Raw genomic sequence first — 72,089 nt, 5'->3', positions numbered from 1 at the left:
GAAACCCTTGCTCGAATCTGCACATAACTCCGTCGACAAGCACTTTAAAATTTCAAATGACTTGCTGTATAAAAGAAACTATTCAGCCGATGGCCTCCCGTTGCTTCTAGTGGTACCGGAAAGCCTGCGCCAGGTCGGCCTTCGTTCTGTGCACGATGATATAACATCCGGTCATCTCGGTTTCACACGTACGCTACATCGACTACGTGAGAGGTTCTACTGGCCGAAAATGTGAACAACCACAAAACAGTATGTCGCCAGCTGCACTATATGTCAGCGCCACAAGCCATCCACCACTGCCCCAGCAGGTTATTTGCAGCCCATCCCTCCACCAACATCCCCTTTTGAAAAAGTCGGCATCGACTTGCCCGGACCCCTTCCTAAGACCCCATCGGGCCACCGATATGTTATAGTGTGTGTGGATTATTTAACGCGTTATACGGAAACGGACGCACTGACATCGGCCACAGCAGCCGCTGTTTCTTCTTTTCTGTTACAACGGGTCATACTGCGTCACGGTGCTCCACGGGTTGTCATCAGTGACCGTGGACGACAATTTATCGCCGATGTGGTTGAAGAAATTTTGCGTCTCTGTGGCTCCTCTTATCGCTACTCCACCCCTTACCATCCGCAAACTAACGGCCTCATTGACAGAGCAAATCGAACTCTCACGAATATGCTATTGATGTACTATGATGCTGACCACAGGAACTGGGACGCCGTCTTAGCGTTTGTTACTTACGCGTATAACACCGCCAAGCATGAAGTTACTGGACATTCGCCCTTCTTTCTGCTTTACGCACGAAATCCACAGAGTTTTCTGGACACTCTATTACCTTTTTTGCACAAGGAAGATCTGTCCATCGCTCAGACGTTGTGTCGCGCTGAAGAAGCACGTCAACTAGCGCGCCTTCGAACATTGTCTTCGCAAGAACACAGCAAGAGTCGCTACGATGCCAAGCATATTCCCGTAGAGTTTTCTCCTGGTGAAGACTGCTGCGAAGTGCGCCTCCGACGACGTTACGAAGGGCGCCACGAATCCCACCGCTGCAACCACTGTTTCGAAAGACGGCGACGCCAACACGGTCCCGAAGGCACCACTGCTTCGATCTCCGCCGACACGGTCACCAACCATTTGGTAGCGTAGGTTTCTCAGCTCGCGACTGCTTCTGCGCAGAGCTGATAGACGCGCGGACGAGACTACGGTGAGTTAAACAAGGTTTATGTACAGCATATATACAGAGGCGTTACAAATTCGGCACTGGGGCCGACAGCTTAGAGACCCGAAGAGCCGAGCTCTCCTCTCTAACATATAGGTCTACTGCTCGCGACGCGCCGCGGGGCTTCTTTTATATGCACCGGGTGGATTCTTTGAGAAACCAAATGTCCAACCAGAAGAGCCGCTGGTCGTGAGGTCAGAATCCTCCAATAGGGTTGCCGCTGGGCCGCGTCATTCTCATCGAATCTGGAGCCGCTGCGCTGCATGTGGCTGCACCCAAGGACGAGTGACGTCGCAATGCATTGCGTCAGACTCGCCAGACAGGAAGGCGCCGGCTCTCTGGCTGAGGTGACTCACTGTGCGTGCGCGGCAGAGAGGCACTGTCGCGTGATGACGCCGTTGAGTTGTTCATCGCGTCAGGCGGGCTCGCGGGCTGGCCTTGAGACAGATTGCCTTTTTCAGAGGCATGGACGTTCGCTGTGGACTTGCAGGCATAACACTACGTGTGGCTGTGGACTCCTGTTCGTAAAAAAAGGACTGTACTGGAAGTTTCTAGCAAACTATGCCGGCCCATTAGTGATAGTCACTCGTCTCAGTGACGTGAATTACGTTGTCGTTCGAGTCACAGCCAATAACTGGCGTTCGCGCACTACGCAAATTGTTCACGTAGCCCGCCTCAAACAGTACCATCGTAGGCCTATTTAACTCGCTCGGGGAGCTTCGTCTGCCGCCGGGGGAAATGAAACGAAGGTGCGCGAGCCTACGGGGCGCGGAAGACGAAGAAGAGTAGTGGATTGGTGCTTGGACTGTGTGGTTGGGTGAAGCATTCTAGGCCTGTCTCAGAAGTACGCTGCTCTTTCACAACGCCATTTCACCTCATAATTAAATAAACACAGTCACTCGTAACAATATGAACAAGAGGCACTCCAACTTGTATCTCCGCCCATCAACTGTTCGTTTCCCAAGCCCTCGTCCCTGATCGCCATCGCCTATGCGTCGGCGACCACCTCCTAAGGAGGGAAACTAATCAGTGCAGCTCCGGAGACAAGAACTGCAACTTCTGCGCAATTCTCAAGGCCTCTTTTTTGGCTGCTAAATGTTATTGATGTCGATGTTGAGGGAGTTGCCACACTAGCGCTAATTGATATCGGGGCCGCCGTTTTTGTGATGCAAGCAAAATTTTGTCGGAGGCTCAACAAAATGATCACATCTCTCCGTGCCATGATGCTGTCAACAGCTAGCGCGCAACGCATTCAACCCTTGGCTATGTGTACGGCGTGCGTCGTCATCGAAGACATTTTGTATGTACATCGTTCGATTTTTTCTTCTACGATGTTGCTCTCATTACCTCACCTTGGGTGGAAATTTCCTATCACGCCATCGATTGTTCACGTGCGGAAGTGTTCCTGGTGCCAACATGTGAGTTTACATCACTCGACCATTCTCATCAGCTCTGCAAAGTCATCACTGGTGACGACATCACCTTGCCTCCGAAAGCTTCACTCCCTATTGAGTCTTTCATGTGGGGCGCAGCTTGACGCCATGGTGTTGTTCACGCCATCTACAGTTTTTACTGAACGCAAGGGCATCGTTCTTCTATTTGCCGTTCTCACAAATGCGTCTGGTTCAACCATAGTGCTGGTTCCTAACTATTACAACTACCTCATTGGCCTACTTCGTGGTGAATTCCGATGGAGGCGGAAATGTTGTAGGCCCGTGTACTCAGATTTGGGTGCACGTTAAAGAACCACAGGTGGTCAAAATTTCCGGAGCCCTCCACTACGGCGTCTCTCATAATCATATGGTGGTTTTGGGACGTTAAACCCCGCAAATCAATCAATCAATTACTCCGTGGTGAAAGTTTAGAATATGTAGAGCCCGTCGACCGTACGTCGATAATATTATTCTTTAAAGGAAGTGCTTGTTCTCTCTTCTTTTCTGTTTATTCGTGCGCTTGAACTGACAGTTATACCATGAATATTAATCTTTTAGATGACACCCGATGTCACAATGCCACTATCACGCATGCGTCTGAGCCACGTTCGTCAGTCTTCGACAATGCCATTGACGCAGACCTTCCCACCTCGCATCGCCGCCCATTTCTTGCTCCCCTTAACAAGTTTCGCTCTTCTTTTTAATTTCAACAACCTTCGTTAGGCCGCACCACGACTATCAGTTATACTATTGACACCGGCTCACAGCCCCGCAGTGGTGGTCTAGTGGCTAAGGTACTTGGCTGCTGACCCGCATGTCGTGGCTTTGAATCCCGGCTGCGGCGGCTGCATTCCCGATGGAGGCAGAAATGTTGTAGGCCCGTGTGCTCAGATTTGGGTGCACGTCAAAGAACCCCAGGTGGTCGAAATTTCCGGAGCCCTCCACTACGGTGTCTTTCATAATCACATGGTGGTTTTGGGACATTAAACCCCACATATCAAACACCGGCTCACACTCGCCTCTGCGACAGCGTCCTTACCGCGTTTCCGCCGAAGAGAGCCGCGATGGTGCTCTTGACTGTTTGCTAGGCGCCGAGTACTTTACATCCTTAAATCTGCGTTCTGAATATTGGCAGGTGTCAATGGGGGTGATCACCTTGTGAGTGCAAAGTCGTGCAATTTGGGCTCTGCTACGCGATTGCAACGTTTCAGCGAATGATCGCTATCATGTTGTGCGCCCAGAAGTGGCAGACTCGCGCGTGTTACCTGGACGACACCGCAGTCTTTTCAGCTGATTTCCTGACACATCTTGGTCGTGTCCACAAGAATCTGACTTGTCTAACTTCTGCAGGCCTACAACTTAACACCAAGAAGTGCAACTTCGCAGCACGCAAACTAACCTTCTTGAGACATGTCATCAAAAGAGCTGTCACTGACTTCCCGATGCCCACATCGCTGAAAACCCTCAGAAGCTTCGTTGGTCTCTCCTCCTACTTTCGTCACTTCGTACGTAACTTCGCGTCCATCATCGCACCTCTGATGAGTCTGCAGGTATATCTGCATGGTCACCTGCATGTGGCGATGCATTTCGCTAGCTACGCCGCCTGTTGACCTCACCACTCATTCTTCGTCATGATGACCCCACTGCTGCCACAGAAATTCCCACCGATGCAAGTGACTTCCGTCTTGGTGCAGTTTTGGCTCAAGAAAAGGCACTCAAGCCGAATACGTAGTCGTTTATGCAAAGCACGCTCTCAAGAAGACTGAATACAATTACACCGTGACAGAGAAGGAGAGTTTGGCCATAATCTGGGCGTTGACGAAGTTTCTCCCGTACATTTACTGCCGTCTTTTTGACGTGGTCACAGACCACCACGCTCTATGTTGGCTGTCCACCTTTAAAGGCCCATCTGGATGCCTGGGGCGTTAGGCACTTTAATTGCAGGAATATGATATCCGTGTCGTATTACGATATTCGTGTCGTATATTGTTCCGGTCGCAAGCATGCAGATGCCGATGCGCTTTTCCGCTCGCCATTAACACCAAATGTGGCTTCTCCTTCACCCTTTTTTACCACCTTGTCATCACTCGGCACCACTGACATGCTTTCAGAGCAGCGTAACAGCCCATACCTTGCCTTGTTACTCGACTACTCTATTGATCCGTCTGCTGACCCTTCCACGAGAGCACTACACCGTCAATCAGCCCACTTTTTCATGTAAGACAACATTCTGTACCATTGCAACTACATGCCAGGTGGTCGAAAGTGGCTCCTGGATGTGCCTAGTCAAATGCGCTCTAAAGTCTGCATGGATGTCAATGCAGATTTTCAGTGTTCACGCAGGTGTCCTGAAAGCTTACGAAAGGCTGCGCCAACGATATTACTAGGGAGGAATGTATTGCTTTGTGCAGAAATGCGTTCAGTTTTGCACTGCTTTCCAACATAATAACACACCTCCACGGCACCTTACTGGCATGTTACAGCCACTACCGTGCTCGGCTCACCCATTTGACTGCGTGGGTATTGACCTCTGTCGCCCCTTCCCATATAGTGGCTCTGGAAACCAGTGGAGTATTGTCGTCATCGATCATCTGACACACTACGTTGAGACTGCAGCGCTACCGTCGGCGGTTACCCACGAAGTTGAGCTCTTCATTTTCTGCAGCTTCATTCTACGCTATAGTGCTCCACGGGAAGTACTCAGTAATAGAGGTCGAGTGTTCCTGTCGGAGGTCATCCAAGCTATCCTCGTTGAATGCAACACCATCTACCTGAAATCTACTGCATGCCATCCACAGACAAATGGTCTCACTGAGTGGTTCATCGGCACACTTGGTGACATACTGATTATGTACACCTCCTCCAACACACTAACTGGGACGCTGCATTACCTTTTGTTACCTTCGCTTATATCACCGCGACGCAAGCGACTACCGTTTTTTTCCAGTTCTTTCTGTTGGATTGGATTGGATTGGATAAACTTTTATTTGGTCCTCCAAAACACAGATCACTGTGTTGCGGGCAGCTCCCACGTGGGGACTGAGATGCCAAGCTCCTCAGCCGCCTCGCGGGCTTGGTGGACAGCCCAGAGCTGATCTTTCTGTTGTACGGCCGCGAACCTTCCCGCGCACAGTACACCATACCCCCGTACCACCCTGATGCATCTGACTGCTCTCCACTTTCTGAAGTTGCCAGGTACGTTGATGACTGCCGTCAGTTGGCTAGTTCTCTAACAAGTGAGGCTCAAGGTCTACAGAAGACTCGATATGACGATGTTCATCACATAGCTCCTACATTTCGCGCTGGCTCTCTTGTGCGGCTTTGGATGCCTCCGCACGTCCCTGGCCTTTCTTATGAAGTTCTGGCGCAGTACCGTGGTCCATACCGTGTCATTATTGCGACCTCGCTGGTGAATTACATCATCGATCCCTAAACACAATCGCCAGATTTGCGCCATCGAGGACGCGAGACCGTACCCGTCGACCATCTCAAGCCCTACTACAACTCCCTCATTGTGCCTACTCCCTGAATCAACAGGACGGCTACTCTTCACCCCGGGAGTATTGTAGTGGAGCATATGCACCAACGCATATGCGCCTTCGAAAGAGAACAAAAAGCCCCACGCTCTGATTGCGCGAGAACCTGTGCGCCTTTGGGAGACTTGCTGTACGGCGATTTTTCGTTCCGACCTTGTTGCAACCTCATCACACAACCTTGTGATGCACTGTCGTCTAAATTGCGGTTGCGAGCCTCGATTTCAGGCTGTGAGTGTGCTGGAGCAACACCATATTAATACTCAAGGCCTCACTACGCCACCGTGATGTCATGGAGGTGAGATCGGCCTGGTAGTCAGCTTCACTGCGCCGAAACGGTATAGAGTTCGCTACCTGTGTTTTTGCATGCAAAGGGTTAGTAAATTTAAATTTACCCTCCGCATTGCTTCTTTCTCACGCAATAGGTTTTGAATATAACACATTTCAATAATGCCGTCTACTTTCTGATGCGTAAAATGAGCTCCAGCAGACCAGTGGCTGTTGGCATGCAAGCCCAACATCCCATTTTTTAGGCATTTATGTAAACAATTCTAAGCTCTTTTTTTTGGTCTATCCTGACAACAGTTACCAGTAGGGAATTTAGGAAACACACGTATGCTGACATTGATACTTCGAGATTGGATGCAGAAAGTATTTTGAACTTGACTAATGCAGCAATATCTAGTAAGACATTTAGAAATGTGAACAAAAGTCAACTCTGTCATTCATTTATTTCTTTATTACAACCTTCAACACCTCAAAGTTAACATGGCATACCACTACTTACAAACAAATCATTTCACATGCAAACGAACAGTACAATTACAAAACAATATATGCTGGTCTGCATAAGCAGCTTCTTACAAAACATCCTGGTCTGCATTTGCAACTAAAGAAGGTCAAGGTTGCAGTGTTTTCAGTTTTCGCTTTTTTTCTTGTTTACTTGCCATATGCTTGTCATCGGTCTGTTTGCACAGATTGCTTAACAAAAAGTTTGCAGCAGCATTAAAAACATACTTCATGACGTGCTGTAGTTAATGCCCCCGGTCACAAGTGTCAAGGTCTTTATCACTGTCGGTAAAGGATGATGTAAAGGCAACAAGAAGCTTTTTTTGTTTCCGAGAACCATAAAATTTGGTTGCATTTGTCTCGCTTACGTGTTGCTCAAGCACTATTTCTATTGTAGAAACTGCCTGCGAAACTACAGGTTGAGGAAACTTGAGGCTACCTCTCATGGCAGTGGCAATAAGTAAACAAATTATCGTTCTCACAACTCTCGTCTTCTAAAATAAGATTGCCCTTGCAGGAAGTACATGCAAGCTGTTTTGAGGCTGCATGTGCGCAGTAGCCTGCCACACAAGTAATGGCAAGAATCATCGGCTGCTTCTTTGTGATGTTGTGCTCCCTTCTGGCAACACCAAACCGTTTCATATACTGTGGGTCATCAAGAGAGCCACAAGGGGTGAGAAAATTTGGATGAGAAAGTTTGGGGAGCTCGAGCACTTTTTGCAATATGAGCTTGTGCTCTGACTCGTATATCTGCCATGTAGACATGTGATACTGCGCTCCTGACAATTGCCTATATTTCCCAAACCTGTTCTCTAGGCAGTCGGTCTGAAACTTCCCCAGCAACACGTACGGGAAGCCCAGCTCTTCATTGCAGTAGCGGGTTACTTCTACAAGGGCATGGCAAGTGTGGCGAAATGCACTGTGTGTTTCACGAGTCAGGTGGCCTGCGTCATGCTTTATAGACTTCCGCAAAAGTCTAGTCAGTCAATTACGCTGTTGAGGAAATCGATCTGAGGGGAAGACAGACTTCTCACTGGCTCTTGAAAGCTGTCGCGCAGGCGCTATTCCTTGTGAGGTGTTTTGACATTCACAATATTCCACCGCGTCATTATGGTGCGAATTGATTCAGCTGTGCCTTTGGCATGTTGACGTAGAGCTAACTTTGAACTAGGGAGTGCTGTAATATTTGAAAGGTTGAAGACCCTCAGGACGAGATTGACGTCCTGGGGCTCCAACTGGACGGATTTAGTGCTTTTACAGATAACGTGCGGGCCAACCGCAAGAGCTCATTGCTTGCCTCTTCGTGCGCCTTCCTCAAAAAGCCAAATGATGCTGTGAACACTTGTCCATCACTAGAAAGTGGAGCTATCTCGGGGAAAAACATGCAAGTCCCTGAATTGCGTTGATTAAGCCAGTTGTTACAGATACACATGAGAATGTGAACACTGTTCAAGACAAAAAACAAAGGTCTGGAAGGATCGTATGGGTGTACATAGACAATATTAAATTTGGGGGTATCAGAAAGAAAACACATTGATTTGCGCTTAATGGAAATATTGTCAGAAATGACTTCAATCACCCGAAGTCCAGCATCTTCTAGCTCTATAATGAGGTGGTTTAGAACACAGTGCAAGTCTTTTGCATCGAGTTTTGCGACAGGCAGAGTATGCACAACATCTTTGTTGAATGACAACAGGCTCCGCATCACTAACTAGGACGCCGTATTTGCAGCACTGTTGCTGTTTGTGGCCGCACCTGTGACGAAACCACCTTTATATAGGACTGTAAATGAATCTCGTCCATCATGAGCGTCACAGTCCGTTCAGGGTCCTTCAGTGCTAATGCCATTTTTGGGCATACCACAAGTACAAATCATCTTCTTGCTCCAATGAAGGACTAATGCTGTATGCGGCACAAACACGCCAATAGTGTTTGGTTGTGGAAGCTTCAACTGCGATGTACGACGCATGAACTTGTAAGTGTGTGGTGCTATTGTGAACATAATACTGACGAAGACAAGTAATTTGGCTGGATACCTTGCTTCATTAGTCGAAACAATCTTAACTTGGTGCCTCAGAAACTTCATCACTTCTGCCTGCCAATCAGATGGAAACTGTAATGATGACAGTTCTTCTAAGTGCGCCAATATACGGCACAAAAGAAGCTAAACACTTGCCTCATCATTTTGGGAGCATTTTACAAGTTCTTCTAAGCGAATAAGTGTAACACTCAGTTGTCTAACGTCCGAAATGGAAACGGGAACACAACAGTGCCTACTTTCTCATTCCGAGTCTCTCCAAAGTATGCTTTGAGGCAGCGATCGGCACATACAACTACAGCACAATGCACTACTGGCGCTTCTTGGGGCGCGAAGTTCAAGAACCACACACTGCCTTTCACGATCACCTTGCTCCAGAAGTCTCCCACCTAAACATTGTTCGTATAACACAATAAGTCCTCGAAAGAGAAGATGGCGTTGCTCTTCTCTTCCTCTTGATTTGTGATGAGTGACTCTTGTAATGCATCTTGCAGCACTTCAGGCTCCATACGAGCCCGTTTTCCTTCCGGGCTTTCGCGAGCAACTTTTGTGTTGAGAAATATACGTGGGGCAGCCAGCGAAAATGCTTGAAACAGTTCCAGGCCTTAGACGCCTGAGTTCAAGTGGAACTTCAATCACTTTGCCAGTGACTATGTCCCTGTAGCTTGTCGAGGTGATGAAGTCACTTGGGTGAAAGTGCTTTTAGCAAAGTTGCAAACAGACAGAACGTTATATTTAAGGTAACGACAGAAGTTCTGGGCAGTCTCTTAACTATTCGACAGCAAATGCAAATATGAGAACAAATTGGATGGAAAGAATAGGCAGATTTCCTTACCATTGTAAAGTTTGACGGCGCAAAGTCCTTACGCGTCACGGCGCGCGTCCACACAGCTATTTCAGTGGTGCTGGCTGGGAACCTGTAGACGCGAACGGTGTGTGCTTCGGCATAGTTAGAATTGCAATTCGGGGCTCAACAACAGCCAGGCATATATAGCCAGTGGGTTGTTAAATAATGCCCTGGCAGCAATACTGAGTTGCGTGACAGAGACAGCTCGTTTGCTTGCGACCAAATGACCGAAAGTGGTTTTAGCACAATGTTGCCAGAGCACAACACACTTTCCGCTACAAACAGAACTTCAAAGGTTTAAAAGGTGAAATGCAGCGCCTGTTTAAAATATATCATGTACAACGGTAGTATTGAAGCCATTTAGCAATAAAAAAACCTGTTTAGCAAAGGAAGATACTACGGGAACACGTGTTTGTCAACTTGTCTGAAAAAAAAATGCCACAGCATGTGATTGGCTGCACATTAGTTCGCTGTCGTAAGCCGTGACAAGCCATGTTGCTCTTTCGTCATTTTAGTTGGCTCTCTCGACCTCTCCTAACTTTCTTTCAATCCACTTCCGATCTCACTGTGGTGACGTCAGCCTGTTGAGGGGAGATCACGGGAAGGCCTTTTGTAGTCTAGGTGGTGTTGGCTGAAGCGTCATATGGACAAATTAACACGCGAAATCACTGAGGCAAATCTTATTAGGGAATGAGGTGACGAATGCGTGAGCCAGCCTTTGGTGGCTTTGCATGAAAATGATTTCGCGCTTCTAGATAGGGGTTATCCCTTTTATCATTGTGCCTACGTTTTTATCGAACAGTCTCTCAGAACTATGCCCCGTTGCTCAAGTTTACTTGTAGAAAGATTTTGCCTCTTTGTATTTATTAACATGTGCGCTGCGAAAAATAGATTCAGTTGGTAGTCAGCGTTCGTATTGGTTTTATTTGCCTTCTGTTCTTAGGACGCCGTACGCTTTTCTTCCAGCACTTACGTGCTCACGCTGAATCATTCATTAATGAAGAATAATAAAGAATGAATAACAATTAAACATTCTTCCGCCATACCTAGTTACGCGACATTTATGCGATACCCCCACCCCTCTGCGACGTATCTACTCGAGTCCCCCCCCCCATGGGGGGGGATGATGCGGGTGGTGTTTTTCTTATGACCGCCCCAACGAGTCATTTCAGGCAATTTCGCAAAGGCACAGAATTTTTTTATTGCCTTACCCTAACAGGTAAGCTTATGAGGCTTCATGCTTGTCTCCACTATTAGGGTGCCACCTGTATCGTGCATCTAAACTTATTCACAACGAATGCTTGAAACAGAATAGCTTTTCTGTCTTAGTTATGGTTGATTTTTTTCTGGTTCTCCCTATATAATATACAGTTGCCAATGCCACGTAGTTGTAGCAATAGACTTCAACAGCGTGAATAGCGGCGTTGTCCAGTGATGACTTGTGCAACTAAGCTAATATCTTTCATAGTTGTTTTTCATTTTGTTCGACTGTGCGTATGTCACACACATGCACAAAAACTTATGACCACTCAGCGCAAGCCTTCTGCGAAGTTTCGCAAACTTCGAGATTGTCTCCGATTGTGTTACAAAGATGTCATGCAAATATTGCTGCGGCAGCCGCATGTCGATGGAGGTGAAGCACTAGAGGTTCATCTACATTGATTACATTGCACGTTATAGAAGCAAAACCACAAGCTCGAAATTTCAGGGGCCCTCCACTCAGTTCCTCCGGCGGCTTCATTTTCGGTGGAGGCAAAGATGCTGTAGGCACGTGTATTTGGGTGTACGTTCAAGAACCCCAGTTGGTCGAAACTTCCGGAGCCCTAAACTACGGTGTCTCCTATAATCAAATGGCGAGTTTGTGTCGTAAAATTCACATGTCAATCAATCAACTGCCTTCCTTAAAACCATATTGTAGTTTTTTGACGCAAAAAGCCAACAATTATTATTCAGATAACGCGCACTATGCGTATGTTGTTGTTGATTCGGGAGGTTACGCGTTCACCAAAGATAACACTGGAAGGTGCGATGACTGTGGCATAACTACAAAAAGTGTTCTGCCGGTGATGAGAGTACTGAAGGCCGACGCCACCAGTGGCCGCTATCATAGTACTGCGTTCTTTGCTTGTACAATGAATAACGTAGTTTTCAGGGCACAAATTAGCCCATTAGTTTCATTGCTGCCACAGCGACTTCCGCTTCCTTTACATTCCGCTTTCTTTACACGTGAAAATACAATAGGTCTGATGCGTGCCTGAGGCGCGAATATTTTCTCGTTCAAGAAAATTGATTGCACGCTAGTTAGTTTATGTATAGATAACGAATGCTATACTCCGGCAGATAAAAAAATTACGAAAGTATTTTAAGCTTTGTGTGCTCTGCCTAGGCCTATATACGCTATGTTTCACAAAAATGGCACTACTAGCGCTGTTTCTGCTGTACACCAGTGATTTCATATGGCAAAACGCTCATTGATGGACAGCCTGAAATTGCACACTGGTATTTGCACCATCGTGCGAAGGATTCTTATCAAGCTCAAGTGGTTGGATGGCAACTCGCTAGCTTGTCGGCAAGCTCAGTAGCTTCCCATCAAACACAAGAGTGACAAGCAAGAACCTCTGTCAGCGAAGTTTCTACAGGGCTGTCCTGTTAAGCATCTAAATCAAACTTTTAATATGCTCTGCGGAAGTAAGCTAATTTACTTTGGAACACAGCGTCTTTAAATACCAAGAAACAATTTATTAAAAAAAGTTTGGGCACAAGTCAGAAATTTTCAAGCCGTTTTTTTTTTGCGTACGCGTTTTCTACTCGGGTAATAATACCGTTTGGCATTTACATCCCAAAACCCTGTTATCATTATGAGAGCCACAATACTAGAGCGCTCCGGAAATTCGGCAATGTTTTTCTTTAACGTGCACTGACATCGTAACCTACCCGCAACCTTTGGGTCAGCAGCCGAGCACCCTAGCCACTGTTCTGCCGAGTCTGACTTCATTGATAGATTTTCGGGGTCTACAGCAGCAGATTTGCCAGTGTGTAGAAGTATCTTACCGTACAAATGGCTCGTATCGTATCAGATACAATTTTAGGGCAATATATTGTGTATCTATCTCCAATACGTTCTGCCTGGGTATGTTGCATCGTATCGCATAAATTTCAGAGTATCTTTGCCCAGCACTGACTCTGATGCACCGTGCTCGCGACCTTACTAGATCAATATTGCACCCCCCCCCCTAACTGTGAACGCAGCCATCCGGAATCGAACTAATAACCTGCCGCCATGTGCTCAGCAGGGCAACAACATAGCTATAGATTTTCGTGCCCGTGTTTCGCTCTTTTGCGAAACTTCCGAAAGCCCAGCTTTCTCTTTAGAACACACCCGCGCACTTACGTGGATTCATTGAGTGGGGCGAAGACGCTCCAGAAGCGCTCCCTGAGCTGCCGCGTTTCGTTGGACAGCTCGGGTGGCTCGGAGAACAGGTCGCCAAGGAAGGCGATCGCGTGTGGCTGCACGTGCTCCAGCGCGGCGAGGTAGGTGCGCCGCACAAACCACTCGTCGTCCCAAGACCACAGCGACATGCCCGGTGCGTAGGCCAGTCGCGAATCCGCCACCAGCAATAGCCGCAACTGCGTACAGTCTGCCACTGCAAATCTCTACCTCACTATTAGCCCCGAGAAGGTGGAGTGACGCCACCTGGCGGGATGCGTGGATGACGTCAAGAAAAGGATGCTTCGACACCTGCCATTGGCGCGCCTAATATAACATGCGCTCTCATCGTAAGCTGCACCACTGTTTGCGATCGTTTTTCAATGGACTCAAGCTTCAGATGAACGCCGAAAACAGCATCGATAATGCTCCTAGTGAAAAGAGTAAAAACTTTTGCTCAGTACAGTCACCCCTGATTACCGCCCTCCACCATACACTTTGATGAGGTTTTTGTTGTCATGCTGCTAAACTTGAGGATGGGTTTGACTCTCGGCCGCGGCTGTCGCATGCCAACGTGTGTGAAGAACAAGAACATGTTTGTGCTTTATTACAAAGTTATTCTACAGCGTGTCCCGTAATGAAGTCGTGGGTTTTACACATAAGACAGCATATTTACATTAATACGTTGCTTTCTTCCCGAGAGGTTCTTTTCAGTGGTAGGATGTTCTCACTTGCGAAAGCTTTATTTGTATCAGACAGATGCGTCTATCTGGCCGCGTTTTTTTTTCCTGTGTACCAAGTTCTACGCACCGTCGCAAAAACCCATGCAGTATTGAGACTCGCAAACCATCTCCAAGGTGCTTGGCCGAGAATACCACCACAGCAGTTGTATTTGGTTTTTTATGTGCTTGCTCACTCGTAATGTAGCTCGACGCTTTTGTCGCAGTAATTTCGGGGCTTCATTTTACTAAAAAACGAGTTGAGGTGAAGTGCGAAAACTTCATGCAACATCGTAGCAACGACGCTGTTATACCTGCACCCAAGCTTCATTAACTTGTATGTGGAGATCACCTGCGAGACCAGACACTGTCTCATTGAGGTGAATACCGTTTAAGTATAACGTGGGCCACGTCACTTAGGGCACCATCGAAACCATTCAAAACGCTCATTTCGAGTTTCAATCATTTGGCAAATGATATTTGTCAGTGTGCTCCCACGTGCATTAAACATTACCGCTTATGACGTGGTGATTGATCGGGCCAGCTGTTCAAGCAAGTTGGAATATACGGCGACATAATTCTTCGCGACTAGCTAATTAGAAGACATATTTACGGAATTCGAGTACACTAACATCTCAGCATTTCCCGGAACGTTTTGTGTGTGACCATGTACGTTCTGATTATATTAAAAAAGTTTTATGGTAGATCATCTAACGTCTTGTTTAGCAAAACGCGTGACTTTGTCAAATCACCTGAATAATGTGCATAAGAACTGCGCTGAATTAGTGAATTTGAAAACGCCCTAATATCATTTGTAACTTTTTCGAGTTCATGTTCTAATCTCGAACTGCACCCCAAGTTGTAAAGAAGTTAGAATCACCAGCGTGCACGGTGGGCTTGTTTGTAAGGCGTATTTGAATAATGGTAGCACAAGGTAACGGGATAAAAAAAGAACATGCAGACACACACTACACTAACTACACTAACAGCACTACACTTTCAACAAATGATTTTACCCCACGTGGTTCTTACACACATTTTGGTGCACAGCTGCAACTAACACCCATTATATCACAAGCAAGACTTCGTCAGCAATATCGTTATCCGATAATAATTCACTACACTTATTCGGATATCAGTTTGTGGCAGCGCCTACTTATGTTTGACTGTTTGCTGCTAAATAAAAACGAAATTGCATTCTCAAGATACGTAACCCTTCTAGCTAGGGGAACTCTTCCCTTTATGTGACACATATTATGAAGCGAACGTTCCCAAGGTAGGTTCCTGTTCATGACTGCAACCTCCGCGCAAAACAATAGCCACAATTTGAAAACTACGTCCCGCTGCTCAGATTGTAATCTAGGTGTATCTGTGCAGCAGCGTATTGCAATAACCATTAAAGCAGAATCACCAGTATGTTTTAACATGTCGAAGTCAAGTCGCTCTTCAGTATGGCCGCGTGCGCCACATGACGCTACGGTGCTCTGCAAAAACTCATGCGCAAGCTCTATTGCGTTTACACCAAAGAGAGATAGAGAGAAAACTTTATTTGCACATAACGCGGAGCATTCCAAATGGTCGAGCCCCTATTCCAGGGCTCCGCTGGCCCTAGTTATCATCTCTACCCGTTGGACCAGCCAGCGCTGATCAGCAATGGCCGAGCTGGACAGCAGTGCCTCCCATTGTTCCTCTGTGTTGTTCATGTTGTGGTGTTTTTCATTTCGATGTGTACATTCCCACGTGATGTGAAACAGAATTGGTGTGGCCCCACACCACGGACATATTTACACCAAAGGTAGCTGAAATTCTTTAGACAGCTTTACCCGTGAAAACGTGATTTACGTGATTTACCCGTGAAAACATCTGTGCAAGATCGCACAAACAACATGGGGCCTCGTGGTACCTGTAAATATTTCTGTTTAAAGGGAAAGCTATTATGAGGTCACAACAGCCAATTTTGGTGGTGCAGTTCACATCCACTGCCGGTGTACGTAGCAGCTATCACACACAATGAACAAAAATATTGACAACCAGGCAGTATTCCAGCCGAGGCCTTCTTAATTGCAGCCAAACATTCAACCACAGATTCACGGCAGTGCTTGAAGCTACGGCGCAAAAAACAGCTCATAGATACTTGTCTTCGATCAAGGAATCACATTAGCTGAAGTAATATGGCACGGTGGGAGCGTAACATGAAATTTAGCAGAACCCGCGCACCGGACATCGGTGTTACACGGAGCATGCGGATTGAAGGTGACTTTAACATTTCATTGAGCGAAACGCTACGAAGTGGCGCTAAATATATGTAAAAATGCCCGCACAGGAACGCAATAAACAGCCCCCTATGTTTTATATAGCCGGTTGTTTACAGCTGCGTAACGATGCTAATAGCAGCATACCAATTAGCAACACCAAAAGCGGTACGTTTATTATGACGCGCTGGTGCTCGCGAAAATGGCAGTCCCGGACTCTGCTACATAAATTTACTTAAACTACAATTGACGTTAACCTGACGTGACGGCTTCATGATATAAAAACCTAATAGCCCCCAGCACTGCAACCCCAATTGACGTTTCGGGAATAGTAGGATCTATACGAAGACTAGTTCCAAGGACTGGTGTGGCTCTATGGTAGAGTACATGATTGCCATGTAGAATGCTGGGTTTTAATTCTTGCTGGGACTTGCTACGCCTGGACTCCAAACCAAACTTCATTGCTCCTGCAAAGTAACCGAGCTGGTATCGCCTGATTCAACTAGTGTCAAAAACAGCGAGCGAGCCAGGATGCATGATGCTATCAGCGGCATCTCTTGCGGTGCACCTTAAGCAACCCGCCACAAGCCCCCTCAGCCACGGGTCCGAATCCAGCAAGGGACCAGTGGCGGTTCCTGATTGGAGGCTTCGAACTACTGGCTGATGCAAGTGATCCCCAGCATAGAGTTTCCTAAAATTACCTAGAGGAAACTGTGGCACTGTGGTCCTTCAGCGACCATGAAAATGATAAGTATAGTGCACGGATTTGCGTAGTCCTCGTACTTGGGGTGGCGAATCGCACTTGTACTCTCGTTTATTGCTGTGTTTCGGTGTTGTTGTTTTTTTTTGAAGAACGAGCCCTTTTGAATTTTGTGGCCTGATTTGAAAAGGCAGGCCTAAAAAAATAAGGTGGTGAAGCGCAACCACTGAACATTTCTTCATTTTTGTTTTGTGAGAAAGTATCTTCAAGTCACGTGAACATACACGGAGCCAGAAGTACGAAGATTAACAAATCCGTGTAATACAAATGATTCCCATGGCTGCTGAAGCACTGCGCGTTGCAGCGCCCATGACTCCAGAGTGCCCTCAAGTGTATATATAGAAAACTCTATGATCCCCAGGGCCTATAAGAAGAACCGAGCGGCACAAACAGAGAGAGAGAGAGCACGCGACCGAAGAAATTGTCGCTCATCGCCACACCTTAGTTCGAGCTCCTTCAGCTGCCGGCCCCAGTGTCGAATGTGTAACACCTCTGTTAATACTGTACTACATAAATGCTTCGTTGACTCACCTTCGCCTCGTCCACTTCAACTATCAGCTCCGCGCATACCCAGCCGCGAGCTCAGACACGCGATTCCCAACAGTGTATGCAGCTGCAGGATTAGCAAGCATCAATGATTGTTTGTTGTTCTCCCCTCAGTTCACTAGACTCCTCTAGCACAGGTTAGAATGGTTTAGAGAAGGGCTGTGTGAAGTATTGGAGTGAGGTTTGATTGTTTCAAGAAATTCGGCGTGCTTTCAAACCAAAGTTACTGCAGAGTGTGTAAACACGGTAGTGTTGAAAGTTGCTTGCGGGTTTCGCAAGTAGACTTATAGTGGGTACGGCAAGTGGGTTCAAAACGAAAGCAAGCAGCGAGAACCTTAAAGTAAATGAACTCATTGAAATTTGTGAAGAACTCGGCTTTGCTCTGGGCCGTGCGAAACAAAAACAAGCAATTCTTTAGATATGGAGGAGCAGGGAGAAAAAGAATGGAGTAAGTCGGTGAGCTTTTAGTGTATAGCAAGGGACGCAGCGAGGATGCAGAAAGGCGAGAACTTTGCGACCGCGAGAAGGTAGAAAGAAGAGACGCCGTGAGGAGGCTGTAAGACAGAAGCGCCTCAAGTTGAAAAGAGAAGAATAAGCGCTCCGACAGTGTTAGCAGGCGCCTCGCGTAGCTTTTGCAACGGTGCTGCTGATTGGGCGAGTTGGTGCATGATAAAATGATATTGCTTTAGCGCAATCAGTTTGAGCGTGAAGGGCCCCGCCGCGGTGGTCTAGTGGCTAAGGTACTCGGCTGCTGACCCGCAGGGCGCGGGTTCGAATCCCGGCTGCGGCGGCTGCATTTCCGATGGAGGCGGAAATGTTGTAGGCCCGTGTGCTCAGATTTGGGTGCACGTTAAAGAACCCCAGGTGGTCTAAATTTTCGGAGCCCTCCACTACGGCGTCTCTCATAATCATATAGTGGTTTTGGGACGTTAAACCCCACATATCAATCATTGAGCGTGAAGGAAAGATACTATACAGTCAAAAAAGGGGAAAAACAGACGATAGTGTGAGTGGTCACTCTGTCGTCTGTTTTTTTTTTTTTCCTTCTTGACTGCATAGTATCTTTCCTTCATGCTCAAACTGATCTGCGCTAAAGCAATATCATTTTATTCTGCAACGATTCAGGTGAGCAGCCATAGAATTCAGGACCAACTGTCACCGTTCGTAGCAGGCGAGGTTATGGCAAAGTATCTCGTCAAGTTCGAACACGTCTGTGAGCGAAATACAATCAAGCGGTCTCTTTGAGCGCAGAACATGTTAGCTCTGCTTCCTGCAGGAAGTATCCGACGTGATAACGCGCTGGTCGACGGAAGCATTTCAGAGCCATGATGACGTTCAAGAAGTTCTTTCTAGATGTTACAAGTTGTCACCCGAGGATTTCCGGTAAATATGCCGGTATGCAAATAGGGGCGATGAGTCGCATGTTGCTTTCACGTCTTGCCTTAAAGCCAAATTAATTGAATGGGTCAAGGGTGAAAGTGTTTATAATGATCGCGATAAGGTAGTAGAATGCATTGCATTGAAGCAATTTTATCGCTGCATCGAGGATGACTTGAAGCTTTGGCTGCAGGAGAAGCTTGGCGAAGTACAGCAAAACGAAGCAACAGAGTTAGCTGAGGAGTACTACACTCACCGAAACTTGCATTTTAGGGCAGTGCGCGTTCAAAAGGGGGAAAGAAAAGAGGGCTTTTCCGAGAAAACTGATGGACGTAAACACACCTCACACCGTAGTTTGAGAGAGGACCCAACTCTTACGAATGACACTGTAGATCAAGGGCAAGTTGAAGCGTAGAAGTTGAGTGAGGTTGCTAACCAGCAAACTGATACCACACTGGCGTTTTACTCAAGGAAGCCACTAATCTGCTATAATTTCAAAAAGAAAGAGCACATAACATTAAACTGTAAACAAAAGTTTGCTTTGGCAACATTGAGAGAGTCTGAATAGAATACGCGATTGTTTACATCTACAGGAAATTAGTTACATCTCCAGGAAAAACGGGTCGAGCACTTCGAGACTCAGCGGCAACAATGGACGCTGTCTATCTTTCATTTGTGTCTTCGGACGACCTTACAGGAGAACGCGTGTGCATGACGCAAGTCGTCGAAGACCAGAGTGCTTGCTTACCAATTTCTACGGTTGTTATTGAAGGCTCGTTCGGTAAATTTAGCACCATAACGGCTGTGTCTGCCACACTTGCCAATTGTTTTCCTTATATTTTTTTCGAATAACTCTGAGCAGCTTCTCAAAGAACAGGGTAAATCATTCTTTTGCAACATGGCGTACATGGCCCTCACGCGATCGCAAGCGCGGACGCTTTCGCAGGAAGCTGATCTCGTTCAATGTAGTAAAATACTTCCTGAAAACACGGCCGAGCTGCGCGACCTTGGCGGTGAGTCGACCGAGCCTCGGACAGAAAACACTCCGGTTGGGTTACTCGAGCGGACTGTCGCTGAAGTGGGTAGCAATGTCTATATCGGCGGAGAAACCGAAGTGGCGCTGTTTAACGAGGCGGGCACTGTACGCTCTCGCCTGTAATTGAGCATTGGCGTGAGCTGTCGAGGGTTGATCGAGAAAAGCTCAATCCGAAGCAGCGTGAAGACCTCTCAATTAAACTGCTAACGAAAAGCGTAAAATTGGGAGGAACAGAAAAGAATTCTACAGAGGAAGAATAAGAAGAAATTTTGACCTCTGGTGATGTAACCGAAAAGGAATCATAGGTAATCTTGGAGCAGTTGAACTTGGCTGCGTTAAAGTGCTGCTCACTTGTCCTCACTGAAGGGGGAGCCGATGGCTTCTTATTCCTACAACATATCGTTGAAAGTTGATAATAGTCCAGAGGCACGGCAATTCGCACTGGGGAAAAAGTTAACAATCAAATTATGGTCGCCCAGAGTGCCCGTGAAGTGGCCGCCAAGTTCGGCTTGACGGTCCCTAAGTGGGATTAGCTGGGTGGCGCGGGGTCTCCCCTACGTCTTCTCTGAACCAAAATAAAGTTTAAGTTGTCATCATCATCATCACCAGCATATCTTTAAGCTTTTTTGCCTTTCAAAAATTGTTTGCAAAAAATTAAGTTGCTATCTTGAGCCGTTATTACTACCAAGCGGCAGCACTCAATTGGTCCAAAATTGTGCGTTTTTTTTCGGAAGTCAGTGTTTTAGCGTGCCGTTTCGGGTTCATTAACAAAGTTCTGGCTTTTGAAGGAGAAAGTTGTTGTACTTCATGAAACATGGCAAAGTATGGGACAAAAAAGAAGCGTAAACTGACGTTAAGGCCCCGCCACGGTGGTCTAGTGGCTAAGGTACTCGGGTGCTGACCCGCAGGTCGCGGGATCGGATCCCGGCTGCGGCGGCTGCATTTCCGATGGAGGCGGAAATGTTGTAGGCCCGTGTGCCCAGATTTGGGTGCACGTTAAAGAACCCCAGGTGGTCGAAATTCCCAGAGCCCTCCACAACGGCATTTCTCATAATTATATGGTGGTTTTGGGACGTTAAACCCCACATATGAATCAATCAATCAAATCAAACTCAAGTTAGAAACTCAATATACCAAGCGCGGATCTACTGTGCAGCATGGTGATTAGGGTCAGCAAGGAGTACAAAACGAGCTGGGAAAATAACATTTGCTTTGTCTCGCTCAAAAGAAGCTTGAGCCACATCAAAAAAGTCCCAAGATATAAGCGTGGTCAATTTCAGGCATATTGAATGCTTCTTTGTTAAAGGACATACGGGTCAATTCTTTATAGCCATTTTTATCAAAAAGTGTTTTTTTTATCTTAAACAGTTACGAGAACAACGATCGTTGTCCTTATAACAAATATATCCGCATAACGTTTTTTGTGCTGTTTCTGAATAGGTAAAACTGTGCATTCAAGCAGAATATTTGCGTACAGAAGTAGCATTCAATCAGAATTACTGCGTGCAAAACAAACCTGCCAAATATCAACATTATCAGGAGTTTTATAATAACGCACCTAAGCTTAGAGTTATGACGATCGTGGAGGTAAGACGCACAGAGCGTTTTCCTCACTACGCAGCTGCCAAATCCCGTTTGAGTCACACCAAAAAAATGTTTTTAGTCATCACTGCTGGCGTAACATGCATATTTTGAAGCATTTCGATGTTTACTGCTTTTTTCCATTTTTGCCTACTTCTTCATCTTGAACTTAGCATTTACCTAATCCCTACAATCTGAATTTCTATGGATAGTTCTGGACTAAAACTGCAATTGTTTTTTTCAGAAGAGGTGACCTTGGAGCACTTTGAAAGTTGGAGCCGGTTAAAGTGGCGTAGGACTCAGAAACACAGAATGCATTTTGCAAGCTGAAACAAGCCTTGAGCGAAAAGCCCATTCTCATGGCACCCGACTTTGGTAAGGGCCTCGTCATTTAATGTAACGCAAGTGATCGCGGCATGGAAACTATATTTTGCCAGAAAGACAGAAGGTAACAAGAGGGCAGGTTTGTATTTAGGCCGAAAACTGAGCAGCAGGGAAGAGGCATACTTTACTTCTGAAAAGGAATGTGCCTGCTTCGTGTGGGCTGTTCAAAATATGGCCTGTTATTTCTCCGGTTCATAACTTAGGCACTGTTCTCTAACCTGGTTGAATGACTGTTACCTAAAAGTGGCCTGTTACTAAGGTGGACCATGATACTCCAACAGCATTATTTCGACGTTCGTTACAATAAAGGGCGCTAACGCAGACGCAATAAGCCGTCTGTTTTATTCAGTACCTTTCTCGGCTATCTTTTCGGTATTTCTCTGGCAAGTAAGGGCAAGAAATTGTGCTCACTATGGCATTGGCTGAGTGTTCCCGGGCTGAGTGATCTGAAGGGGCCAACCTTATTTTGCAGTCTACTTCATTATGTATGTTGCACGTGTAAAATTTTGAGTTCTCATTTTATTAGTTTTATGTCCCAATTGTGCCTCTTTATGTAGAGGGAACGAAATTTTTATAGGCACCTAATTAGGTATATATTGTACTTAATGCATCTCGTGTTAAGTCAGATAACCGATGGAACTTGCTTGTGTCGTGTGTTGCCTGTTGTCAAACCGTTCTTGACAAGTTGGAGAACCATCAACAAGTGCTGAAACGCAAAATCTTCAGAAGAGACGAGCGAAGCGAGTCGATAAGTTTTGGCGACAGCCAGTAGAGCTGGATTCTCTTTCACGAATGGAATCTGTTCACGGAACTCAGCCTGGAGCAACGTCCTCCCTATAACACTGGAGGCGAACCTAGATGGACCTGAAGAGACCTGGCCAATGAGCGCGCCCGACATCCTAGCCACGTGAAAGCAGCTCGTGTTTCCAGCGCATCGTCTGGCAGCAGGAGGGCTGTTATGCATGGGAGTACAAACAAAACTTCATCGCTTCTGCAAAGTATACAAGCTGGTATCGGCTGATGCAACTAATGTCGAAACCTGCAAACGAGCCAAGTTGATGAAATCCCCGGCATCACAGGTGGGCACGCAAGACACAGCGCTGCAATGGCGCTAACCAAGCGAATAATATTGCCTTGTGCAGGTCTGTTGTACTGATGGTTGTTTTTGTAGGGACTGTCGTTGTATTGTAGTCCTGCCGTGCTGCCGCGCAGTGTCTTGCAATTGCATAAAATTGTGTGAACGTCCGTAGACTTTCACTGTGTGGTGATGTTGAGCTAAATCGAGGTCCCACACAGAAAAAAAATAATGGAACAATTGCTAGATGGGCAAGCTACCTTTCGTAACAAGATAATAGAATTGAAGACACAACTTGTAAAAACTGAGACTGCCGTCAATGAATTACGTGGTATGCTTGCTCAGTTTGAAGGAAAGCTATATGTAATCTCAACTTTGCCTGATCAAGCAGGCCAAGTAGATTCCTCTCTCCGTTCAATAGAACATTCTTAAGGCTTACAAAACAGAAAATAATCGACCTTGAAGATCGAAGCAGATTATCCAATTTTGTCATTCATGCTATTCCGGCAGAACTCAACGAAACGAAAGCATCACTCAATGAAACAATATTTTCAGAAAGAATGGACGTGAAGTGCACGCCAAAGGGGTGTATACACCGGCTAGGTAAACAAAAGTTTAAGAGGCCTGTCATACTGCACTCACAAGGCTATAACAAAAAGATAATGATACTAGAAATTGTGAAAAGCTTAAGGGATCCAGTATACTCCTTCACAACGATTATTCGCAGTCAGAGTTAAAAAAACGTGAACTACTGTGGGACAGCGCAAAGCAAGACAAGGAACAAGGGAAAAAAAGCTTCATTTATGATACGCCTAAAATTTACAGAGACATATATATTTGGGATGAATATAAAAAAACTGAAGTCAATATGACACATCACCGAAACAATGAAGAATAATTCTTCATTGTTTCCTAACATTCTTCTTCATTTTTATCCTAAAGACGTCCTACGTCACCCTTAAGTGTGACGTAAGACGTCTTTAGGATAAAAATGGTTTGCCTGTTAAACATGAACGCTCGCAGCATTAAAAATAAAGCTGAGCTATTAGAGGTGTTGCTATCGCAGCATCATTCACACATAACAGTTGTTAGAGAAACGTGCATCATACTGATATATCTGACGATGATGCGTTTCCCCCTGCCTATACTGTTTTCCAAAGGGACCGCGTTGCCAGGGGTGGTGGAGTTGCAGTACTCAGTAGAAATCAAATAAATGCCGTTTTATTAGATGAGATTGTCGAATTCGAATGCTTGTACATCAAGCTCTCTTTTATTTATTTTTTATGCCTTATAGAGGCAACCTGACGCGGCTCGAGGATCCCTATCCAAACTACAGATGCACATGTACTAACATAAAACTAAGAAAATATTCCTGATTGGGAAATTTAATCTCCCTGGTGTTAAATTAAAGTGGCCTTGCACCGAAAAAGACGTGATTGTTGTCTTTGACATAATGCAGGAGCATATCATTATAATCGTAAATGAGCCGACTTGAGGGTATGCACTTGCAGTTCTGTTTTAGATCTAGTATTCCTTTCCGAATGCATAATCAATTACACAGCGGACATTGAGCAAGGGCTATCTGATCAAACACTTGTTAATATTTCTATGCCAATTTTTAACTGTAAAAATCCAAAAGAAAATCAAATGCATGTCTACAAAGATTACTCGCATGTGGATGATGTATCGGTTATTAATCACTGTCCTATTGATTTTGATGATGACGATGTCGGTGTTTTGTGGGATCGCTTTAAGGGCTGTGCCAGTATTGCCTTGACAAATCTGTCCTTAACAAACGAAAGAAAATACACAAGCACATGCCGTAGATGACGCGGGAAACAATACAACTGAAACGTAAAATCAAGAGATTAAAAAAGGATCGCGCATCTCCCGATGTCATGGCAAACTTTAACGGAAGCCTTGCAAATGCAGTGCATCCATCATTCAAAGGAGCGGTATTTCAGTACAGTGCTATCTAAGTTTATTGAAACCAACCCGACAAAATTTTGGAATGTTTTCTGTAAAAAATATTGGCAGATCCCACGTAGAGCGGGAATCCATGACATGCTAAGAACGAATGAGGAAGGTTGATAAGTCACTTTAAAATAAGCATGACGTTACGAGGCAGAGGTAAGTTATGCCGTACACGACTTCAGTGTCACGTTTATCATGTTTGGATGCGTCGTTTACCTTCGTCATCTAATGCCGAATTGAGTATACGTGGAGTCAAGTGATGCCAAATTTAGTATATGTGGAGCTAGCAAAATGGCCACGAGCACGTTATGAACGTGGTATGTCTTCATTTTCTTACATGACACGCATGTCATGAATATCATATTTACACCAGTCACATGCCTTCGTAATTCATTGAAGTCACGTAACAGCAAATTTGATATACGTGGAGCTAGCGGAACAACCACGACCGCATCATGAAGGGCTCAATATACTCAAACGTAAAGATGACGCGTGCGCACTGGGCACAGCGACGCTGTACGTTAGCAAAGCGTGAGTACTCTTTAGTCTGACGCCAGGCGCGACCGGCGCGACCAGCGTCCTTCGGCGGGGCCTAACGCCAACCTGCGGGAAATGTGACATGGTGCACTTCACACCAACTACGTTACCCAGACAGCACTGCGTCTGCCCTTTTGTATGACAAGTGTATGACATAGTGTATGACATTTCTGCTTCTCTAAAAAACAAACTAAACTGTGCACCAGTTTTTTTTTCACCACTCGTACAGTTCGGTTTCAGGAACCTCCCAAATTTCATAGTCGCAAGCTTCACAGACCCATATAAAATTTCGCAGAGTTTGTCCAATTATTTGACAGGCACAGCAAACAGCAATATGGACTTTATCACTGTTGGCCCTTTGGGGTGGTTCAACATACCACTTTAATTGAAATGGCAGTGCTCATATTTACACTGCACAATTTAGGTGATGTCGAATGGCTTTACATATTGTGAGCATTATTTATGCGCGTCATCTTGTCATATGTACATACTCATCATCATCATCAGTCTGACCTGTGTTGTGGGGCAGGGGCTCGGCAAGTGAAAAAAGTGTCTTTCAGCCCAAACGTTGCCTTACAAGTGGTGGGGAGTGCTTTACGGTCCCCTGGTCCTCTCCCTGCAGCGCTTTTTCGTTATCTTTGACTACAAACCATCCCTTGATCTCCGGTCGGGTCGCCATCTGCGCAGTCAGCCCACGGTCATGTGACAAGACGAGCACAACAACACGACTCCATCCACCCCGCCTGCACTCCTGGGCATGCCTTCTTGGACTGTCACCGCCCCTCAAAAAGATCCCCCGATGTTCGCCAGCCTTCGCGGTGAAGACGTGGAAGACTTGTTCGATGAGTACGACCTTGTGAGTGCGCTTAACTATTGGCATAGTTCTGTGAAGCTGGAGAGTCGCTAAGACTTGGTTTTTCAACCATCAGCTTGATTTCCCATACTGGCCTTCCTTTAAGCAGCAGCTCCGTCAGATATTTTCCAACCCTTCTGTCCACGCAGACTTAGCCAAATGGAAGCTTGCTGAATGTGTTTAGCACTCTGGCGAGTCCTATACCTCGTACATTGAAGACGTCATCGCCCTATGCCATCGCGTCGACTGCTCGATGGCGGAGCATGACCGCATTCGCCACCTGCTCAAGGGTACAGGCGCCGTCGCATTTAACGCTTCATCGGCAAAGAACACCACGGTCGCGGATATCGTGAGTACGTGTCAGCGACTTGACCTTCAACTTATACGTTTACAACCTGAAACAGCAGATATCAGGCCAACGCATGACAGCTCCGTGCGCTGATACGGTTCATGATCCGCGAGGAGCTACAACTCCAGGCCACCTCGTCGTCTTATGAGCTCCGCATGACGCCTTCTGCAGGCAGTGTCCACAACATCGTGAGGGAGGTACTAGCGTCCATGACGTGTGAGCAAGACCGGAGCTCGCATACCACTCTAAAGCCGACGTATGCTCAGGTGGTTGCAGCGTCACCTTATCAGCAATCACCGCAGTATCGGTCAACTACGCAGCCTTCAGTGAATGTCCTCGCCCCAAGGGTAACACATCCTTCTTTCCATGCCTGGCTTCCAACTCGACCAATTTGCTATTATTGCGAAATACGCGGCCACATCTCGCGGTTCCGTCGTCGACGTCAACAAGACGAAAGGCGTAGCCATGGTGACTTAGAGAGGGATGAGTTTGCCCCTGCTCCACAATATCGCCACCCTTACCAACTGTATCAACGCCGCTCATCATCTCCACAGCACTTCGATGCAGCCAGTACCTTCCGCTCCTCGCACCATCGCTCCCCGTCGCCTATGCGCCGTTCCTCGTCACCACTTCCTCCGGCTACCACAGCGTCTGATCATTGCCCGGAAAACTAAACAGTTCAGCTTCAGGAGGGAAAGCTGCATTTTGCGGAATGCATCGAACTGATCCAGAACGCCCCTCAAATGTACTTTCAGTGTGTGTTGAATGGATATGAACCGAAGGCTTGGTGGACACAGGTGCATCGCTCTCAGTTATTTGCGTTGACTTGTGTTCCCGTTTGCGCAAAGTGAAGACACCGTATGATGGCCCTCCCCTTCGCTGTGCTAATGCGGTTTTTGTTCAGCCTTCTGGTGTTTGCACAGCAAGAGTTTTTATTGAGGGCATTCTTCACCATATACAGTTCCTCGTTCTGTCATGGTGTACTAATGCGCTCATTTTAGAATGGGACTTTCTCTCCTCAGCTTCAGCCGTGGTATATTGCCGTCAGAGGCTCATTCGCATGCCAGATACTTCTCTTTCGTCTGACAACGATGCTCGTAACCAGTGCTTCGTCACCGCTGACGACTGTTTTATTCCTCCAGGTAACGAGCATATTCTCACCCTGACATCAGATAAAATCAGTACTGGTGATGTGTTCCTAGCACCGTGTGGACGCAACATCTCAGGTGGACTTACCATCACTCCTAGCCTAGTGCGCTTTCGTGGTGGCAGAGCATTAGTTACGGCAGTAAATCCTTCTTCGTTGCCCGTTTCACTGCCCCAGGGCACCAGTGTGGCATGCTTCACAGATACCGACCCACTTTCTCTGGTGCCCCTTCACGCAAACTCGCCATCTTTCTTCACGGATACTGATGACCATGCTAAAACGGCTGCTTTAACAGCCCCAATCTATCCCGATCTCACGCCAGCGCAAAAGCATGAATTTTCGGGTATGCTTCAAAAACACAGCGCTTCATTTGATGTCAATTGCAAGCTTCCGTCGCCGTGCATCGAATTGAAACGGAAGGCAATACAATTGTATGCCGCCGCCCACATCGAGTGTCGTCCGCAGAGTGAAAAATCGAGGGCAACGATGATGATATGCTCAAATATATTCCGATTTTAGAATATGCTTGCACTGCCTGGGACCCGGCCACAAAGTTAAATATTGATGCATAGGAGTGCTTTCAGAAACGTGCCGTCTGGTTTGTGACGGGTGATTACGACTTCACCAGACGGTCTAGCGAAATCGTTAGTTCACTTGGTTGGCCGTTACTCTCCTCAAGGCGTAAATATATCAGGCTATGTCTTTTCTACAACCTAATAAACGACAAAACTGGGATCTATAAAAACAAATACATCAGACCACCAACATACATCTCATCACGACGGGACCATCGTTTGAAAGTGTGCGAATATATGTGCCGAACATCAACGTATGCAAATACTTTCACGAAAGACTATTCACGAATGGAACAGTCTTCCAAAAAACATTGTGACCGCCTCTTCCACAGCGTTTCCTTCCCTTTTAAAGGAGTATGTGGTCACACAATGATATTGTATGCTGTCATTTAGGTATTTTTCCTTTGTTTTGATTTCTTGAGTGCCGCGCATTTCATCTTGATCCCACTGATTTAAATGTACTTTGAATTTGTTAACCCCCCCCTACAACAATGCCCCCAGAGGGCGCTGTAGGTATAAGTATAAATAAATGAACAAGGTGTTATCCGGCGGCATTAGTCCAGCTCGTGGTCATCCCCTGTAAAGGTGGTCCGAAAGAAGGATGGTTCGTAGCAATCGTGCGTCGATTATCGAGCACTTAATTAATATCACGTGCAAAGACGTGTAACTGATGCCACGAGTCGACGACGCACTTGACTCTCTCCAAGGCGCTAAATTTTTGTCCAGCCTCGATTTATGGTCTGGTTATTGGCAATTACCTAAGCACGAAGCGGACAAAGAAAAAAACTGCCTTTGCAACATCAGACGGGCTGTATAAATTCAACGTCATGCCGTTCGGTTTATGTAATTCTCCAGCCACGTTTGAATGCAAGGTCGACACAGCTCTGCGCGGCCTAAAATGGAAAACATGTCTTTGTTATCTAGATGGCATCGTCATTTTTTCCTCTTCTTTTTGTCAGCATCTTGATCGTTTGGACGAAGTTTTGATGTGCATTTCTAATGCTGGACTTCAGCTAAACACAAAGAAATGCCATATCGCCAACAAGAACATCAAGGTGTTGGGCCACCATGTCAACAAAGATGGCGTTCGACCGGATCCTGACATGCTTTCTGCCGTGATACACTTCCCTCCGCCAGAAAATCAGAAACACCTACGAAGTGTCCTTGGCCTAGCGTTCTACTTCCGCCGCTTCGTCAGTCATTTTGCTGCCATCGCGTCGCCACTGCACAAGCTGCTGACATCTGGATCAACTTTCGCGTGGAACGATGACTGCGAGCGTGCTTTTGAAGCCCTCAAGCATGCTTTAACATGTGACCCTGTTCTGTGCCATTTCGACGAGAACGCACCTACATGTCTGCACACCAACGCGAGTGGCCATGGAATTGGTGCAGTTATTCTAAAGCGGCATGCCTCTTCACGGGAAAGAGTTACTGAGTATGCTAGTCGTGCTCTTACGGCTGCTGAACAGAACTACTTCAGAACTGAGCAGGAGTGCCTCACTGTCGTTTGGGCCATACAAAAATTTCCACCGTATCTCTACGGACACCACTTCACAATTAATACAGACCATCACGCCTTGTGCTGGCTATCGTCACTGAGAAACTTGTCTGTTCGCCTCGGTCGTTGGGTGCTCCGCCTAACAGAGTGCGACTTTGACGTCATCTATAAGTCTGGCAAACGATACCAAGATGCAGATGCTCTCTCTCGCTGCCCCCTGCCACTGTCACCATTGAGTACGCCAGCTGACTGCTCGTCTGGTGGGCAAGACACTACGTCACTCCTCCCATTATCGCACTTGCGGTTATAAACACACCGGCTTCAAATCGCTACAATGAGTTCGCCATATGCCAGCGCGATGATCCATATTGCAATCGCATTACCCAACGCCTAAATGGCATTTCACCTACTGCTAATGCTAGATTGCACCGACAACTACGGCATTTGAGCTCGATAACAATGGGCTCCATCGTTACGTTTACGCTACTGATAGACACCGCTGGCTTCCAGTACTTCCACGTTCTCTACGTCACCAAATCCCCGAGGCCTTTCACGACGACCCATGTGTAGGCCACTTGTGATTTGACAGAACACAAAGTCGCACCAGGAAACGTTTTTTCTGGCCTGGCATCTCTACCTTTGAGGCCAAGTACGTTGCATCTTGCCATCCGTGTCAATGGCGGAAGCCATCAACTTCGTCTCCTGCTGGCCTTCTGCAACCAACTTCATCTCCTGCCGGCCTTCTGCAACCCATCCCGTGTCCCGAAACTCCTTTCGCCATCGTTGGCATAGACCTACTCGGACCTCTCCTCATCACGCCAGCAGGTAATCGTTGGATTGTGACTGCTGTCGATCATCTGACACGGTACGCAGGGACTGCTGCACTACGCACAAGCTCTGCTTCAGATGTTGCACACTTCTTCCTCAACGCCATTGTATTGCGTCACGGTGCACCTCACGTCCTCCTGAGTGATAGCGGCAAGACGTTCCTGTCCACCATGTTTGAAACCCTGCTCACAGCCTGTGGCACAGTACATAAGACGACGTCAACCTACCATCCCAAACTAATGGGCTGCAAGAGAGATTTCGTCGGAAACTAACAAACACGCATCGATGTACATCGCACCAAACCACGACAACTGGGACACGATTTCGCCTTTTGTGACATTTGCCCATAACACCGCTGTTCAAAGAACTACTGGCTACTCGCCTTTCGACCTCGTGTACGGCCGTTCACCGACATTCACCATCAACGTCTCTTTCTTAAATGTTCCATCTGATGCCTCTGCAACCATATTAGAGCAGTTCATCACAAGGCTCGTGGAATGTAGGCAACGGGCTCGCCCTAATACAGAAGCCAATCAGCAAGATGGCATGCAACGCTACGACAGCTCTCATCGCGACGTGTCCTTCAGTCAGGAGGATGAAGTGTTACTTTGGATGCCGATTCGTGTTCCAGGATTCTGCGACAAGTTTCAGTCACGCTTCATTGTACCCTATACAATCAATGAACAAACGTCACCAGTGAACTATCGTGTCACTCCCACCGACCTTTCTTCGGATCGTCGCTGTCGTGGTTCGGAGATTGTCCACGTATCGCGTCTGAAGCTATTCGTTCAATGTTCCGTTTCCGTCTAGGACGCGTCCAGGCTGACCGCTCACGCGTAGTGGGAAAATAAGTGTTAGCATTATTCATATGTGTCATCTTCTTATATGTATGTACTCATGGTCACCAGTCTGACTTGTGTTGTAGGGCAGAGGCTCAGCAAGTAATAGAGGTGTCTTGCAGCCAAAACGTTGCCTTACAATATTTTGTTTCTCAATGTAGGCCTTCTTTTTTATACTGCTCCAAATGTGGTACCTAGTGATAAAAATTGCATAGTGTCCTGTAACCTGCTCATAATTTACATTTTAGTGCTCCAAATTAATACTTTGCTGCTGCAAAAACTGCTCCAATTTGTATTTTGGCTATTGCACCCCTGATCTTGTTAAACAGTAGCTTTTAGTGATGCTGTGTGCAATGAGCAAAGAAGTTCGATTGTCGAACATTCGTCTCGCATTTCTTCTGGTGCCCCTGTAATCTAACATGCACCTACCAGTCTCACCAATATAACTGTTGGCGCATGACAGAGGAATCTCGTACACTACTCCTGTAAAACAAGGAATGGAGGAGCTTTGGTGTTTCTGAACACACTCGTCTTTATAAGTGGTTTTGCCTTTGGCCCCAGCTTAACAAGTGTGCAAGTGCTGCCCAGTTTTTTGAGAGCCGTACATATAACCACCGCATCATATCTGGATGCGACACTCCTAATTGTGCACCAGCTTGTGAACACTTCTAACAAGTGTGTATTTTCATGTGCTAATAAGAACTTGTACCAATAGAGAACTTCAACGTAGGACAGCAGGCTGAAGCGGCTTTCGTGATCTTTCTCACAGACTTCGCAATTGCTGAAATGTTTGATACATCTAGCCACCTTTTCGCCGGATCTAGCGACCACATAATCTGGAAACCCTGATGTACGGAACCTCTGAATCTGAGCATGAACACTGTTCAATACCTTGTGCACACATGACTTGCACACAGCCTTCTCTACCAAAGATTCAGCCAATTCATCTTTGATCACTTTGGAATAAGCTGATGTGTTAGGAAAAAGAGGCTTTTGTGACCTGGGCCTGTACTGCCAACACACATGCATTGGGCAGGGATGAGACAGCTTCGCATATTGAGAATTTTTGATACATATCCGTTTTCTTGCGCCAAGCTGCACTAAAAGCATAAAAATGAAAAAATGCACAAAACTGCTCCGAAACAGCCTCAAAAGCTGGAATTTTGGTGCCAACCTAAGCTTCAGTGGGAAAAACAGAGTGAGTTTGACTAATAAGATGCAACCAATCGTGTTTTTTTTTTCAGTTTGCACCATTCTGGTGACAAAGGCTCCCATGGTGCCGCCATAATCTTCAAACTTTAGCAAATATGCGTGACCCCACAAAAATGTGCTGCCATGCATCGAATGTACTGCTTTTACTAGCTAGGTTGTGTGCTCTAGTGCCACTGTCGGCTAGCGAAAACTACCGAGTTGGGTGGCAAGTATAGCGGGGTTGACTCTCCGGTTCTTTGTTGTGCATAGCGTGTTCCTCCGGTCACTGCGGTTTTCATGTCAACACTGCTGCATGCGGTCACCTACGAGTACGTGTTTGCCGTGAGCGAGTAACGGTAAACGTGGAGTCATTCCCCTGCATCCGGCCCGTCTCCCGGATGCTCTGGCGCGTGCAGGTGGGTTCTCAAAATGCGTTCTGTGAGCGGCAGAACGTGTGCAACCAAATTCCGGTTTACACCGATTAGCTACTTATTTATTTAGACAGTTCTCATTGTTCTTTGCAGTAACCAAAGTCATCGCAAGCAAAATCCACGCATCGATGTCTGCAGGTATAGAGAGAAACACTTGGTCACATGCGAAGCCGTGATGACAAAACGAGTGTTTAAACCATTGTAAACAATATGAACGGGCACCTCGGCGCTTTATTCATCACTCATTACGCATCGGCAATCACTTGCCACAGTTTTCATGAATGGCGATTTGACACTGCTCTGTTTTGTGATCGAAACTCGCAACAAGTGCTTAATGAGGCATCGCTGTATGCGTGCAGGCCCTGGGCTACACGAACGTTTGGCTTTTCTCAATCAGTGTTTCGGTCGGCGACATTGTGACTTCGTTTTCTTTTTTTTCCAACTTTTTTTGCAATAAAACCTGCCTCTATTTTCAGCGATTTGTTTGCGTGGACACGGATTTCTTCACCTGTGTTGCGCGAGCACATTACGCGAGTCATGGAGCGGTGCGGGTAGCAATCACAAATTGATGTGTTATTGGGTGTTCTACATCGATGGTGATGACCTATAGAGATTGAAAAAAATTAGAAAAGGCCAACGTGTGCTGTATAAATGACACGTAGTGGCTCATGTGAAGAGGCGTTATCAGTATCCCTCGCTTATCACTTAGTGCCATATGCACGGGCTTTACGAGATACTCGATGCGGTGAGATTTCTTGGCTCTCGCGCTCGACTCTAGGAGGTGGTCTTGCAGGAGGTGGCCGCGAATGGCAGTGCAGCAAGTTTTTGTTGTCTGTCAAAAGCTCTTGGCCATATCATGTCAGGTTTTTTTTAAAGGAACAGCCACTGTTACGTCGCAAATATTCTTGTGCAATCACAATATTTATTGTCTTTGTGAGTGTGATGTGTTTTTTAAGGTTTCTGCGGAACCTAACTTTCATTAAAACCTTTTTTAGATAATAATTCACATGTTACGAGGGCTAAATAGGTCACGTGAAATGTAAAAAGGTAGTTGTTACGAAAGACGGCGATGCCAACACGGTCCCGAAGGCGCCACTGCTTCGAATTCCGCCGGGAAGGTCACCAGCCGTTTGGTAGCGTAGGTTTCTCAGCTCGCTACTGCTTCTGCGCAGAGCTGATACAAGCGGACGAGACGACGGTGAGTTAAACAAGGTTTATGTACAACATATATACAGAGGCGTTACGAATTCGGCACTGGGGCCGACAGTTTAGAGACTCGAAAAGCCGAGCTCTCTTCTCAGACACATAGATCTCCTGCTCGCGACGCGCCGCAGGGCTTTTTTATATGCACCGGGAGGATTCTTTGAGTAACCAAATGTCTAACGAGAAGCGTCGCTGGCCGTGAGGTCAGAATCCACCAATGGAGTCGTGGCTGGGCCACGTCATTCTCATCAAATACGGAGCCGCTGCACGTGGCTGCACCCAAGGACGAGTGACGTCGCCACGCATTGCGTAAGACTTGCCAGACAGGAAGGCGCCGCCGCGTGATGAAGCCGTTGAGTTGTTCGCGTCAGGCGGGCTCGCGTGCTGGCCTTGACACAGATTGCCTTTTTCAGAGGCATGTGCGTTCGAAGTGGACTCGCAGGCATAACATAGTGCAGTTCATACCTAGCGATAATCTGTTAAAAACTTCCTTCAAATTAGTGCAGTTCATACCTAGCGATAATCTGTTTAAAAACTTCCTTCAAATTCTCTTTCAGTGTAATGTGTATTATAAGCCAACTAAAATATGCACTGGTGCTCCCATGTTGCTAAACATTGGTATTTTTAAGTTCCAAGGACAACCTATTTTACGCTGCTAACTGCTCCGAAATTGAAATTTCGCTGCTCCAAAGACTGCTCCCAATTTAGTGTCAGAAGTCTCAACTCTGTTTGAGTAAAATGTAAGCCTTAGGTCTAAAACTCAAGGTTTAATTCCTGCGGCAGTTTTGTCGTAAAGTCAAGTACGCTTCCATTCTCTTTAAAGGGCACTAAAGAGCAAAACAATTTTTCGCATATTAGTAACTGTAATTTCGCAATCCCGAAAACGCCTCTCTTACAGCGACATGATGCTTGGCAACGAAGAAAACATGCAAGAAGAAAATTCGGGTGGAGATTCCACTAGGATTCCCGTGCCACACACAGTGACGTACGAATATTGAAGGCGTCTACTACAGCTTCTACTCAAGTACATTGTCTTCAGTGAAGTACATTGTATTTAGTAGGTGCCCTAGACCTAGGATACGAAGGTTTGGAAATTTTCATTGAGCCAATGTCGTGAAAATACGAAAAATACATTTCGAAATTTGCTACGTGATGCACAAATGCAGAGGGGCAACAGCTGCGCTGATTGCGCCAATTTATTAAAACTCCTCATTTGTGAGTTGAGCTGTGACAAAACCACAAAATTTGCCGATATTGTGCCACGCTGTGCCAAAATGCCCGACCAGCCTCAAAATTTTCTCAATTGCCCTAATTTCAGCGAGAAATGCAGATCACTTTAGCCACCAGTAGCTTGCGTCAACAATCTATGCCGGCCGCCCCGCCGCAGTGGTCTTGTGGCTAAGGTACTCGGCTGCTGACGTGCAGGTCGCGGGTTCGAATCCCGGCTGCGGCGACTGCATTTCCGATGGAGGCGGGAATGTTGTAGGCCCGTGTGCTCAGATTCGGTGCACGTTAAAGAACCCCAGGTGGTCGAAATTTCCGGAGCCCTCCACTACGGCGTCTCTCATAATCAAATGGTGGCTTTGGGACGTTAAACCCCACATATCAATCAAATCAATCTATGCTGGCAGACCCGAACCCTAAACCACAGTGTAAGATAGCTGCTCATTAGGCCAAGACACTCGCGAAACGCGATCGACCAGATGCAACGCCACGCTCCTGTCGATCTGCTGACCGCAGCAGATATTTACCGGTGGGACGACACAACTTTAACACAACAATGTGTTGCCATGCCAGCAACACTTCGTGGGAAATATGAATTTCATAATCAGCAAGTGCGGCCATTGCATGTTAGAAACCATTAGGAACTAAAGTGAGAAGTGTACAAACTCTCAGCATATCGAGCTTGTATGCTTCCAGCTTTAGCTCATGCCGTGATCACGTCAGTTGCCTTAGCAACGCCACATGCGATAGATATCCGGTGCCGTTGCCAGGCACCGCGTGCCATTATTACTTTATCTGGTCAAACGTGCCTTGCAAGCAAACCAAGAAGTTCTGTCCTAAACCCTTCATAAAAATTTGGAGCGGGGGGTTGTGGTTCGAAAATTTCTTGGTCTTGTTCTAACCTGTGCAGAAACACTGCTTAAGCCACCTTCGCCATAGTACATGGCTGGCCTGCGAAAAAGCGTCATAAGATTTATAAGGGGCTTATAGTTGTAGTTTCTAGACACTGCACAGTTTGCTCAATGACTGATGCATGTATACGCCACATAATTGTGAGTACTAATATGCTCGCTGATGCCTAAAAAGTCATAGGCAAAATGATTTGGAGTACAATATAACATCTCTGCAGCTTTAAAAAGTCAAACAGTTCGTTTTTTTCCAGTTTTACGAATATCATGGTCACCATCTTGGGAGCTTCACGTTTGAATTCTCAGACTCTGTCAAACAATTCGACAGGCATGGTGACTTCTAATGTGTACATCATTCTTTTCTAAGTAGGGTGATTAAAGAAAATACTACTTTGTTGAAATAGCAGTGCTAATATTCACTGTGCATGATTTATGAAATGTTTAATGGCTTGAATATATATATATATATATATATATATATATATATATATATATATATATATATATATATATATATATATATATATATATATATATATTGTACCGAAGCATAGTGGCGCCAGCTCTGTGCCAGCGTGAAAGAAGACGTTGACGTCCGTGTGTGGCTCGTGCTTGCCGGGTTCCTGCCTGTACCAGCTTGTTGCGGCTAACGTTTCTGGAATAATAACCTGTGTTTTTACGCAACCTTGCTCGTTGCATTTGGTGGAAACGTGCTGGGTAACGTCCTGGAGCTCCGCAGCCGTAAGCTACCATCTCAGTCCGCGATGACCGAGCGCGTCGATCCCCCACAAGGCTTTTCCACGCTGCCACCTGTCATGTGTTTTGGTGTACTTCGTCTGCGTGACCCACCAGTATACAACGGCACTGAAGATCAAGATGTCGAGGACTGGCTGGCAGAGTACGAGCATGCCAGCGCGATTAACAAGTGGGATGACCCTGCGAAGCTGATTCACGTCATCTTCTACTTGACGGATTTGGCCAACCTATGGTTCACCAACCACCAAGCCGACATCCCCACCTGGTCGGTTTTCAAAGAGGCCGTCACCTCGTTTTTCGGTCGTCCAGCCATGCGCAAGCTTCGCGCTGAACTGGGACTGCGGGGACGATTTCAGCGAAATGGTGAGAGCTTCACGAGCTACATTGAGGATGTGATCAGCCTCTGTAGGCGAGTTGATGCCAGGATGACGGAGGCTGACAGAATAAAGAATATAATGAAAGGCATTGATGACGATGCTTTTCATATGCTTGTGGTCAAAGACCCACAGACCGTCACGGCCGTGATTCAGTTATGTCAAAGTTTCGATGAGCTGCGCAAGCAACGAGTTTCTACACGTCGCGCTAATACGCAAACAGCTGATATTTCGGCCTTGGAGTGCAAAAGCAGTGGCCCCGACTACAGCGTGTTAATGCCTCAAATTCAGCAGTACATCCGGGAGGAAGTTGCTCGACAGCTCTCTCTTGTCGCGACCATCAACGAGACCCCCACAACACTGGACCACTCACTTCGCCGTGCTATTCAGGCGCAAGTTGCCGAGGCTCTCCCTTCGCCCGCATCCCCAATATCAGTGGCTGCACCGCTGACTTATGCAGAAGCCGTCCGCCGACCTCCTGCCCAACCGCCGCTTCCTTCATACAGTCCAGCCACCAACTACTACAGGTCACCAGTTTCAGTTTATCTGGTAAATCGGCTCTTTCCACCACCTCGAGCACCTGTAAACTCTTGGCGTACTCCGGATAATCGGCCCGTTTGCTACAACTGCGGTATTCCAGGACATGTCGCGCGCTACTGTCGTCGCCGTGAATTCTATTTTAATGATGTGCAGCATTCCGGCAACATACCTCGGCAATCAGAATCGCATGTGACACCCGATTCACATGACCCCCGTTCACGTCGACCAGACTTCAGCCGAAGTCGATCTCCTTCACCCCGTCTTCGGTCTCTTTCCCCCATGCTTCGCCGTTCCAACCACGCCCAGGAGGAAAACTAACAGTCGCAGTTCCTGAGGCAAGAGCTGCGCCACCGACGAAATTTCCAAGGCCTCATCTTTCGCCCCTTAACGAGATTGCCGTGTTTGTGGACGGTTTCGCCACAACTGCTCTTGTCGACACAGGTGCCGCTATTTGTATAATCAGTGAAGTGTTTTGCCGCAAACTGAACAAAGTGACGACTCCACTGGTTGAAATTTCTTTACGCACAGCGAGTTCGCAACACGTCCAACCTTCTGCCACATGCACTGCTCGTGTTGTGATTCAAGCATTGCTTAACATCGTTGAATTTGTCGTCCTTCCGCATGCGTCTCATGAAATCATCCTGGGATGGAACTTTCTTTCCGCTAATCATGCGGTTGTTGACTGCGCTCGTGCTCAACTCGTTTTGTTTCCATTCAGCACGACATTCATAGATCTCCCTCGCTCACCCAAAAAGGTGATCGTCGCCGCTGACGTCGTCATTTCTGCTTTTTCGGTCGCCGCGGTATCCCTTTTGTGCGACTCCGTTTCCGATTCAACTACCCTATTTATGCCGTCACAAGAATGCGCTCGTCGCCGGAACCTTGTCGTCCCGTTTGCCGTCATAACACTTGCCGATGGCTCCAGTGCCGTGTACGTGTGCAATCTGTTCCCTTGTCCCGCTACCTTATTGCATGGCGAATGCATTGGGAGTCTTGACACGTATGATGACATCTTTCCTTTCGATGCCCGTTCTGATACGACACCGATGTTCGTGGATGCTGTCACAGCTGGCACCGCGCCCTCACTACCTGACGAAGACGTTCTGTTGCGCAGCGTAGACACCGGCCTTACGCAAGACCAGCACAATCAGCTCATTCAACTACTTGACCGTTTCCGCGCCTCCTTCGACCACGGACAACCTCCCTTGGGACGCACGTCAGTTGTCGCTCACCATATCGACACCGCTCATCATACTCCACTTCGTCAGCACCCCTACCGCGTCTCGCAGGCTGAGCGTGACGTCATCACTCAACACGTCGACGAGATGCTGCAACGTGGTGTTATTCAGCACTCACACAGTCCTTGGGCTTCGCCAGTGGTCCTCGTGCGAAAAAAGGATGGCTCCATCAGGTTTTGCGTGGATTATTGTCGACTACAGCTTGCTCTCTGTAGTATACAAGCTATTTACAAAGGTAATTGCTAACAGAGTAAAGAAAACATTAGAATTCAATCAACCAAAGGAACAAGCAGGATTTCGAACAGGCTACTCAACAATTGACCACATTCATACTATCAATCAGGTAATAGAGAAATGCTCAGAGTATAACCAACCACTATACATAGCCTTCATAGATTACGAGAAGGCGTTTGATTCAGTAGAAATATCAGCCGTCATGCAAACACTGCGGAATCAGGGCGTAGATGAAGTATATATAAACATTCTGGAAGAAATCTACAGGGGATCAACTGCTACCATAGTGCTTCATAAAGAAAGCAACAGAATACCAATCAAGAAGGGTGTAAGGCAGGGGGACACAATTTCCCCAATGCTATTTACCGCGTGCTTACAGGAGGTTTTCAGAAGCCTAGAATGGGAACAGTTAGGGATAAGAGTCAATGGAGAATACCTTAGTAACCTGCGCTTCGCCGATGACATTGCATTGCTGAGTAACTCGGGGGACGAATTGCAACTCATGATTACGGAGTTAGACATGGAGAGCAGAAAGGTGGGTCTTAAAATTAATCTGCAGAAAACGAAAGTAATGTACAACAACCTCGGCAAGGAGCAGCGCTTCGAGATAGGTAATAGTGCACTTCAAGTTGTAAAAGACTATGTCTACTTAGGGCAGGTAATAACCGCAGAGCCGAACCACGAGATTGAAGTAACTAGAAGAATAAGAATGGGGTGGAGCACATTCGGCAAGCACTCTCTAATTATGACAGGTAGATTGCCACTATCCCTCAAGAGGAAGGTATATAACAGCTGTATCTTGCCGGTACTTAGCTACGGAGCAGAAACCTGGAGACTTACAAAGAGGGTTCAGCTTAAATTGAGGACGACGCAGCGAGCAATGGAAAGAAAAATGGTAGGTGTAACCTTAAGAGACAAGAAGAGAGCAGAGTGGATTAGGGAACAAACGGGGGTTAAGGATATCATAGCTGAAATCAAGAAGAAGAAATGGACATGGGCAGGGCATGTAGCGCGTAGACAGGATAACCGCTGGTCATTAAGGGTAACTGACTGGATTCCCAGAGAAGGGAAGCGGGTTAGGGGGAGACAGAAGGTTAGGTGGGCAGATGAGATTAAGAAGTTTGCGGGTATAAATTGGCAGCAGCAAGCACAGGACCGGGTTAACTGGCGGAACATGGGAGAGGCCTTTGTCCTGCAGTGGACGTAAGTCAGGCTGATGATGATGATGATGATGATGAAACAACATCACACGCAAGGATGTTTATTCCCTGCCACGCATTGATGACGCCTTGGATTGCCTTCAAGGTGCGGAGTTTTTCTCTTCACTGGATCTGCGCTCTGGATATTGGCAAGTGCCAATGGCTGAACCAGACCGTCCAAAAACGGCGTTTGTGACCCCTGACGGCTTATATGAATTTAATGTAATGCCCTTTGGTCTTTGCAATGCGCCTGCGACTTTTGAAAGAATGATGGACAGTGTCCTCAGGGGACTTAAATGGCACATCTGTCTTTGCTATTTAGACGACATAGTTGTATTCTCGGCGAATTTTGAAACTCATCTTTCCCGTCTGGAACAAGTTCTCCAGTGCCTTACGGCAGCCGGGTTGCAACTAAACTTCAAGAAATGTCGTTTTGGCGCCCGCAAACTCACAATTCTCGGCCATGTCGTTTCAAAAGAAGGAATATCGCCAGACCCTGCCAAACTGCGTGCCGTTGCCGAGTACCCCAAGCCTACTACTCTAAAGGAGCTTCGTAGTTTCGTAGGCTTGTGTTTCTATTTTCGGCGTTTCATTCGCAATTTTGCCTCTATAATTGCCCCTCTGACTCAGCTTCTCTCCCGTAGCGCGGACCTCTCAGGCTGGAATTCCCACTGCGATGAGGCATTCACGGCGCTACGCCAGCTACTCACCTCTCCGCCAGTTCTCCGCCACTTCGATCCCAATGCACCCACTGAAATTCATACGGATGCAAGCGGTGTCGGCCTCGGTGCCATTCTCGCTCAACGCAAGGATGGCTGCGACGAGTACGTTGTCGCCTATGCCAGCCGTACACTAACGAAGGCAGAGTCCAACTATTCCGTCACGGAAAAGGCGTGCTTGGCTATCATTTGGGCTATAGGAAAATTTCGCACCTACCTTTACGGACGCCAGTTTGATGTTGTCACAGATCACCATGCCTTATGCTGGTTAGCGTCCATGAAAGATCCTTCTGGCCGCCTCGCTCGTTGGGCTTTACGCCTTCAGGAATACGATATCCGTGTTGTTTATCGCTCAGGACGCAGACATTCCGACGCCGATGCACTATCCCGTTCTCCACTGCCTCCTGACCTTGCCTGCTTATCAACTGCCATTTGCGATTCGTCATCGTTGAGCATCACCGACATGCCATCCGAACAGCGCAAGGATCCTTGGATCAATTCTTTCCTCGACGTCCTCTCTCACAGTTCGTCAGAAACGACTTCACGCTCCCTCTCTCGTCAAGCAAGACTCTTTGCTGTCCGTGAAGGCTTGTTGTATCGCCGCAATTACGTGACGGACGGCCGTAGGTGGCTCCTTGTCATCCCTCGTCATTTGCGTTCGAACATCTGCGCTGCCTTTCACGATGACCCCCAGTGTGGCCACGCTGGAGTATTTAAGACTTACTCTCGCCTTCGTCTAAGATACTACTGGCGCGGCATGTATCGGCACGTTCGCCAGTACGTTCGGTCATGCACCACGTGTCAACGACGCAAGACGCCTTCTCACAGCACTGCTGGCCCTTTGCAACCCTTAACCTGCCCAGCGAGACCATTCGACCGCGTCGGAATTGATATTTATGGTCCTCTACCCAACTGTCTTCGAGGCAACCGGTGGATTATCGTCGCCGTGGATCATTTGACACGCTACGCTGAAACATCTGCGCTGCCTGCTACCACTGCGAAAGACGTTGCGTCCTTTCTTCTTCACCATCTCATTTTGCGACACGGTGCACCTCGTGAATTACTGAGTGACCGTGGACGCGTGTTTCTCTCGAACACCGTCGACGAGCTACTCAAGGCATGTCGCACGGTCCATCGGAAATCCTCGGCATACCATCCTCAAACCAATGGCATGACGGAACGCTTTAACCGTACCCTTGGAGATATGCTTGCCATGTACGCCTCTGACGACCACACTAATTGGGACCAAGTGCTCCCTTTTGTCACGTACGCATACAACTCTGCGCCACAAACAACCACTGGCTTTTCTCCTTTCTTCCTCCTGTACGGACGTGAGCCATCATGCTCCATGGACACCATTCTCCCTTACAGGCCTGATGTTTCCGAAGCGACGCCTGTTTCCGAAGCAGCTGCTTATGCCGAAGAGTGTCGTCAACTCGCTCGCTCATTTACCGCACAAGACCAGTGGCGCCAGAAAACTGACCACGATTCCTCTGCGTCTACTGTACGCTATAACCCAGGAATGCTGGTTTGGCTCTGGGTCCCGTCTACCCCTCCCGGTCTTTCCCCGAAGCTTTCGTCGAAATATCATGGCCCCTACCGTGTGGTGCGGCAAACATCTCCTGTCAACTATGAAGTTGAGCCCATTGATCCACCTTCCGACCAACGCTGCCGTGGGCGTGAAACAGTACACGTATCACGCCTCAAACCGTGCTATGACCCCCTTGTCGTGTCCTTTCCCTAGGATCGCCAGGTTGGCTCCTTTCTGCGCGGGGAGTAATTGTACCGAAGCATAGTGGCGCCAGCTCTGTGCCAGCGTGAAAGAAGACGTTGACGTCCGTGTGTGGCTCGTGCTTGCCGGGTTCCTGCCTGTACCAGCTTGTTGCGGCTAACGTTTCTGGAATAATAACCTGTGTTTTTACGCAACCTTGCTCGTTGCAATATATATATATATATGTGTGTGTGTGTGTGTGTGTTTGTGTGTGTGTGTGTGTGTGTGTGTGTGTTTTGAATCTAGGGCTTTTTTTCAAGCTGCTTAAAATCCGTTTTTTTGTGGTAAAAAATGAATGTTTTTTTTGTGACCTGCTTCAAATTTGGGTTTTAAGGCTTCAAAAGTAATATTTTGCTGCTCCAAAAATTGCTACAAATTTCATTTCGGCTGTTTCACCCCTGGTAAATGTTTCAGCACAAAATTTAGCATAAAAATTTCGTCCTTGATCTTTATCCTAGAGTGGGCATGGCGGCGATGCCATGATACGGTGTTCAAACCCAATCATGTTTTTCGTACAGGTGAGCAAACGATACGGAAAGTGTTACCGTAGCAATAACGTTCGCTTATTCTTGCTGCCATGCCCATGGTCAATGTGCCAAATGCTTACTAACGTGACTAATTCTCTTCGCTACCTGATGTTACTTAGTGGCGACGTAGAAACTAATCAAGGGCCTACAGAGGGCGATTTTTCAAAGCAACTAAATGCAATCGCATACGACATAAAGGAAATCAAGAAAAAAATCCGTCGCAACTCAGAAACTAACTGCAATCGATAAGAAACTTGAAACAAATATAGACTGGAAAAGCAGGTTTCTGATTGCGCGAAGCGAATAGTGGAACTAGATAACATCAAAGACTTGAACAGGAAAATCGAAGAACTAGATAACAGAAGTCGGACGTCGAACCTGATTGTGTACGGAGTTGAGGAACAACAAAAACGAGTCCTTTCAAGAGCTTCATTACCTCGTATCAAAGTAAATATTCGAAGATACACTCGACGTAAAGACTGCAGGCATTGAACGTATCCACCGTCTTGGTAGAACTGGAGAAGGCGATCCGAAAAACCGGCCAATAATTCTCAAGTTGCTCGATTATCGCGACAAAGTTAAAATACTCCAGTCTTGTTCCAAACTGAAAGGGAGCAGTTATTCAATAAGGGAGGACTACTCGATTGGCGTGCGTGTAACTAGAAGAAAACTGTGGAAAGTCACGAAAGAAAACCGCGATAGAGGAAAAAAGGTAAAACCTATTTTTGACAGAGTTTAGATAAACGGTCGTCTTTTACTTGAGATGAAGACACGAAAAATATCGCAGAATTAATAAAAAAAACGAAGAGCAACTACCAATGGCGCAGTCTACTCCACACCAACGCCCATGACCATTCTAAATGTTAACGCGCGAAGTCTTGCGAACAAGGCAGAACAATTTGAAGCTGTTTTATTGGCCCAAAAACCTGATATTGTTACGGTGAGTGAAGCATGGCTACATTCAATGATATATGACCATAAAATTGTGCCAGCGAACTACACAATTGTCCGCAAACACTAGAGGCGGCGGAGTTGAAATTGTTTTACGGCAGGTAATCGCTTACGTGGTGATGGCAGAGGTGAACAGTGTCAAAACGGTTTGATGTACACTCTATGCCCAGCCACGGTGGTCTAGTGGCTAAGGTACTCAGCTGCTGACACGCACCTCGCGGGATCAAATCCCGGCTGTGGCGGCTGCATTTCCGATGGAGGCGGAAATGTTGTAGGCCCGTGTACTCACATTTGGGTGCACGTTAAAGAACCCCAACCCCAGGGGTCAAAGTTTCCGGAGCCCTCCACTACAGCGTCTCTCAAAACCAAATGGTGGTTTTGGGACGTTAAACCCCACAAATCAATCAATCAATACACTCTAAAAAATTTTACACCTTAAAAGGTGTACAACGGGTGTACGCACTTAAAGCACCCATGTATATACCCTTTTTACACTATTCATTAATTTGAGGTGTTCATGAATAAAGAACCCTCGAAACACCCCATTTACATCTTTATGTTTGGGGTGTTATGAAAAAGGCTACAAATGATTGATTGATATGCGGCGTTTAACGTCCCTAAACCACCATATGATTATGAGAGACGCTGTAGTGAAGGGCTCTGGAAATTTAGACCACCTGGGGTTCTTTAACGTGCACCCAAATCTGAGCACGCGGGCCTACAAGGCTACAAATGCACATTTTCGGGCAGTTTTGCTTATACTGTTATTATATATTACTCATATTGATACCAGAAAGGCTCCTACTACTAGCTGCTTGCAGGTCTAGTAATCAATCGAGGCAGGAAATACTGTGACTGAAATGCCGTTTACATCGATAAAGCACGCAAGCTACTATAAGACGGAAGATACAATAGGAGCGCCGCTCGTTCAATAGAGTAAGAGCCAATTCTCCTGTATCTGTTTCTTTCATCTGTATCATTTGCGTGATTAGTCAACACTCACAAAGTGCACTGATTTGCGTGAACACGGTAATGTTGCGCACATTGGTGTAGCCATGCATAGAACACACCCCCACTCCCCCCGTCCCCCATAAGATCGAAGCTTTTAAAGCTGGAGATAAAACGTCCGCCCCCTGCAAAAAAAAAACAAGAAAACACGCAGTTGTTTAGCCATAACCACCACGTCCGCAGGCTGTCAGGTCCCTTAAAAGCGAACATTGACGTCATGCATTTTTAGCAGGCACGTTTTATTTAATTACTGTAGCAAATGTTCCTCTTCATGCGCCCTTAAAAGTGCGTCATGGAAATTAGGAAAAGGACACCGACCATGAAGAAAAATGCAGGATAGGGACATTTTGGTGACCTTGACGCCGCCTTGCTCACAATGACGGGAGCCTTGTTGACTAAATTGCGAACAAAGCTCTCCTCAAGGGAGCCGAAACACATTCTCTAGTTCTGTCTCTCTCTCTCTTCATTTTTTGTGGATCCCCTTCTTTTAATTTATATAACTTCCCTAGCAGACGTGCTTCGGTCAAAGCCCTGACTTTGTAGGTAGTGAGAAAACAACATTGATGAAATATTTTCAGCCGCGGCTTGTTCTAAGGACTGCAAGCTAAGTACAAATATATTGTCGCAACGTGAAGACAAAACTAGTAAATAACAGAATGAGAAAGTATCAGCAGGTCAGTATTTTTATTTACTGCGCGCCAGAGCGTTTCTCTTCTTTCTTGTTATTTGCTTGCTGCATAAAAGCGTGCAGATGCGCGTATGCGCTGTCGTCTTCGTCTTCCTAGCAGTACGCAAGTGGCAATATGTTCTCATCGAATAGTGTGACGGCCGATGCATGCAATGTTGCAATGTCTTTACCGAAATTAAAGTGCTGATAAAATATCGCCTGCCTGACCCTGAATGTGCAGTCCCTGAAGACCCATAGAGCTACGTAAAACGCATCAGCTCCGCTTTTTTACCAGTATTCAATTCACTAGGTTGGTGAAGGTGCGCTAAATATTGCTCCTGAATATTACAAATGCGCGTTCTGACTAGCAGCTCGTGCTGGCCGCACCGCACCGTCACAATGTTCACTGCTATTAAGATGCACTGTTAAAGAACGAGTATAACGCAACGAATCACTGCCGCAAAAAAAAAAAGCAGCACCCGCGCTATCAGTAGAGGGCCGGAGCTAGCGTTAAACCACATCTAGCCGGTCTGAGAGCACACCGGCGCCATGAAGTCTCGTCGACTAGACAACCTTGGCGTCCCGGGATCGTTGCGCGCCCGGGCACAGAGCGCGGACAAAGGACCAGCATCGTCTTACATGTCACTGTGTGCGCTGGCGAAAAACCCTCCCGTGTGTGTGCGTGTCGTGCGCTTGGCTTCTCGATCGGTAGAATTTATTAGTCGGTGTTTAGTTTGAAATGTGCCTGCGCTCTGTGCTCGACCTGTGTGTTCCGTCAGTGCTGATTATTGCGAAGGTGCACCATCCTGAAGACTGGACCTGCGGATTCATATTGTGGAGCCTTCGAAGTGAAATAGTGAGTACCGCTCTCACGTTGTTCCGTTCAGCGCTTTGTTAACTGCGTGAGCACGAGAATAACGCCTTCAAACAATTTTGTTTTCAACTAGTTGATGACAAATCAGCATTTGTTTACTTAGCGAGAATATTTGTTCAAACTGTTTCACGGGGATGACGGCGAAGTGTGATTGTAGGAAAGATTTTTGTTTGTTTGTTTAGATTATTTGGGGTACAAAGCAGAGTGAGCGTGCGCCGCAGAGGTTCAGCAAAGAAAATGAACTGATGTTTGCGGTGCCCTTTTTTGGCAGCCGTTTTTAACGGGGCCCGCACGTGATGCACATCAATTTTATTTTACTAATTAATGCATGTGTGGGGACGGTGCCTGTTAGCTCTAAGCATCAACAGTATCTAAGAGGCATATGCTTGGGCATGTTGGTAGGTAATTTACTCTTTTTTTTTCTTAGTGCACAAAAAGACCGAGAACGAAAACAAGGGCATGTTGTCCATGTCGTTCTTTTCAGTTCTTTTTCGTTTTGTGCGGTAACACTACCGTGATAACTCGGGTTGATGTATCGGGTGACAACACAGCATATTGCTTCGCGCTAGGTGTGCCTCGCGAAGTTTGCCTACTTGCTTATACATTCAATTATGTTGAATTCGTCTTCACCGGTATTTTAGTTCACCCGCTACGTAGCGTGACACTGCCGACAGCCGTGCCTGTGTACTGGATCGAGCACTGAAGCTGGACTTTTGTTGAACAGAGCTTTCGTTTGTGTGTGTGTGGTCGAATTGCCTACTTGAACAATGCAAACGCTTGTTTGAACATAACTGCTAACGGTCGAGCACATTTTATTCAGATTGTTTCCATCATGTGTAACTTTCAAAGTATTCTTGTTATTTAGAGTTTTATTGCCATCGCCTCGCTTTGGCGTTTAACTTCGCTAAGTACTTCAGATGTTAAAGGTGTTTTCTCTATGTGAAGCATAATATTAGTTTTTTTTGTTGCAGAAAAAACACTTTAATGTTATACATACTGCACGGTATCTAAGCTTGTGTTGCAGCATAATGTAAAAGTGGGCAGCATATTGATCTGGGAACACAACACGCATAGCCACTGAACAGCCTACGCTGCATCGGTAAGTAATTATGCTTTCTCAGCCCGCCAGCATGAATGAAACAAATGACCCTAATTTAGCAGTATTTGAGTGAAAGTAACAGGGTCACTTTATTCCAAATTTTCCAGCCAATTTCGCTGCTATAGCAAATATCTTTGAAAAGAAAAATCGTGCTGATTTAATGCACTGAAAGCAGTGAACTGCTTGAATATTTCGGATTGAAAAAGCTTTTGGTCACGTGGCTGCCTTTTAAACTTTCCAGAATGTTGTTTGAGTGTTGTTTGTGAAAAAAAAATAATTTACAAGTACCGCACCTTCTTTATACCAATTTTGGTACATGTTAAGTAAAGGGGCTTATGTAACGTGTTTGAAACTCAGTAATAATATTACAATTTTGCAGCCACATACGTCTGCAAAAATGTAGCCAAAATGTCTTATATTTGCATTTTCTCATTGCGATGCTGCACTTTGTATGAATATCTCAGCTGTGACTACTTCCTTCAGAGAAAAGATATTTTGATGAAAAATTACTTTTAGACATGTTAAGCTGTTAACCTCTACGAGAAAAGATCACTCATTTCACAGAATTGTCATTTTTGTCCGTATTGAGACGCGATTTGCACCACGTGGTGGTCCAATTGAAAATCACCTTTTACCTAAATAGAAAGCAAATAAACAGTTTCATCATTACAACTTCTATTTCAAGGAATAAAATATTTTTTGAATTTTCTCATCAACGGCAATGGGGAACTTTGAGGCTTCGGCTGCTGTATGACCAAATGGCGAATGGGGAGTTTGGAACTTCAGAAATCATTTAAGAGCAAAGCTCTTGAGACCGTGGGTCGTTCCCTCCTCCATAGTCGTACTAGTAATATGTAGCCAGTTGAGTCACAATCGACAGCGTTATGATTTTCACAGCATATACATGGATAAAATGATTCGTGGGGCGAATCGTTCGTCCGTACATTTGTGCTTTCGTCCGTTCGTCTGTGCATCCATTCGTCCGGACTTCCGTGTGTCAGTGTGTCCGTGAATCCGTCCGTCTTTCCGTCCGTCCATACTTGCGTCAGACTGTCTCTCCATCAGTTTATGCGTCCGGACGGAGGACGGATGAACGCTACGCCCCACTCATCATCATTCACTCCGTGGATATGCTGTGATCTTTTTCTCAAAACATAAATTGTTATGACAAAATTTGGCACATGAAAAAAACTGTTTATTTGCTTTCGATTTTGGTACAAAGTCTATTTTAATTCAACCAGTACATGGTGCAATTTGCATCTCATCATAGACAAAACAACTATTTTCTGAAATTCGCGATTTTTGCTCGTAAAGTTTGACAGCTTGAGAGGTCTAAAATATTTTTTCCTCCAAGTATACCTTATGTGGATTAAGTATTCACTCCTCGGATATTCATTCAAAGTGCAGTACTGATATAGAAAAATGCAGATATAACACATTTCGGTTAAATTATTTGAGGCGTATGTGGTCGAAAAATTGTAATATTACTGAGCTTCAAACACTTCACGCAATCTCTTCACTTAGCTTGCAGACCAAATTTGGCACGGAAGAAAAAGAGGTACTTATGAAATAATTTTTTTCACAAATCTCCAGACGAGATTCCGGGAATTTCAGGAGGCAATCACCTGGTCAAAATTATAATTTTTTGCGAAATATTCTAGCAGTTACTTTTTTATGCAGTAAAATCAGCGCGATTTTTTTCGAATACATTTGAGATGGTCGCCGAAATGGCTCGGACATCTGACGTGAAATGACCCTATAGCCAATTCTTCCATTATATTGCTACGTGCCAGTGCACGGAGCTGAAGAAGACGAAGCAGATAGACTGGCACGAGCTAATCTGTGTGGCTGGCGCTGCTCGCCTAACCGGCTGTAAATACATCGGTGACTACCCCTCTGAGTCAGTCTCCTTCACGTAACATATTTGGTGGAGTTGTGCGATCCCCGTCCTCGCCACGGAACTCCGAAGCGGACGCTCCCTCGCGGCTTACAACATGACCACCCAAGACTCGGCTACATCCTCTCTGGTCGCTCCCCCTTCTGCCCGACCTGTCAACCCAGCGCCCGCAACAACTTTCGTGACGCTTCCCGCGCTCAAAGACCCCGGCGTGTTCTCGGGCAGCGAGGGTTCCGACGTCGACCAGTGGCTACGCCTCTACGAACGCGTCAGCGCCACTTACAGGTGGGATCCCACTCTTATGCTGGCAAACGTCATCTTTTATCTCGACGGAACCCCTCGTGTTTGGTTTGATAACCACGAGCATGACATAACAAGCTGGGACAGCTTCAAGGCAAAGATCCGTGAGCTTTTTGGCAACATCTCTGGTCGTCGTGAAGCTGCAAAAAATGAGTTGTCGACTCGCGCACAATCTTCCACGGAGCCCTACATCGGTTATATTCAGGCTGTCCTTTCACTATGCCGCCAAGCTGCCGAAAATATGTCTGAACCTGAAAAAGTTGCCCATATCCTAAAGGGTATCGCCGACGATGCGTTCAACTTGTTGGTATTCAACAATGTGTCATCTGTTGATGCGATCATTCAAGAATGCCGCCGGTTCCAACAAGCTAAAAGCAGACGCATCTCCCATCAGTTCCAGCACCTCCCGAACACCACTGCGACGTCCTCATGTCTCGACACATATCATCCACCAGACACCTGTGACAACTTGACGCGAATCGTCAGGCGGGAGCTTGAAGCGGCTGCTCCAGCTAAGGTGGGAACAACGTCCCCTGACCCCTCTCCGCCAATTACGTTGCCTCTCATTCAAGCAGTCGTCCGACAGGAAATCGCCAGCTTGGGAATTCACTCTATCTCACCGCCTACCCGCACCGACTACCAGCCCCGATACACGCCTGCACGACTCTTCCCGACCGGCTCTCCCTCAACGTTCCGTAATCCGTCCGCATGGCGAACACACGATGACAAGCCGATATGCTTCTCGTGTCACAGAATCGGGCACATTTCTCGCCATTGCAGAAGTCGCTGGGGTCCTCCTGCACAACCGTCCTCTCGTCCCTTCTATGCACGTCCTGCCTATCGCCACGAGACCAGCCGCGACCATTTTGCCCAGGAACCTGCTTCTGAACACCGCTACTCCCGCTCTCCATCCCCCCAACGTCGCCAGTCTCGTTCTCCACAGCCCCGCCGACCATCTTCCCCCGCCTTCCCACGAGGTTCTCCGACGGAAAACTAAGCGTTGCAGCCCCCGGAGGTGGCGCTGCATCGCTCGGACTGACCGAAAATTCTCTTTTGACGATACCGACAAAACGGAACCTCATAGACGTACAAGTAGACGGCGTACATGTCACTGCTCTTGTCGACACCGGCGCCCAACTTTCCGTGATGACGGGTGATTTTCGCCGCAAGCTCAAGAAGGTTCTCACACCTGCGATCACCCAGTTCGTCCGTGTTGCGCATGGTGGCATAGCATCTATCGTTGGAATGTGCTCCGCTCGTGTGAGCATTGCGGATCGACACACAGTTGTTCTCTTCACCGTCCTTGATAAATGCCCCCATGACGTAATCTTAGGCCTCGACTTCCTATCTGCGCATTCTGCCCTCATAGACTGTTCGACCAGTATGCTCCGTCTACACTTGCCCGCAACAGAACCTCTTACACAACGGCCGAGTCGCCTCTGCACAACGGGACACGCGCGCCTCCCTCCACAGACACTGACCTACATAGAGCTCGTCTCAATACCACCAGTTCCCGACGGTGGCTATGTTCTGACCTCTATCACCGATGTTCTCATAAGCCGTGGCATTACGTTACCGCACACCATTCTGTCCGTCGCAGGAAATTCTACGTGCCTCCCAGTTGTCAACTTTAGCTTGACACCTCAAGTTTTGCCGCAAGGGATCTCTTTGGCGTTGCTCTGCACCTTAGAAGACAATGCGGTAGATGTTTTCGCGATGGCCGCCCCTTCTGAACCCCACGCTCAACATCAGTCTGCCACTTGCTCCGACAGCGCTATCACTTCGATGATCGCTTCCAACTTAACACCGCAGCAGACTGATGAGCTCCACCGGGTTCTGCTGTCCTACATCGACGTTTTTGACATCAGCGGCCGTCCGTTGGGGAAAGCTACCGGTATGAGCCACCGCATAAACACTGGTAATGAGCATCCTATTCATAGGCGTCCATATCGGGTGTCCGCGGCCGAGCGTCACATCATCCAAAGTGAGGTCGACAAAATGCTCGCCAAGGACATCATTGAGCCATCTTGCAGTCCTTGGGCTTCTCCTGTAGTGCTAGTCCGCAAGAAAGACGGTGCATGGCGTTTCTGTGTGGATTACCGACACCTAAACAAAATTACCAAAAAAGACGTCTACCCTCTGCCACGAATAGATGATGCGCTTGATTGCCTCTATGGGTCCCACTATTTTTCCTCCATAGACCTTCGTTCCGGCTACTGGCAGATAGAGGTAGATGAAGTGGACCGTGAAAAGACGGCATTCATCACCCCCGATGGCCTATATCAGTTCAAGGTCATGCCCTTCGGCCTTTGTAACGCTCCAGCCACCTTCGAACGAATGATGGACTCCCTGCTCAGATGATTCAAATGGTCCACATGTTTGTGCTACTTGGACGACGTCATCGTCTTTTCACCAACAATTGAAACTCACATAGAGCGCCTCTGAGCCATCCTGGGAATCTTCCGTCGCGCTGGCCTGCAGCTCAACTCGTCCAAATGTCACTTTGGACGCCATAAAATCACAGTGCTTGGCCATTTAGTAGACGCCAACGGTGTACAACCAGACCCGGCAAAAATCAGCGCCGTCAAAAACTTTCCTGTAGGATTGACGCAGCTTTATCGGACTATGCTCCTACTTCCGACGCTTCGTGAAAAATTTTGCGCACATAGCGAGGCCGCTTACGCAGCTCCTCAAGAAAGAAGTCCCGTTTTCATGGGGCTCCGAAGAGGCTTCTGCGTTCTCGACTCTCGTCGCTCTTCTCACTACCCCTCCGATTCTGGCCCACTTCAACCCTGCTGCCCCTACGGAAATCCGTACAGATGCAAGTGGGGCATGGCATTGGTGCAGTGCTGGCTCAGAAACAACATGGCCATGATTGCGTTATTGCATATGCCAGCCGCCTCCTATCCGCCCCTCAACGTAACTATTCGATAACAGAGCGTGAGTGCTTGGCTCTTGTATGGGCGGTGGCGAAATTTCGACCTTATCTATGCGGACGCCCATTTTCGGTAGTTACCGACCACCACGCACTCTGCTGGCTGAACTCTCTGAAAGATCCATCAGGCCGCCTTGGTCGCTGGGCTTTGCGCCTGCAAGAGTTTTCCTATTCGGTGGTCTACAAATCTGGCCACCTATACCGTGATGCCGATTGCCTCTCCCGGTACCCTATCGACGATCCTGAGGACACTGACGAGCCCACGGAGAACTCTATCTTGTCAGTGTCCGACTTCCTTAATATTGGGGAAGAACAGAAGCGTGATCCAGAGCTGGTTGACATCATCAGCCGTATGGAATCCTCCACAAAAGATGCTTCCTTCCGCTACTTTGTCATTCAAAAGGGTGTGCTATACCGTCGCAATTTCCGACTAGACGGGCCCGACCTTCTCATTGTTGTGCCTAAGCATTTGCGCCGCTGTGTTGTCACTGAAATCCACGACGCTCCCGCGGCTGGACACCTTGGCGTATCCCGCACGTACGAGCGCGTCCGGCGCCGTTTTTTCTGGCCAGGCCTTGCTCGTTCGGTACGCCGATACGTCGCCACATGTGACCTATGCCAACGTCGTAAGACACCATCGCTGCTACCCGCTGGCCATCTTCAACCAATTGACATACCCGCGGAACCATTTTACCGTGTTGGGTTAGACCTGCTTGGTCCTTTTCCCACATCAACATTGGGAAACAAATGGATAGCCGTTATCACAGACTACGCTACACGCTACGCTATTACGCGAGCTCTACCGACCAGCTGTGCAACCGACGTCGCTGACTTCTTGTCACGGGACGTTATATTGATTCACGGTGCGCCGAGACAGCTTCTCACAGACCGTGGCCGTACATTTTTATCCCAAGTCATCGCCGACATTCTGCGTTCTTGTTCCACGCAACACACACTGACAACCGCTTACCACCCTCAAACAAACGGCCTTACGGAACGATTTAACCGCACTTTAACAAATATGCTCGCTATGTACGTGTCGCCCGACCACCGAGACTGGGACCTTGCCTTACCCTACGCAACTTTCGCGTATAATTCATCCCGTCACGACACAGCGGGCTTTTCGCCGTTCTACTTATTGTACGGGAAGAGAGCCGACTTTACCACTGGACACAGTCATCTCCGCTCACACCTCGTCCACCAGCGAGTATGCCCGCGACGCGATTGCGCGAGCCGATCATGCCCGTCAGCTCGCTCGCGCTCGGCTGATGGCGTCGCAAACCAACCAATGCCGTCGGTACGATGCGGAACATAGAGACGTACATTTCGCTCCCGGTACCCTCGTTTTACTCTGGTCCCCTCATCGTCGGCTGGGCCTATCCAAAAAACTTCTGTCTCATTACACGGGACCCTACCGTATATTGCGTCAAGTAACACCTGTCACCTACGAGATCAGCCCCATCTGTCCATCATCATCTACTATGCGGCCCAGTGATATCGTACACGTCTCGCGGATCAAGCCCTACAATAATGCGTCAGATAACGACCTTTAAAACACCGGGACGGTGCCTCCGCCGCCGGGGGTCATGCTACGTGCCAGTGCATGGAGCTGAAGAAGACGAAGCAGATAGGCTGGCACGAGCTAATCTGTGTGGCTGGCGCTGTTCGCCTAACCGGCTGTAAATACATCGGTGACTACCCCCCCGAGTCAGTCTCCTTCACGTAACAATATAATTGTGTCAATGTGAGCCACTTAAAGAACACTAGTATCATTCGCATTTTAATACGCAACTGTACAGTACTTAATTTTACAAGTTACCTGCACTGAATACCTTCTCAAATGTGCATACCGTCATATTTGCTCAGTGGCATTGCGCCTTTGTGCAATGCAGATAAAATATGTATATGTTGCACGTTGTACTGTATTTCTTTTAATAAACTAATCGAATGAGTACCATGGTAGATCTGCAGAAATACACATGCAGCTGTGTTGATGCATACTTAGGCATGGAACTTCACATTCGCTTAGATTGGTCGATGCATGCAGATAATGGAACATTATCAACTTGAGGCAGCACCTTTTTATTTGCCTGCTCGAGCAAGCTGAAAGGGTAAAGTAAGGTTCTTTTTATGGCGTTTATTGCTCAGCATACCTTTTCTAGCATTTCTCACTGCAGTGGAACCCGATGCCACTGAATATGCTTGCTATGCACTCAATTTATACTTACACATAGGAAAGTAGTTAGTTATGCAGGGTGCATACTGTATGTTGCACGCTTTGTGAAATTTCAGTCATTGTTCCTTGTGTATTTATTTTATGTTTCCGGGATTGAATTTCCTGTACAAAAAGAATAGCTTCGCCCCACTTCTCTCAAAGGCACCAGTCATCTCAGCAGCTGAAGATGATCGTGCAAGCAGCAGTGACGAGCTGGCGTGTTGCAGTTAAAAGTATACCAACATTGACATTACATTACTAAAACCCCAACTACACTACCTTGTCGAATTCTCTCATTTTTAATGTCGAAATTTATAGTGCGAGATATAATAGGTTGTAAATGTGACTCCAGAAACTCGCTCACTCTTTCTACGTGTTTTTTCTATTGTATAGGTGTCAATCAACGCCATACCTCTCATTCGTTTGCCCGACTAGCGCAAATTTTTTTGAAGTTGTGGCGATCTATTGTATTGAAAACAATGAATTTCTATTATAGAGAAAAAAATATTGGTCACGTGAGATATTTCAAAATTTGACAGAATGCCATGAGAGAATGACTGAACCCCGGTCCTTTCAAGTTGTTTTCGGTCGTTTCTTGAACCCACGCATAACAAAAAGGAAAACAAAACCTTCGGTGTAAGGAATGGGCATTCCGGAGTGGAGTACCTGGAAGGATTATTTCTACTGTTCTCGCGCCCCCCCCCCCCGCGCAAACACGAGGACTGGGTGGCGCCTTGCTGTCTACAGACAGTGTGACAGTGTACGGTGGCAATAATCCGCGCGCACCCTTCAGATTTTCGGCATGGGGGAGCAGCAGAGCACCTTTTGTTGGTTCGGGGAATGCCACTCTGCTGCAGCGCCTGTGCCGGGTCCGACCTGACTTTCCGTCAACCTCCGTGGCTCCAGGGTTCATTACTGCGTTCTGCGTGGATGGCCACCCGTGGCGTTGAATGACGAAGAAGCGGTGGCTGCGGAGAATTTCGCGGGAGACACCGAGCTGCATGAAGACTTCGAGACTCGTTCTGGACATCGGCTCATCAAGTACCAGAAACCGGGGCAATTGGTTTGGCCGAAAACATTTTGGCACAACACTGCAAACTCCGGACGTTGGCCATTACAGACGACGCACTTTGTCGGAAGCATCGGGACCATTGTTCGCCCGTAATTACCGTGTCTTCGGACGGCTCGCCCATCTCTCTCCCTGAGGCTTGAGTTTGAACATTGTTGCTTGCTCGGCTTTGCTTGGGAGAGGGTTCTCCGCTGATGTGGGCCGCGGGGGCGGCCGTCGAAGATGACACACTCCGACTGACAAGAAAATATGCCGCGTCGAGATTGGCGATTGGTTTGGTGCCACGGTAAGGCAGAGTCGGGTCCTACGAAAAAGGACTACGAGAAGAAGCGAGCGGGGTCAGAGATACGATGCGATGAGCTCGAGATGGTGGAGAGACGGAATGGAAAAGGAAGATAACGGTGCGAAGAGATAGCGATGAGGGGCGATGAGATGATGACTGGGGCAAGGACGGTTCGATGAGGAATGAAAGTTAGGGATAGGAGACGAGTGAATGGAGCGTTATGAAAGAGGACTAAGATGGAAATCACTGAGAGGCACGACGAAGGCGATGATGACGAAGAAGATGAAGACGCCGACGAATTGGACAATGACCCCAGGAAGAAGCCCTGAGCCCCGACTCGAACAGCCTGCTCCGAGGCCCCCGTCAACATAACCCTTTCGTGAGACGGATTTCATGCACCTTATTTATATAGATTAGCTTTGCGGGAAGGGAGGTGGCGTGTTGAGACATTGCGTGGTTTTATTCATTGATAACTTCATCATTTGTGTCGTCGTGTGTTTTCTTTATATATGCATACCCTTGTATTGTTGCACTTACTTTCTTTATGTGCCTGCCCTGTGTCGAACGTCACGAGTGTCTAAATCATGAGTTATAATTTTTTGTAGTGGTTGACGTACGCGGGTACACGATGTTTGCAGTTAGTAATAAATTAAATGAATCAGTAAACAGAAACAGGTCGTAGCGTCTCTTACTTCCCGGCCCCAGCACGAATCCCTGTATGTGGAAAGTGATTGAGACACGTAGCCAAGAGGTAACCGCATAGAAAAAGGGTTGAGTGTTCTTCCCTCTCTTTGGCAATTGGTGGCCTAGCGGGGACGTCTCACCAGGGCCAAACAGTCGAGATTAAACGGTGTTTTGTCGGAAAAGAAACGAGCATATTATGCAAGATACGCCACTGTAAATTTTTTTTCATCCGGACCGCTGAGTGTTGAGTAGAGATCTTGAAGACTAGCAAAGTTTCAATGCGCCGATCCATTTTACCATCACCACGAAACTCTATCTGATGCCACCGCGTGAAGTGAGCGATACGATAGGCAGGTAGACTTCTTTTGTAAACAGTTGCGTGTAAAGGAAAGCTCCCTTGTCCGCAACACTTGTGCCGGGCCACGTTCGTACGCCTCTGAGCTGTTATAAAAGATACTTTCGCGGTGAACAGTCGGTACCGAAGTTCCTCGGCTTAGCTTAATTTGTGCAAAAGACCGGGTTTTTAATGTGAACAAAGCAGCGGACTACTCGAAGCTAAGCTCTGTGGTGCCAGCCGATGCGGTAAGCGTTTTTCTCGCTTGCTTCCATGGCTAAGTAACATCAGAATTTATGCGTTGCTAGAGAAGTATCAAATGTCTTTGAAGTTTACTCGTTTAGGTCACCTAACACACAGTTTCAGTTTTTTCCGCTTGCCTGTGTCAGCTTAAATTGAGCATGTCTGTTCGACATCAATAATTTCTAGGCTTTAATGTTCCAACAAGATATTATTCTGAGGTAAGCGGTAGTATGCATATCAAGATTGTGACCGCTTGGGGTTCTCCAATGCGCTCATAACTCTTGGTTCACGGGTGTTCTTTTTATATTTCGTCCCCATTCAAATGCAGCCATTGTGGTGGGAGATGCATCCCGCGCTATTAAGCATATGAGCGCGACACCACCCGTGCCATTCTGTCACAGTGGTTTGCATGATCAACGTCCACGTACATACGTACCGCAGACAGGGCGTACATATGGCGCGAGAAAAAAAGGTGGTGCCACAGCTGCTACTTCCTTGTTTTTTTTTTTTTACTACAGAAGTGCGCAGTGTGGTATCGTCGCCGCACAGGCATATAAGCCGATACTACCTTAGCACAAAATTCCAACCAGAAAATGATGACGAGGGAGTCGCCATCACTGCACAACCCTGTCTCTTCGATGCCACATGCATAGATGCAGTCCGCTCTGCAGAGCTTCTTTCGGTTTTTAAGTGCCATTTATGTGAGAGTAGCCTTCGGGCAAAGTTTGTTTTTTCAAACCACAGTGCAATAATACTGGTGCAATGGCTTTTAGAGCTGTTCGTTCCAAAATGAAGCACGGCTGCGCCACAAGTGCGTGCTCTCTCTGCAGCCGGTCGTCTGGGCGCGAATGGCTGAGTTGTGTCACGACTCGATTTGATTGATTTGTGGGTTTTAACGTCTCAAAACCACCATATGATTATGAGAGACGCCGTAGTGAAGGGCTCCGGAAATTCTGACCACCTGGAGTTCTTTAACGTGCACCCGAATCTTAGCACACGGGCCTACAACATTTCCGCCTCCATCAGAAATGCAGCCGCCGCAGCCGGGAATCGAACCCGCGACCTGCGGGTCAGCAGCCGAGTACCTTAGCCACTAGACCACCGTGGCGGGGCTTGTGTCACGACTCTCTGCCAAGTGTTGTTTTTTTGGTGAGCCAGCCATCCAGTCCTGGTCTCCTATGAAACCAAGACTGAATCAATGCAAGCCTCAAAAAGCACGTGAAATTTTGGAGGTTTATTTGATGCGAAAAGAACAACATAGGAAAGCACATATCAGCACAGCTTTCATAGCATTTTGAGATACCATTTTAAATTAATACATAAGCCTTGCAATAATCCACAAGTGTCAGTGCTGAAATTGGGTTCGCATACATACTTTCATCTTGTGTTGTGTATCTGGTGGTCAGTCATTCTTTTGTGTGTTTTGCCATGTGCCCAAGAATAATCCGGAGTTGAAAGTTCATATGGTCGTGTGTGTTGTTGTCCTGTTATAAATTTATGCAGCCATAGGCAATAGCTGCGAACTAGTTCACCTGGCTTGCAACCCTGTAAGTCATATTTGAAAATATGAAAGCCTTTGTGTTTATTTTTAAATTAGTCAAACAAGCTTGTTTTAATCAATTTTCATTGAAACCTATTCCCAAATATCATGGTCTGTGGCAAATTTTTTTGCACAATGATTTTTGAAGTATTTGTTCATTTTTTTCATAATGGCCATATGGCATTTGATCTGCATAGTACAACATAACGTCCGCTGTCATTGTTTTTCATTGTTTTAGCTTGCATATTTGTTATACTGTAGTGCTTAGAACTTATTTGGGGTGTCAATTCCTGTTCACGTATGCAGGTGTCTGAAAAAGCTCAGCGTTTCACCAGGACGTGGCTGTTGAAGTTTGTTGGCCTCAATGGAGGCTAGGAAAGACACTTCACAGATGTGTTCATAGATTTGCAGCCCGATTGCTGCTGCCCCTCAGAGCAGAGATCTGCAACAGCCTGTGATGAATGATTTCCTACCCAATCGCTGCTTTCAGGACTCCGAGCAGCCCACCGACATTGCCTGATCTCCTGCTGCAGCCTCTAAATCATCACCCCACCTCTGCTGCCCTGGCCATGAAGTGGGGAGCCTTGCTGAGCTCGCCTTATGGTTTCGGCTGCATTACTGAACAGCAGTAACTAGAAAAACTGAACTCAAAATTAAATTGTCTGGCTTGGTATATTTAGAAATAAAGATATAAAATTTTGTTTAAGTATTCCTAACTATAAATTGCTTGTGTGCAGGATATTAGCCCGAGCAGTTATTTTAGTTATGTTATTGCTTTTTTTGGCTAATACTTGATAGAACAGCTTAGGTTACAATTTCTCGCAAACTGAGAAGGAATGTGTGGAGGAAACTAGACAGTAACTAAACTTGTGCAGTCTTACGCCCTACATGTTGGGAGGGTAATAGGCAACACAAGAAAAAAGGCATAAGTGGACGATTTAGTGAAATAGAGTAGTGTTTCTACACTAAGTCAGCCAGTGGTCAGTCACCTTGAAGTATATTTCACCGCAAAGCTTGTATGGGGCTGCTAGGGGAAGTTCTGAGTGCGTAATGTAAAGTCTATCGGCTAAGAAATGCTAATAGTAAAAAGCCCATAGTAAGAACGGTGGAATATTATCAAGCCAGTGGTAGCCAATTTTCGTTGCGAAGCAAATGTTGGCGTAAAAATGGCGTTTCATTGGCAACAACATGGCTTGAGATTGGTTCTATGCTTGGCATATGTCGCCAACTACATCGGTGAAAGGACGGGCTTTCATTGGCATGTGTAAAGTAGGCCGGCGTCGGCTAAATATTGGCAAATGCACGGCAAAACGTCGGGCCCAGGTTGGTTTGAACATCGGTGCGACGTCGGAAGAAGTTGCATTTGACCGAGAAGTCAACCATGGGCCAATATCGCAGCCGACGTTAGCTGACACAGGTCCGAGATTGATCCAACGCCAGTGTGCTGCCTGGGAAGTTGACCCGAAGCTTGTATTTCCCATATTTGCTGTCGGGGTACAAGTCCCGCTGAAGGAGCCTGCGTAGACACTAGCGCCAGATTCCCCTTTAGGTATTATTGTATGAAACTCCTTGCCTAGACTAGAGAGAAGGGGAGCGAGCGTAAGCTAACAGACGCCTACGTCGGCATTGTGAGGGGGGAGCGTAAGAGAGGAAATTGGGAGAGAGAGTAGGCCCTCGCCCAGTAGAGCGTGGACGCCATCGTATCAAGCTTGCTCATAAGATGATTCGCATCCAAGATTAACCTGCGAAGGGATCCGCAAGGCAAGCCCCAGAAGAACATATTTTGATTCAATAAGCAGCGTCGGTGAACGTGCGTCCGTTCTGCGGGATTATCTTCTGAATGTTGACATTTTGACAACGCAAAAATGTAGTTCACACTGACCTATTTTCAAAGCACTGGAACATTTTTTGTTTAAAACTGTATGGTATTGACAATTTTTTTAAATGCGAAGCATGGATGCTACTCAGGATCGGCCGAGTTTCGCGAAACTGGGGATCTACCCAAGCTCTGGCGACACCCCCTTGTGAACGACCCAACAGCACGAAAAAGTCAAATCCACCCCTTAGCGCGCTGCGTTTCATTAGCTACGATGGAACCAGTCAATGCGTCAAGGATGGTCGACTAAGTTGGGTGGTGCTTTAAAGCCAGAGACATCTTATTTTATTTGTTTGTCATTCTACTGAGTGCAGAAGTGCACCCTGTCATAACTGAGGACTTGTAGTGCAAGAGACGCCAATCAGCCGAGCTCTCTCAAGCTGTGCTCGTCGACGAGAATGCTGTCTGCGTCCAACAAAAGCGCGGGAACACTCTTAAGGGCACTTCAAGGAACGCTCACCAGCGTGTCAGTGACACGCTGTGCGCGTGGCACACAAACGCTGTTACACGCAGTCGGCGTTTCAGGAGAAGCGCATGCATGGACAGAGGGGGGGTAGAAAGAGCGCAGCATGGGCGCAGGGATGCTGTCACTCCCTCTGTGGCCGCATAGTAATCACCGAATCAAACGCTTGATAGTCAAACCGGCATCATCAATGTCATGAGTTGAACTTGGGCCTTCTCAGAATCAACGAGTTGGTATCCGAGTTCAGGCGTCCATCAGTTTGATAGACAGACGCCCGTGGCGAATATCGAGTCCGCCCGACACTTTTGCTCTTGCCGAGGAGCGGTGCTGACATCCCAATGCCAGCGAGCGCACTGTTCATCTACCAGCTTTATCGCGCAGACTATGCTCACGCGCACGCAAATGTAAGTGTTATGTCTCCATGTGGCAACTATAGAGATTTTGCAAGCGCTGCGGGCGTTGCGGGCGTTGCGGGAGTAGCGGGCGCCATATGAGCTTTACAATAGCGTTTGCCCTGCTGCGATCCGCAACGCACGATCGCAGCGACACCGTAGCCTCGAAACCAATGCTTGCAGGCCCCATGCGGGCCGCCATCACCGCCCATAGCCTCAAAACCAGCACTTACGGGCCACTGGCGGGCCGTCATCACCGCACGCAATTTCGGATTTTTTGCGTGCGGTCCGCCGATTCGCGTTACGACGCATGCGCAGAGGCAGCCACCACTCCGCAAGGGTTCGCGGTGCGCTATTTTAAAACTCCCTATTGCGCCCGCAACTAAATCCACGCCCGCAACCCCTGCGAACATTATTATAAATCCCCCTCGTATTCAATTTCACTACGCTCACGGCATTTCCAATCACAGCAGCGTTGCCGACGAAATGCGAGCGCCCCTGGTGACCACTCGCCCTTACATTTATCCGCAATACTTGATAGAAGCGAAACGAGCAGCTCAAGAGTGCTCGTGTGCAGCCGTTCTGTCTTCGAGAGTGGAAATTTCTATGCAGAAGGTGAAACGAAAGAACCTGTGCGAAAGATTACAAACGCCCACGAACCCACCTGTGGGAGGCGCGTGTTGAGTTGGCAAAGTACAGCACCACAATCAAGTTGACGTCGCTGCACTACTCAAATGTTGAGTGAGTGGCGGCGCTCACGTGCTCGCACGCAATGTAACTTTGATAACTGGCGCAAATGTCTCACATGCGTTTCCAACGCCACGTGCGTTCGTGCAGCCATTTTTATCAATGCTGCTATCACGCGCTCCGCACTGTCTTCATGCCAGGGCCACCACAAGCGAGCTCCAAGTAAACTCAGCTGCCCTCGAAGCTCAGGCCATCCTGCATTGCACCCCATTTCTTGGGCGAACTTCAGTGACTTTGAGCGTATCTATATATCTACCTAGCCGCTTACGTTTGGGTGCTCTCGTGGCCGCCTCTTAAGTTGCCGCAAATCAAAATTACCATGGGAGGGTAAGATGGTTTGGCCAATATGACACGCTGGCCAAGACATGACCAATGTCACAATCTCGTCGCGTACGTCATCCTACACTTCCTGACAGACAGTGGCACATACCCACGGACGGGCATGTGTCGCTGGTATGTGACCGTATGAGCCAAAAGTGATTGACACGTAGTATCTACCCATGAACGAAGAGAACACACATGGGCGATTTTAACGCGCCAGCGTTAAGAAATACCCGACATCGGTAGCGTCGACTCGACGAATGCAAATAATAAATGTAAAGGTCCCAGCAGGAATCAAACCAAGCATTCTGCTGGGCAGTGAAGCATTTTACCGCAGAGCATAACCAGGTCTCGGAACTACTTTTGAAATAGACGCTAATCTTCATAAAGCATCAATAGTGAAACATCAACATCAAAAGCTCCCACCGCGTCTCGCAAGCAACCTTTGTGCTACCTACCCAAATTTAAACACATTAATGTACTCCTTTCGAACAGCCGTCACGCCGCGTCAACGTCAATTGTTGTTAATTGCCATGTGCTGAAGTCGATTTATGTAGCAGCGTCCAGAACCAGCATCCTCGCGAGTTTAGTGCTTCATATCAGCTTCTGCTGTTGCTAATACGCATGTTCCAGCTGGCGTCGTTGTGCTAGTGCAAATAGCTGGTTGTATCAGCACTCACCACTGTTCAACGTATACCTGTGCGTGCAACATTTGTACATATATTTAGCGTCATTTTATGACGTGTCGCTCAATAAAAAAACGCAACATGGTTACCTTCCCTCCGCATGCTTCATAACGTAGATTCCCGAGTACGTGGGATATGCCAAATTTTTATGTCGTGAAAAGGAAAACTACGCTTTTCATTGAACTATTGCAAAAGATGGCGCCACCACAGTGTGTGTGGGGGTATCTGAACGATTGTTTGCACGAACCTTAAAATACAAATCAAACGCGAGTACTAAAGTTTTGTTATATAAATTGAAATTGAGGGATTTAGGGTTCTAAGAGTGCGGGTCATCTGCATGCCTTTCTCGTCGTACGCTGTTCTGGGACAAATGTATACCTATAACAAATTACATCGTGTTCACGCAGCCGTATATTTCACCAGCTCCGGCATCTGTTTTAAGAACCAAGAAGGAGGCTGAGCAAGCGGACTCGCCGAACAAAGCGAGAGAGCACACAACCAGTCATAAGGGAATCAAACCTATTTCGTAGCGATGGCATCACTACGGCACTGATCGTTGCTACTCTACAGACTTCCACAAGTTCCATATATTGTTGCCATTGATAGCATTACCAGCCGATTACACTGCACTGCGTTTGATAGCAGCTCAGCAGAACCAGTCGGCCGAGGTCTAAACTGAAGTTTGCCTTTTGTGTTTTTTCATCTCCCCTTAACAGGGTGGGTGGCCCTATCCTAGAGGCAAGACAAACGTTCGTCCTACCTGGTTCGGTTTGTGGAAAACCTCGGGCCAATACTGCCGGGGGCTCCACACGTACACAGCGTAGTCGAAGACTAGTGCGTATGCCAGCAAAGCTCCCAACGCGGCTCGCAAGCGACCTTTGGTCAGCGGCATTTCTTCGTGGCACGTCTTGGCCTGATCCTTGCCTACTTGCTTGATCCTTGTTATGCCCTACGCGTGGGCGATGATGATAGCCATGCCTCAAATATCGCTCATACCCGCTCAGGGAGATATGCCAAGAATTGAGTACATGAATTATAGAGACAATTTCAGTATTTAATACTAACTAGAAAATACTGTATGTAACATGAAAACAGTCCAATAATTGTTTTTTCCTCCCGTTTAGACCAGACAGTACAGACGGTATCTTGACTATACTAAACGTGAATAATAAAATAAAAACCAATAATACTAAAAATAGACTTTCTTTGTTAAACCATTCTTGCACTAATAAGATACAAATAGAAAGATAAAGACTCACTCGTTTTGTTTCATAAAGGCTAGTACAAAGGGCATCAAAAGCGTTCTCTGGATGAAAATCAAAGCCGAAGCACCGCAGGAAAGTGTGTTCTCAACTGTTCTATATCTTAGCAAATGTATAGATGGAGGGGCCGTAGTAAGACAGATGCAATCAGCCTTTCGTCCTTTCAACCTTGACAATAACTTTTTACAGCAAAAGTTGTCATGAGATCGAAACACGGGTCACGTGTAGCGCCGTAGTGGCGCTACGCGTGACCCGCTACCGTGACCCACTACCGCCACCGGTGTCCATAACCAGAATCGAGCGAAGAAAAAACCTTAACAAATAAAGAAACATTATTGACTCAATGAGATTGGAATCCGGGACCACTGGGTACCAGCCCAATATTCTATCACTGAGGCACGCCAGTGCTTGGAACGCGTTTCCAAACTGGCTTTAGGCAGGCTTGATGTCGGGAAAGCAATCACGTTGTTATGAGTAATAAACCGTTTTACAACATCGAAGGAACAGCTAGGCGTCACAAATGTGAATTGCGTAACGAGTGGCTCTTCCAATGCTCCGACCCATTTGAAAACTTGTTCTTGATGACCTATTATCTGTGGTGGATACCCCCTCCTTGCGTATTTCTTCATTGTCGCCAGCCATTGCATAAAAACTGCAAAAAATTCCCAAGACGTGTGTAGCAGATACCACGCTTCTCCAAAGAACGACGAAGAATTGCGTAGTGAACGCTGGCCTACTACACAAAACTATGATTATTTATGGCGTATATAGTGGGTAGCCAGCAGTGTGCGTGGGGCACCCCAAAGAGTGTTCAGAAAAGGCTCTGAAAGGCCACTGTTCTTGCTTGAGGTGTGACAGGAGGTCCCAATTCAGTTCTTACTATGAGACCTCCTTCTGTATACACTAATTTTGTATTTTCTCCATTGTTTGACGTGGAAATAAAATGACTCTGATTCTGATTCTGACTGTGATCTGCGTTCCGAGCAGGCTTGGATTTTTTCGCCTGTATAATGAATGACTGAATAATTGAATTACATATATTCAACTCCAGCTTACAAACTGGGACAGCAAACTTTTTTCGTAATTTGTACCTGTGACGTGATAAAAAAATCACAGCGTATACACGGAGTGACTGATGATGAGGAGGTTGAAGAATTTGAATGTCCATTTCTCTGTGTGTCCATCCGTTCGTGCATGCAACCGATCGCGTTCGACAATGCAGACGACGTGCAGGTAACACCGACGAGACGTTAGCAAAGAAAACCGAGCGCAAGCGCCTTCAAAGCGCCTGCCGCTCTGCTTCTCAAGCCCCACCAACGATCCGCCATGTACGGCGACTAATCAGGAGACTGATAGAGGCACCGCGTATTGGCGTACAGCCAATCCGAGAGTGGTGGTTCAGTTCCATCTAGAATACCCTCGCTCAACTGCAGTTTGTATGTAGTTCTATGAGACAGCGCCTTCTACGAGACTGTTTGCGAGATACTGTCTTGTTTTCTTCCTCGTCTCTCCTCTCGGTTACGTGTGACGCATGACAATGTTGGACTAAAAGGAGCTTCGCCCCTAAACTATTGTTCTATTATTTTAGTTTCAAAAGAAAAGTTACATGGTGGAGATATCACCAGATGATCCCCACGCATATGCAAATTTAACGGTCAGAAACGACATTATGATCTACCGAATACAACTTCCAGCTGTCTGGCAGGACACCCCTTGTTTTCCAATTTTAAATAAACAATTTTAAATAAACGTGCTTTGTCGATGAAATTATTGGTTCTATAGCGCCTGCGCGAAGCAAACATTTTGCTGTATCTTATCGCATTTATTCTCGATATTTCGGAAGACCCAGGGCGTCCCAGTATTGTATATATGTGTGAAGAAAGCGACATGAAAACGAGTATTCATTGTATCATTCATACTGCAAGACTTTACGCTAGCTCACACGTGAAAGGCGAGAGGGTCACAGGATATAAGAAATAAAGACAATGCAAGAAGAAAAGTTAACAGCTTCACTGCATGAGTGAAGCAGTGAATGCGATAGCAAGAAATCGGAATGTCCCACAAAAAATTGAAAGCAGGCGGAGAAAAACAGAAGGACATGAAGGTTGGCAGATCAAAACGGCAAGCACACTACTTAAGCACAAAGAACGCATGAAAATAATCCACACAGGACGATAATGAATGAAGAACGTTGCCAGCTTGGCACCGAACGGGGTGCTCTAATACGAAAGACGCCCGGACGTACGCACAGGTATACATACCCCTGACTAGTGCGAACTAACATGCGTCACAGTTATTACTTTTCAGTCTTAGAACAACGTCCCTACTGAAAAAACGACCACCATGGGAATGGTGAATTCCACCATCCACCATTTTGGTGGATTATGGTGCTGCACACATGGTGTATGGCGGCGTATGGTGGAGTGGATGGTGAATGGCGCGCTCCAGCCGGTAGGCAATGCAGGAGCGTGAAGCAGCGTCAGAACTACCGTGACCAGCTGCCACTAAAGAAATAGTAAAAATAATTGTATGAAAAACTATGTAGAAAGCACCCGTAATAAAAAGTGGGCAACAGCGTGGAGTCGAATCTAGCTGTCACCTTCGGGTTCCCAACTGAGCACGCTAGCAACTGAGCCACGCCGACAGACGGCAACGATGGCGTTGAAGAAGTAGTCAACTCAAAAACTCACTGTTTAAATCTGTTCGTCGCTTACTAGAGATGAACGGGATCAGCACCTTCTACTAAAATTTTCACATTTGACACAAACGAACAACTGCTGCCTGTAACAATTGCCACTGCGATAATGAGAAAGGTGCTTTGTTTTTGTTACAATTTACAACCACAAGAAAAAAACAACTCTGTGGACTGAGGAGCAGGTAGAGTTTATCGGCGGTTAATGCCAAGTTTATTATCTATTTCTCGCTCCTTCCAAAGGGCGAGATCTGTTCAGGCTTTATAACGCTTCTAAGCTCATTCGATAAATACGCCCACACAATTTATTGTGCTGTTTTCTGCGCAACGCAGAGCGCAGTCGTGCCCGCGCATCGCCGTTGCTCTGTCGTTAGGAGCTACATCATAATGGCTTGGCCAAAACGAATGCAGTGCGCAAGAAACATTATGCTAACGTTTTAGTTCAGTAAGCATAAGAATTGGCGAGTCTGTGTTGTCGCATAACATCCTGTGAAGGGCCGGCGAGTGCGACCGGCGCCTGTCGGTGAGGGGAGGCGTACATTTGGTGGAAGGGTTGCAAGCTTGTCCTATCGATGTTCGTCGCTTCTCGTGCGGACACCGTACACAATAAAAAAGGCTTCATTTAGGTTAAATGATGCCCCAGCTGTGCTGTATTGTCATTTTTACTCGTCAAAATCGTGTATTCTGAAACCCAGAAGCGCTGATAACACTTGTAGGGGCTCGGTCGGTAGGACAAACCTTTGGTGGAAATCATGGTGGTAGAGCAGAAGGGTGAAAGTCAAATTTGCTGGGGCTTGTCTAGACGCATGCCGAAAGTGAAATTTTGTGCATGTTGATTGATTGATTTGTAGGGTTTAACGTCCCAAACCCACCATATGATTATGAGAGACGCCGTAGTGGAGGGCTCCGGAAATTTTGACCACCTGGGGTTCTTTAACGTGCACCCAAATCTGGGCACACGGGCCTACAACATTTCCGCCTCCATCGGAAATGCAGCCGCCGCAGCCGGGATTTGAACCCGCGCCCTGCGGGTCAGCAGCCGAGTACCTTAGCCACTAGACCACCGCGGCGGGGCAAGTTTGTGCATGTTCACACGCACTTTATTAACTTGAAAAAACGGCTCAAGGAATAAAGTGTGCAAGAATTGCCGGAATTGGCTTTTAGCGTGGCGACATCAAGTTACCGCTGTGTTCTGCTCTAACATTGAAACGGGCAATTGCGAACTGGAGCTCATTTATTTCTCGACAACTGCGCGCCGATGTAAAATATTTATTTTCACTGTTTGCAGTGACACCTCTAGTCTTCTAAACTTAACAACACAAGAAACACATCGCGGATGCCAAACTGTATACGTGCGCGAAATGTAAACATATTCACGGCCGCATATTATACGCTACACGAAAATTGAAGCGTTCTTGACACTACAGGATTAAGAAAAAATGAACGTGCTAGTAGGCGTAATGAGCAGCGTTGGTTTCTTTTGACCATAAACATTTATCTCTGCGCATTCAAGAATGAAACACTACAAATAAGTGATCTCACATACTGTCATATGCTTTTTCATCATGCCACCATCTGCCACCAAGCTCCATCACACCACCGTCATCAACCTTGCTCACCAAGCCTTCCACCAAACACGTTTTGCCTCGCCACCATCAGCCGGCATTTTCCACCGTCACCACCATTGCCTCACCACCACCATCCGCCACCATTTCTTTGCTCTAGCCGTCATCAGCCGGCATTTTCGACCGTCACCATCATTGGCTCGCCACCACCTCCATCTGCCATCATTTTTTCCACTCTCGCTGTCATCAGCCATTATGCCCACTACAGTTTCCACCATATTCACTAATATTTCCACGATATCCACTATTCTTCCCACCATATCCACCAACGATTCCAGAATCCACCAACCCAGGATTTTCAAAGGCTTCTTTCGCAAACGGAGCCCTGGCAGCGAGCTAAGTGACCTTCCTGACCTCTATGAATTCTGCGCAATCTTTCCAGTGAAAACACACGGCGTGCGAACTGCCTGCATCACGGGATAAGCAAGAAAGAGCCGGCACATGGGTGACTATACGACCAGTACGACTCCTCAAAGACGTCATCTCGAGTCTAATGCAGAAAACGCGCTGAAGTTAACCACCGTCCTTAGGGGTGCTATTCTTGATATTGTAGAATTCCACCATGTTGCTAATTTGATTGGCGACGCACGGTTGTTCGCGTTGTGGCGTTTGATTAGCGCTACGACGCATGAATTTGCGATGACGTAACGCAAAAAAATTGTTATTTTTTGCCTCAGTATGGCTTTGGTGTGATTCACTTTGTGTAAACAAAGGTTCGGAATGAATAACTAAACCAAATTTCGGCACTAAGCTCTGCTTAAGGTCAACTTGGAGTCTATCAAATCTACTGCTCACTTGATGAAAACCCACCATGTCCGCAACACGATTGCATAGAGCAGTGCTAGTGGCCATTGCATCACAGGTCCTCAAGTTTTTGAGCGTCAATTTTGCGTTGCCGGACGTTGCATTCTGCAGAAATAGTTGCTCAAGACCACTAAGGGCCCTCAATTAGCCACCATATTGTTGTGAATTGCGTTGTTCGTTGGATGTGTCACCTCCCATTCGTATCAGTTGTATGACATTGCCAGCATATTTCGGCCAATATTATCACAAAGTAGGGTGTGTAAAGTTTAGTTGTTGTATTTAGTGCTTGTCACCAAATTAGTCTTGTTCGAACTTGTAGTTCGCGCCGCAACAAAACACCGGAGGAGAAAAATGATACTGCCGTTCATTGTGATGTGGCTGCAGCTGCATGCAGAAAGAGAATTCCGCGAGCACCGCGAGGCTTTCTCGGCGACCATGGGGACCTGCGGTACCTCTTGAGGAAGACCATGGTACAATGGGTGTGCACAGAGCAGTACTCACACACCAAGCGCCATATCAGCCGGGCAGCAAGTGCTTTGCGCCTTTCGCTTCTTCCACAAGGGCAGCTAGCTACAAGGGTCCTATTGCAATAGACGAGGGAGAGCTTCACTTTTGCAAGATATACTATCGCTAGAGTAAGTACTGATTGTTTATATATTCATACAGAGCGCAGTATTGTGATAGAAAAAAATGCAAGCGCAGACTATTTTGGCTGAATACTGAGAGGCGTATGAGGCAGAAAATTGCACTAACATTCCCCAGCTCCAAAAAATTTATACATGCACCTTTATTTATATGTGTAAACTCCATTTGGATTAGGAAGAGCAAGTGGGATTTTAAAAATAATTTTGCTTGTAAGCAACACCCAGAGAACGTTTTGGGAAGCTTAGAAGGCACCCACGTAACGAAAAAAACTTTTTGCTCTGAACTATTTTAGTAATTCACTGTTATGAATGTAGTAAGTCAGCGTGATTTTTTTCCATACATTCGAGATGGCCACCACAATGATTGGTACGTTTGGGGCGCAATGACCCTGCTTCAACGCGTAGTTCCTACGTGTCCCTCCTATTCGATGCGTTTCCTATATAAGAATTAAGTGCTATCTTGTTGCAGTAACATGAAGCGAGATGGCAACATTACCCCTGGCGTCGGCCTCGCTCTTGGCATCCATATATACAAGAAATGGCTCT

The 72,089-nt window shown here is 46.9% G+C and overlaps 1 protein-coding gene across 1 annotated transcript; it reads right to left on the bottom strand.

Moving 5' to 3' along the window:
- Nucleotides 1–13,247: 13,247 nt before the first annotated feature.
- LOC142814468 (uncharacterized) lies at nucleotides 13,248–65,424 on the bottom strand. The gene is made up of 2 exons (XM_075893230.1): nucleotides 65,277–65,424; nucleotides 13,248–13,487 (listed from the first exon to the last, which is right to left on the bottom strand). Exons 1-2 carry the CDS (start codon nucleotides 65,406–65,408, stop codon nucleotides 13,248–13,250), a joined length of 372 nt encoding a protein of 123 aa, XP_075749345.1. The 5' UTR covers nucleotides 65,409–65,424.
- Between the last annotated feature and the right edge of the window lie 6,665 nt (nucleotides 65,425–72,089).

The sequence above is a fragment of the Rhipicephalus microplus genome, chromosome 4 (genome assembly GCF_043290135.1).
Source record: "Rhipicephalus microplus isolate Deutch F79 chromosome 4, USDA_Rmic, whole genome shotgun sequence".
NCBI classification, from domain to species: Eukaryota; Metazoa; Arthropoda; class Arachnida; order Ixodida; family Ixodidae; genus Rhipicephalus; species Rhipicephalus microplus.
Note: the sequence above shows the minus strand (reverse complement) of the source record. Positions and strands in the feature narration are given on the sequence as shown.

Bases quoted from the DNA above. Each gene is read 5' to 3' on its own strand.
- LOC142814468 (XM_075893230.1), bottom strand. From the start codon at position 65,408: ATGCCGCTGACCAAAGGTCGCTTGCGAGCCGCGTTGGGAGCTTTGCTG. The intron at 13,488-65,276 runs GTAGGACGAACG...GACTGTACGCAG, and splicing joins TTTTCCACAAACCGAACCAG to TTGCGGCTATTGCTGGTGGC.